The sequence below is a fragment of the Oreochromis niloticus genome, linkage group LG22 (assembly GCF_001858045.2).
Source record: "Oreochromis niloticus isolate F11D_XX linkage group LG22, O_niloticus_UMD_NMBU, whole genome shotgun sequence".
In the NCBI taxonomy this organism is placed as follows: domain Eukaryota; kingdom Metazoa; phylum Chordata; class Actinopteri; order Cichliformes; family Cichlidae; genus Oreochromis; species Oreochromis niloticus.
This window is the reverse complement of record NC_031985.2, coordinates 26,097,269-26,169,357: the sequence shown is the minus strand read 5'-3', so window position 1 is coordinate 26,169,357 and position 72,089 is coordinate 26,097,269.

Below are 72,089 nucleotides of genomic sequence, written 5' to 3'. Positions count from 1 at the left end.
TTAGGGTTTTGTGTTTCACAAGAAACACATGAGCTGTGTCTGCGATAATGATAGAAAAAAAAAATAGAACAGTTATTAGATAAATATTTGAGTCTCAAGACACCAAATGTACCATTATTTTTCTTTCTCCTTTTTGTGTTCAAGCACTGTTGTGCATACACACATATTGGAAACATGAAGGATGTGGATCTGTGAATGTAAGCTTGCATTTCTGAGTTTTTTTCTTATATTTAGATGATATTTCTCAAGCTATTTGAAGATATATTGACAATGCAGGTTTCATCTGATGGAAGGCAAATTCCCACATTTGTATATTATATATTTATAATAACATTACAGTTATTTTGCGGTGTTCACTCAAAAAGAACTCAAAAAACTTTAAATACAATGCAAATGAACTAATGAAATCAAAGGTTTGTCTATTAAAATAATTGGTTTTGATTATATAATGTGTTTGGTGTAAATTAAGTACACTGTAAATTTCATTTGACCAGATTTCACATTGTACTTATGTAATAAGATTACATGGAACATTTATGTATAATCAGTTTACTTAAAGTCGACATAAACATAATTTTGAGGTTTTTTTAATCATTAAGAGTTTTTGTCTCTTCATTTTTCTTGTCCGTTTCTTTTTCCCTGTAGTATCACAAATTGTATTGACAAATTCTAGTGACAAATGTAGTTTAACAGAATATTGGAGAAGTTTCTAAAATAATCAATATTTTTTCTAAAAATGTTGTATTTCATAGACTATTTTATGCCTTTAACACTTTCCCCAGCACAACATCGTTTTGAACTTAACAGTTACTCACGAATCATTCAGCAATTCTTAGAATATTTTTATGCTATTAATACACATAAATTAAAAGAAAAATAAAAGTGATATGTGTGTGTGTGTGTGTGTGTGTGTGCGTGTGTGTGCGCGTGTGTGTGTGTTTACCCGTCCTTTACCTGAGTCCTGGCAGTTTTCTGCATAGTATCTTAGCTGTTCCTAGAACTGCACTCTTCTGGATAGAGACATCGGATGTTATGTCTGAAACATGCCAGAGTCACTCTTGCAGCTTGGGGGTTAGAGCTCCTAATGCTCCTGTTACCACTGGGACCATTTTGGGTTTTGTTTTCCACATTTGCTCCATTTAGTTGCTCCTTCAGCTCCTGGTACTTCTCTTTTTCTCTACTTCAATGTCTTCCTGGTGCATTAACGGATGCTCTGTGTTTCCTCCTGGATTGTGGCTCTGACACTCTTTATTCCCCACTCCTCCTCTTTTGGTTGTTCATTGAGCTTCAGGATGCTGGACAAGAAAGTTCTGGTAATGCACAAGAGTGTCAACAAAGGTTACTGAAACACTAGCAAAACCCTTAATATAATATAGTTCTTTTGACAAATGTTCCTAGCATTCGTTATATTTTCACCAGTTTACTTCATTGTACTATTTAACATAATCAACAATATGACAATTCAGAAATGCCAAAATAATTCTAATTCTGTTCATCTGTTCATCTGTTCATCGTAGCATTTTCAGAGGGTAAAGATGTCACGTCCAGATGAACAGATGAACACAATCAACTTTTTGGGATGTCCGTACCTGGATGATTGAACATGCATCAAGACAATTAGGAAATGTTCACCAGCTGAGATGTTCTCAGACTGTTCTGCAAAACTTTCTGTCTTCAACCTGTGAGCACTGCCACTCACATGTGAATGTCTTTAGGTGAATAATATAATAAAATTAGGATATTTGCAGATTTACTAAATGATACAGTGTCAGCCTCAATGAGCCAGAAGCTCAACAAGATATACATTACTAGGTAATCAACCACCATGCTACTAAAGGTTTACTATGCCAACTACACTGTTTAGTTTCTCATTTGAGGGGAAATTCAATTTTTTCTTGAATTTTAATTCAACTTAAATCACCTAGGTTTATGGGCCCATGTGCATTTACAATAAATGTGTTTATGTGTATGTGTGTGCATGAGTGTGGCTGTACTGGTGTGCTGCTGGAACTCCTGATGGAGTGCCATTACATTCTCGTTAGTTCAGCTTCAGTGCTCAGGGACTGGGACACAGCTGCCCTCACTCCCCAAGCACTGTCAGAGTCGGGCCCAAAAGGCCATTCTTGCTACCCCTATATATTCCTCTCACCCTCTTTTGCCATCCATCCCTTCCCTTTGCTGGACCCCTGCCATCACCCATGTGTCTACTACTTCATATTTCTCTCTCTAAACTTTCTTTTTTTCCATCTATTGTTTTGTTGGGACCCACAGCAGCAGCATTGTCCCAGCATGCATCCAAAGAACTAAAGGCTGAAAAATGTAGTTTTTTAATAAACAGCTACCCCAAACTTTTCCACCACATTCATGGCTATCCTGGTAACCCATCTTTTAAATTCACATCCTTCCATTTGGAGATATCTTACACACTTGATCTACAGGATACAATAAGGGAGCCGTTATGATCTGAACCGATCCAAATTTTTTTGTAGCAATTCTACACTGAGCCTCTCGTTAAAAACAGAACTCCTCACCTTGCCTTTAAGAATGAACCGACCCACATCACCAGACCCCTATGACCACTCCTGAAGCCCACCAGAGTGTGGACCAACATCACTCATTTGATGTGGTTGAATGAGACGCTATCCCCCAGCTTCTTGATTAACCCCTTAAATTGAACTGAAATGGTTTTTAAAAAGGTTTCTGGATAGACTGTAGGCTTAGACGAATGATCAAATATAATGAGAGTATAAACAATCTATCATTAAGCACTTGATATTAAGGTTAATAACATCTAAAAGCATGTCGCTTAGCATAAGTGAGAAACCAGATAAAAAAATATTTGCTGTTGTAAATTGATTTCGTTGAAATTTTGTATGTTTTTTTTGTACTATCCATGTGGCAGGTACAGCAGAAAACATCAAATTGCTGACAGATAACCTAGAATCATATCAACAATAAAATGTCTTATTTATAGGCCCCTGTGGTTTTGCTCTGTCATCTTGCCTGAAAGCGATTCATACTATCTAAGAAGAAGAAAAAACAACTACAAAGGAAGATGACAGGAGAACAGAAAAAAGTTCAAAAAGAAAAGTTGGGAAAAGTTTACTGACTGGGGTTTTGTTAGGGGAGAGTCGGTGTGGGGGCGCTGCATGTTCTGGTGTGTGGAGCGGAAGGGAAAGATGTCTTTCGCACGCTGATTAAGACACGAGTCAGTGAGACAGAAATTGAATAAGAGTATTATTCATCCATGGGCAGCCTTCCATCGAAGTGCTCTTCCCTGAAACGCACACACGCATAAAGAAACACAGAGAGGCAGTGAAAAACAGACACACCCAAGCAGAGTGGTAGGGATAAATACATCCACTTCTCAATGCTCAGGAGTGCACTCTGTTCTCATTCAGATTCTGTGGCAAGCAGAGACTTTGAAAACGAGATTTGCCCCTTTTATCACCTGAAATACATTTACCTCGGCAGCTAGTGGAGAAGCTTTATCTTAATGAAATCTATCCCTGCTACCCATCTCACTGACATTACATTGTGCCACATCCTAAACAAGCAACCTCGTAGCAAACCCAAGAACTGCTGTTGTTTCTGTATGTGTGTTTAAAGAAAACATAAATAAAAAGTGACTGAAAGCAAAAAAAAGGAGACATCTTGTATCCTAATAATGTATGTGTCATCTCAGCTGAAGACTTTGTTATTTTTGTCAGTGAATCACCGACAAGTTAGGTTACTTTTGGCTATTTGTCACCCCGATTTGGCTTGTACATGTTTGCGTACCTCTCCAGAAGTTGTTGATGCACCTATATTTTTCTTTTCCTGTAAAACATCAACACCTTTCAATAAACTGGGGCATTTGTGGGTGAATTACTTTGTGTGTATTTCTATAACTTCAGGGGTTAGTCCAGGACAGGGACGTACTACCTGGCACACCGCATGCCCTCATATCTGTCTAGCATTCTTAATGAACATAATTGGCTCAGACAAAAACATTTAAATGATGATGAGCAGATGGCATCGTTCACTTGGGCTGCATAACAAGAGGCTGGCACCTTGATCTGCTGGAAAAATAACAGGTGAAAACTTCAGAAATCATCCTCTTAACTCAGGACATCACAGCAGTAATCAGATGTAAATTACCCAGGCAAATAAATCTTTGATTAGCTTTCATTGCATGCTGTTTTTGTTTTCTCTGGCCTGCTACCGGTTGCTGCAAACACAGTAGCCTCCTATTGTGCATGAGGAGTGTACTAATTTTGTCTGAGTAGCTTATACATACGTTTGTGCCTCGACACGACTCAACGGCACATCCACAAAGTCTAATTACAATACCTCTACAGCACTGGTACTATATTAAATCCGTGCAAACAGAATAACAGATGTGTACACACTTCTAAGATATGTATTAAAGTCAAGTATTTGGGTTGAGGATAAAAAAGCAAAGCGCCAAACAATAATAATGTTTGCAGAGGGTGGCAGGTAAGTCATGTCTTTCTCCTAGCTGTGCTAATTAAATCCAGCACCAAGGGGACAGAGGGAGAAAACACACTGATATAGCTGTGGGTTTGAACAGATGCTGTGCTTTGATGAGCACCAAGGTTAGCCTATCATACGCTGTCTCAATCATCAAGAGAGTGGGGTGTCTTTAATTACCTGAAGGATATGTAAGGGGCTTTATTTAAAACCACACTGTACGCATTGTTAAAGGAATGAGAAAATACGACCTGAAAAGCATTATTTCCTTATGTAATTTGCCTCATGCCATAAATTATTTAAGTAAAAAGGGCTACTTCTTTCCTATTGGTGACACTTTTACTTTAAGGGTATTTTGTGCTCTGTGTTTGACCTCCAGTTTTATCCAAATGACCTGCCAAGGAACTATTTTACCACATTTCCCATAATGTGTCAGCAGGGCTTTCTTTGTAAAATTAGAAATGCTCTTATTCTGTAAACAGGGCTATTTTATTGTGAGTGTTAAGTCCATTAAAACCATACCAATGCACTCCTCCATCGCGGATCAACAGGCAGATATGGGAAAATAGCAATTATATGGCCAAGAAAGATTCATTTGGGGTAATTATGGAAAACTTTAATTATGTTCAGTTTATGTTTTGTGTATATTTTTTGAATATATTTTTGAAATGACTGCGTGCTAAAGCAGTGTTATTGCACACATTTCAGAGTGCATTTGATGGTAACAGGATATGCAGTGGATAATACACCTACTCATGCTTTTAAAAAAACCCAAAACTTTTTCTCATGGGGATCGTGAGTAAAATACGCATGAAGTATTGAAATCCAAATGAAAAGCTTTCGATAATACCAAATGGCATTGAAAGTTGTCTGTTAACAATCTGAGGAGTGAGTCTTAACAAGCACAAATTGGACCGTCTGATTCATAATATGCACGTCATGTACTAGAGTTTGTGGTACTTTTATGAAGAAACAGTGTTGCTTTACTTTTTATGTTCATAATTAGTTTGACAAGAACTTTTGGCAATGCCACACTGGAGAAGGTATGTGCTAATCAACAGGAATATATATCTTTATATAGCCAGGCCTTTTGAAGGTTTTTCAAAGTTTTTCTTTCGACAGTGGCTGCCTTTTTCACTCATTTTTAATACAGTCCTTGTACCATATTCCAATAAGTTTTTTTTGTTCGATAAGCTGCTTAACACTGACCCATGAATCATTCAGTCAAGAGATTAACCTAAATTGTGTCTTCACATAACAGACAACCTAAATTGTATCTTATGGCACTTTGTTGCCAGCAGCCCATCACAACACACATAATTTCTTTCCCATTCTTCAGATGAATGTATTAAAAATGCCAAAGATAACACAGTTTGACAGGAATAGAAAAATAGTTTTACACTAACAAGGTCATTCCCAAAGAGCTGTTAGCCAAAAACTTGGCATGTCGGCGTGGTGTGCTCTTAAACATTTTAAGGAAACTGAACAAGTTCAGGGGTTAGGGTTATCTGAAAGTCATGTCATTAATAATGAGAAGAAAAATCAGCAAAGACCTGACAAAGAACCAGAGAGCTGCATCTGGCCATTTATTTGTTCCGTTTCCTGTTCTCTGAAGTCTCATAAGAAATAGTCTCAGTGGAAAGGTGGCTGTCGCCACAGGGAAAAGGCTCAGTTATTCTTAATTTCACAAGAAATAGACTCAAAATCAGTGGTCACAGGTCTTATGGTACGGTAAAGCCAAATTTAAATATTTTGTTTCATCATCAATATATACAGAGAAGGCCACTCTGCCACGGTTTGGGGCTGCATTTCATACAGTGGTGTTAGAGATCTTGTCAGAAGAACTCTGACTATTTCTCCAGCCAATACCTCGATAATCTGGAAAACATCTGAGTCACAAGAGCTTCATTTATCAGAATTGCAACAATCCCAAACACACAGCCTATAAATACCTGGATAGAAAAACACACAATTAAGCACAATCAGTCATGGATTGGTCTCCCCAGAGACCTCAGCCTTACCGAAGCAGTGTGGGATGATGTTGACAGAGAATGGAAACAAAGGCAGCTAACATCCAAAGAAGAGAGAATTGTACAAACTCCTTTTACATTTATGTTTGCATGTTTAAATAAATCGTTGCACCTGTTCCCTAATTATCTAGCAAATAATAATGATCTGAAGACTTTAGCACAGCACGCTAAACTCAAAGCAGTATGTTTTTCCACCTTAAGTCCAAGCATTCTAAACAGGATTAATACATAATTAATTCTCAAAGAGACTACTGAAGCAGAGGATGCTCATGCTTGAAATGATTTTTTAATGCTGTCATCTTCTGATAAAATGTTAATCTAACCAATCAACTTTGTACAACAATTCTTGTGATAATGAATTAACTATTAAATCATGAATTTCAATTTATATTTTGATTCTTCCGTATGTAAAAAAGGAAAAAAAAGATGGACTTATTTTCAGTTTTAATTAGTAAAATAGTCTCTCTGTCTTTACCATTGAAATCTGGAGCAATTATAACTGAAATAAATTTCTGCAGAATCTTTCATCTGCTTTTCTCATCATTAATATTTTAGTTAGGATAAATAAGTATACATACAAGCTGTATTAAGTGCCAGATAAATGTAGCTGTCCTTTTCTGACTATGGAAAGTGGGGAAAAAAAGTAAAATCCCCAAAAGCACTGATATAATTTGCACACCGTATGCCTACATGCACAGATGGCGTCTTGTCAACCATGGCAGCTGATTTAAGCTGAAAATGTCAGATCAGGGAGTACCTATTATTGATCAACACATCAAATTGTGTTTTGATCAAGACCTAACACAGACAGAAATTGTGGCATGTCCTCTTATTGGAGAAAACATTCAGATGAGCACAAGGTTAGCCTGGCTGCAACTTTACAGGCAAGAGCACTTCAGAGATTCTGCTGAGATTCCTGAGAGAAATTCCATATGAGGGACTCGTGTCCTAAGAAAACTTTGTTTTTGGAGGATAAATTATTCTGTCATTCTAAAATAAAAATGTGCCCTTTTTTTCTCAACCCTTCCCAAAAAAATATTAACCCACAATCATGAGAAAGCAAGCTTTGTTATCTCAAGATAATGGTATTAAAAAAAGTTTAAAAAGCTGCTTTTCTTCTTAGGCCACAGTCAATCTGCACTTCAACACTTTTTAAAAACAGTCAGCTTTGGCACATTTGAAAGCAACAGCAGTTCATTAGCAATAGCATTTTAACAAGTCTTAATTTAAAAATAAACTTTGTTTATCTACTCATTATAGTTTCCCTTTAATTGTGCTTTATGTGATGATAAACAATTACTTCGGCAGTACACTGGTGCTTCTGCACATGGTTTTCAACCTGTTGATCTATTCATCCTAGGAACTGAGTTTGCACACTTATGCACGCGCGCACACAACCACATACACACACAGAGTTCATGCAAATACATAAACAATAGTTGCATGTTTTTAACTGCTCTGGAAGATTCCAATTACTGAGCTTCAATGATCCACAGCAGCACCGCCTACTGTCAGTGTGCTAATTTAACTTGTGCCTATTAAAAATTCATTTTAACAATCAGCACCACAAGGGGCGGGTTGTTGGCAGGGCCACTGATTGCATTTGAGTGAGCGTACGTACGGTATGTGTGGGTACATGTGCATGCGTGAGAGTTCCCCAGTGTGTCCCGTGTGACCTTTAGAACATGTCCTCCCGTTCCTCTTTGTGTTGTTCTTCCTTATCTCTATATTCACTCTCTCACCCAGCCTCCCCTCTTTCTGTTCACCTGCTTGTCCTGAGGCCTTGCAATTAGAGACTGTGCTCCTTCTCTCCAACACGCTGGTGAAAATGGGGGACCACCCCATGCGGATGAAGCCTGAGTGATCAAGCCACAGGACAATCCCTGAGATTTCATTAAACCTCCATTTAAGGTTTCATCTGCCCCAGGGAGACATGGGAATGGAGGGTGGAATTTGTGCCACTGGCTGAGAGAAAAGCGTGGAGAGGTGGCAGAAGACAGCAGTCATTCGGATCTCTGATTTCCCCTGCTGAACTTGTCGGGGTAAAAGGAGAAGGGGGAGGTTGCTAGATGTTGCCTTGGCGACTACAGGTGTGCAGACAGTATGTGTGTGAGTATTCGCACACACACACAAACACATCAAGTGGCCTCTGCTAGTGTGGAGTTTCCTGTGGCTTTCTCAACACCTTCTCTCTTTCCGTCTCGCTCTCTCTCGCTCAGAAAACAGAGGGAGACGCCGTCTTTAGCAGAAGCAATGCTTAACTGTTAGCCCGGTGACTGCGTGTGTGACTCCAGATGATCAAACAAACTGGGGGAAGGATAGAAATCTGAGTGGAGCAAAAACATCCATTAAATTCGGCGCCATAACTTTGGTGACATGCTGTGCGACAGCAGCGAGGACTTGTTCTCTTCAAAGGAGAGGTTATCATGCTGTTTCATAGCACCCGCTTTCTTTTTTTTTTTAAATTTCTAGGTTAATTTAACTTGCTTTTTTTTCATTTGAGCTGAACATGGATGTTTGAAGTGATAAAGGATCAATGCAATTTTTTGTCCTTTCTCCTGCGCATATCTTATATGGGTCACCGCTTGTTGCACATAGAAACAGACACACATAAACTCGAAAAGTTGTCATGACATGCACAAAGCAATTACGAAGAATCAGTTTACTTCGCTTCTACTTTGACACGCAATTTTAACAACCATATCTTGCTTTCGTCCTCTTGTCACAGCTGGAGTAACAGGACTTGATCTAGATTTTTTTTCCTTTTTAGCAGTTTATTTCCTATGTCTACGCATTTTTGCAGCTGCCCCTACCTTCCTCTGTGCAAATGTAATGAATGCACGGGAAAGGATGCATTAATGAAAATAAAATGCTTCATATCCCATGGATAAGACTTGCCCATGGCAACTTAGCCAGTGGCTAGGCAGCACTCCATCAGCTCATTACCCTGAGGCATAAGAGTGTTTCTGTCAAAAAGCTTGTGTTACATGAACATAAAGCAGTTAACCATGCCTGCACCAGAAGGTAAAGGAAAAACAAGCTCGATCATGGTTCTATTTTAACACATCAACATTACACGAGTATGAAAATATGCAGTCAGTACCAAGCACTGTTCAGCAGCTGTCCATAAAATGACTGCTTTAATCTACAGAGTATTGTCTATCTTTTACTATAAGTTAATGATTTATTTCAGTACAGTGTGCTCTGTTTCCATCACCATCCAGTGCACAGTTGTGAAAGTGGGTTGAATCAATGATAAGGAGATAGGAGATTGTGTAAATAAACATGAATAATGCATAAGCCGGCTTTGGACGGATAACAGCTGCCTTTGAAAAGTCTTTTTTAAAAGCGAGCATCTCAACTTAATGCACGCTCAAACTTTCTCATGCTGCGTTATGTGAGGTACACGGCGACATGTGGCACCGGAGCCCTGTAGAGAGGCATATTCTGTGATGAAAGAGTGGCTCGAAACACAGCAGTGTTACTGTAAATGTGAAGATGAGTAAGTGCTCTTTGAAATCCTTGCATTAATTGCGCTGCACAGTCTGTTCATTTATAAAGCTTTTCCCATTGTGGAAGTTGTTCTAATCTTATGATATCTGCGCAATTACTAAATGTTTGTATAAAATCATGATCTTACCAAGGTAGCTTAAAGATCTTGATGACAGAACTAGAGATGTACATTACATTTACATTCAACCAAGCTGAAGCGGTCATAAAGTATTAAAACATTTTCATTTTTTTCTTTGTTTTTTAATATAAGGAAACAGAAAACAATTTTAACCTTCAGTAAAAGCACCTAGCAACATAAAACAATTTTGTGGAGTATGTCTAAGTTGTGTTTACTTTGCAACTTAAACTAAGTCTACTTATAACCTCATTTCCATCATGAATGAGGCTCCCTTTCATTTTTAATTTCTTTTTCAAGGCTTGCCTGACTTTTTCTCACAAATCTGTCTTAAGATAGTGTCTTAAATTAGTGTTTACAGGTATGTAAACCCACAAATCACTACATGTTGCTCATTTCCATGAGGCATTCAACAAATCTCTTACTAAAGTGGTATTTAATATATACATTTTCTTTTACTTCTTTCTTCTTCTATTTTTTTTTTTTTTTACCAATGTCTTGGTGGGCCTTGTGTCAGGGGGCTGGGCCTGTGGACCAGCATTTTCAGTTATGTTGTATTTTTGATTTCTTAAGTTATATTAAAAAGAATGTAAAGTTCCGGTGTTAATTTTAGTTAGTGTCTAATTGAGTTTTAGTTTAGCCAATATTACCATCCTTGCCCCCTGGTTTATGTGTCATGTTTCCTGTCCAGTCTGTCCTGTGTTTCATGCCTGCGTGTCCATGTTGTCAAGCTTGTGTGTCATGTCTACGGTCCATTATGTTTGCTGGTTTATTTTGAAAGTCTTGTGTTTCCATGTTCACTGTGTTTAGTTTTTCTTCCCCTTCCCCCATGTTCATTTATGTCAGCTGTGTTTCCCCAGGTGTATCCTTCTGTGTATTTTAGTCCTCTGTTATCCTCTGTTCAGTGTTGGTCCATCTGTTTACCTTCTATTAAGTCACGTCACATTTTCATGCAACTGTTCAGGTTCATATTCATGCTCAGGTTTTGATTTCTTCACGTTCATGTCTTGCATGTACCTGTTGAGTTCCATATTCATGTTTCTCATCATAGTTTTCATAGTTAGTTTAGTTATTTCCCAGTTTAGGCCTTAGTTTAGTTTTCGCCTTTGTTTCTTGTTCCTTCTTTTGCAATCAGCCATAGTAAAGGCTGATTGCAAATGGGTCCACACCACAAACACACTGGCTACTCCTTGTTGAAACCCAGCACTACTCTGGTGTGGTTTACCAGTCTTTATTCTGACAATCTTGAGAATGAAATGTTGGATAATGGCCATTTCTTTAAATATGAAGACTATATTCTGAAATTCTATTTTTTTTTTCGTAATTACTCCAAGCAGTTTACATGATAGGGTGGGGCTACGTTTTGATTGGCTGATTGTGACCTACATCCATTTTCACACCTCGACTCATTTGATTAGGTAGAGGATCATTAGGGGGTTCATGACCCTCTTGGGGGACACTCCCCTAAGTCCCCTAAATCTGGGACTCTCCACCATTTGACCTTACAACTGAAGAAGCTTCTCGGATGAGAGGTGGAAATGTCTTCAAGCAACTTAAAGAAGTCCAGACGCTTTTCTTTCCAAGCTCTTTAGACTACGATGACCTGGATGGCTGAGAACCTTTACAGACATACTCCAAGCAGTAAAACAAGAAAAAAAAAAAGAGTTATGCACAACAACAAAAACCAGCAAAAAATAAATAAAATAAAAATGGAAAAGGCATATCCATTAAGATAAAAACTAATCTAAAATGAAATTAAAGACAGTAAATGAAAATATACAAGTATACATTTGAATAAAAATATACAACAGATAAAACATAAATAGAAACAGCCCAGTAAATGTAGAAAAAATTCAAAAAGCTTCAATAGTAGATTCAATGACATTAAGTGGCTCAGCAAAACATTGTGATCAACAAGGAATCAACAAATCAGCGGTGAATTTAATGTACTAGCTCCTCCAAATACAGTAGATACAAATATAAAAAAGCTAGTTCAAGGCCTTTTGGACACCATCAGACTTTTGATGGTTAAAAAATAAATAAACAAATAAATAAATGACATGCTGCCCCAGTGTCACTGGCACAAGCGCTATTATGCGAAAATGCAATCTAGACCTAAAAGGTTTGATTTAGTCAGACTTTGTTCTAGTGCTGTAGAATTTGTCAACCACGATTGTTTTGTATTGTGTTTTTGAATTGTTACCCCTAGGTTCAATAATCCCTTAACTACCTTTAAATACAGATTTTAATGTCCCCCCAAAATAGAAAGAAACTTATGTGAAGGATTCCACTGGGAGACTTTGGGAAATAATTTTTCCCTGCTATTAATAATAAGCATTCATACAGGTAAATGGGGAGGGATTTTGTGGTCCCAGTGATCCTGAATCTAAGCTGAATAAGCGAATATGGCAGGGCAGGTATTCAGTATCACAGTCTCACCTCTGGTTTGACAGAAAATCTGAAAAAATTCAAGTTTAATTCATGAATATAAGCAGAGACTATGACAGCTGGAGAGAAATTTTGAGTTGGAACAGAAAACATCTGCGAGAGGAAATTAAATGCAGACTCAACTCGCATGTTCACCTCTCCGCGGGAGACAGATTCTGGCACTCGGCTTCTCCCTTAGCTGCTGCACTTACTACTGTAGGTTCAGAGCCAAATTATGGCATATGTCAAATAAGGATGCCATATATTTGGAGACTTTTTTAACAGCTCTTCTAGCAACAGCCTGAATCTTAGACATTTCTTACATTCCAATCCTGAGTTGAACAAGAAAATAGGAATAATTAATATGACAGGTAACATCACATACATTCTGTCAGTGTGTATCTGTACTGTGTCTATCCAGCTGTGTTGTGTGTGTGTGTTTGTGTGTGTGTTTTCTCTCAGAATCACTATCGCACACATAGATCAATGGTGCGAGATAGTAAAACTATAACTCAACACCCTGGAGAGATGGTATCGATCTATGACCGCACTGTAAACACATGAGACCTTTTACTGAGAATCCAGAAGCACAAATCATACACTGGTTCTGTGAATGCTTAGTCACCTCAGTGTATCAACTGTTCATTCATGTATTTCATTTTCTGCAGAGGAAAAATAACTTTTAATCGTGATTTTTTTTTTTTAATGAAATAGATTTATTTTGTTTGTTTACTGTGGATATAATGATTAAAAACACCATCACTGGAAAATTAATCAGTGTGTTGTGCATGTATATTGTTAATCATTTATTTCCAGAATGAGAGTGTCACAAATTGCTTGGTAAATGACTTTGAAATAATTGTTTTCTCTTTTGCAGCGACAAAATTAAAATGTAACTTGAATGTTTTATGGTAAATTGAAAGAGTTAATTTTTTTCTTGATGTCTTAGTTTAACAGCAACATATATACATAAAAATTCAATTGAATTTTATTTATTTAGTGCCATATTACAACAGCAGTCACGTCAAGGTACTTCATATTGTAAGGTAAAGATCCTGACATACTACAGAGAAAACCCCAACAGTCAGATTTCCCCCTGTGAGTAAGCTCTTGGCATCAGTGGTGAGGAAAAACTCCCTTTGACAGGAAGAAAGTTCCAGCAGAACCAGACTCAGGGAGGAGCGGCCATCTGCTGTGACTATTTGGGGGATGATGAGAGAAAACAAGACAAAACACTGTTACCTGATCCAGCCCTAAATACAAGCTTTATCAAAAAGGAAAGTTTTAAGTCTAATCTTAAAATTAGAGGAAAAAGAGTCTTATTCTTTCCACAGAGGAAGGGTCTGAAAGCTGAAGACTCTGCCTTCAATACTTCAATAGTCATGATTATTCATAACTTTGTATCTGGGGAGAAGGATTTTAAATTAAATTCTGAGTAACTAATATTATTATATAGTCATGGCAAACATCAACTCTAAGGTTTCATGTGTCAGTATATGCACAATAACAAAAATAACCTGGTCTTTAGCAGACAACCTCAGATGAACAACAAGAGTTAACATCAGTCATAAAGTAATTGTTTTCTGATTTTGTCAGTCTCTCACATCATTGAAAAGCAATTTTGGCCCTTATTTACAACATTGCTTCAGTTCATTGAAGTTTGTGGATATTCATTTATGCATGCATTTATGCTTGAGGTCTCACCACAACATTTCAATCATGAGGTCTGGGCCCATCTGCTGTAGAGTTGTTGGTGTGTTTAGGATCATTGACCATACTGCATGACCCAGCTGGCCCCATGACATGTTGACCTCTAGAGTACTTTTGTATAGAAAAGAGTTCATGGTCAAGTCATTTACTGCAAAATGTCCAACTACTGTAGCTGCAAGACAAAGCCAAATCATCAGTCCTCCACTATTATGTTTGACAGCTGGCATGAGGTTTTTCTACCATATGCAAACTAATATATCAAACATAGTATTGTGCATAATGGTCAAACATCTCCACTTTGTTCTTTTCTGTCCAAAGTATATTGTTTAAGAGTTTTGTGGTTTGTGTCACTACCCGATCCGTACCGGAAACCCGATCAGTACCACGCAAACCTCACATCACATTGCGACATTTAATATATTTGAATGACACGGTTAGTGCCCAGTTATCTCCTAGCATTTCTCGACAGCTCTGCCTCCTTTTCGACTGCCCGGGACATTTAAACAATGGATACCTCCGTATACAAAGAAAGTCATGCTTTTCTCCTCAACGGAGAGCTTCCCCCGACTGAACAACAGCGCTGTAAAATAAGAAGAATGGCGACTAATTACAGACTTAATAATACAGACTTAGTAATGTGTCATGTGAAGATTCATCAGCCAGATTGTTTACTGACAATTGACAGTGATAGTGGACATCGTCATCACTATTCCAACAATTCTCTCCACACAGACAAGCATAAATACTGTCCCGAATTTCGAATATTGAGGATGAGTACAAAACAACGATGGTCCAGAAAGGTTTGGTCAAACAATGATTTTATTGAACACACGCGCGGGGGGATAATTACTGCACACAATCAGCATGGATCTCCACCCAAAAATACACAAGCAGTTGCTTTTATAACATCAGGGTTTGACGCCCCTTCTCGCGTTAAAAGAACATAATTTGCATCTTAAGAACATTATTTGCCTCTTTTACAGACAATGATAGATTTTAAGAGCTAAATGCAGACACAGAAATTCCCCTCTCTAGCATCTTCTTCCAAATATGGCGATGATTTCAGGCCCTGAAGATCCCCATGGACTTGTCCTCTTCTTCTGTCACCTGTTACCAAGCAAACTCAAATGCAGCAGGTTGCTGAATAGATTCAGGCCTTTCCTCAGGCCTGTTTCTAGATTATATGTACTATATGTGTTATGTACAGTGTTGGTCAAGTTACTTGAAAAAAGTAATCAGTTACTAATTACTGATTACTTCCCCCAAAAAGTAATCCCGTTACTTTACTGATTACTTATTTTCGAAAGTAATTAATTACTTAGTTACTTAGTTACTTTTTAAAAACACGATTTACAACCTGAATAGGTGATAAAGCGATAGATCTTTCAGCCCAATTCTACTTTTTCTGCATAATTCATCATACAAAATGTAATCAAATGGAAACGTCTCTTTTTAAAACTTGTTTTATTAGTTTTAATTTTTTAACTTTATGCATCAAGCAAAAACTTAATTATATGCAACATTCTCTGACTGGAAGAAATTTGTTTAACATTTAAACCTATTTTCTTCACATTCCAGTACATAAAATAAAATATTTTTTTGTATTTACACTCACTCTTTTAAATAGATGCAAGTAAAACACAGCAGAAAATAAATAAAATCAAAGACTAGCGGTCCTGTTGCTCTATTTTCACCTGTAAAGCAGGACTGCAGTAGGCGGAGGTTTACCCTGGTGCAGGTGTGCTGCAGCGGTCAGTGGAAGAATCCGCGAGTTTCTCTGTGAATTTCACTCGGTGCTTGCTTGGAAGTTTAGGGGTTTTTTCGCTGTAAAAAGAAGTTTTCTTCCCACGCACAACGGACACTAATGTTTTTGTCACTTTTTATGGAATCAAACTCAAAATAAGGTCAGTACTTCCACGCTTTAAACGCTGCATGCTACACTCTGTCCCGCACTCGATATATTATGATCTGCACACAGCTGTTGTCACGAACGTCGCACTCACTTACGTCACTGTCATGAGATGTTCTCGCAAAAAATCACGGTTTTAGTAACGCAGTAACGCAGCGTTCCTACGTGAAAGTAACGGTAATCTAATTACCGTTTTTGCAATAGTAATCCCTTACATTACTCGTTACTTGAAAAAAGTAATCAGATTACAGTTACTGCCCATCTCTGGTTATGTAAGCGTGTATGCAATCCTTCTATAGCTCCAAGTCACTTACACAATAGATCGTCCGGACATAGCGCCGAACAAGGCTTACGACCTTTAATTAATTGACTGAGCTTCATCTCTTTAATAAGCACAAAATGCAATGTGTGTATACAATGATTATAACCGCACCTGTAATAGAGGTTAATATGGTGCCAGTATGTTTAAACATTTTAACCGTCTTAATGCTGTAAGTTATATTGTTAATGCAATGTTAATGCTGTAGATTATATCGTAGCAGTAAAATAATTTCTTTAATTCCACAATACACTCGACTATCACTAAATCAAATTTAACACGCATACACAAACACGATTTGTAATGACGCAAGTTCGGTTTACAATAGGGCTCATTTGCTCGGTCAGCAAGTGGCGGTATCCTCGTACACTGGGGAGTAAACTGCCATTAAACGAAACAGAAGAAGAAGAGAACATCTGCACATGTGCGGTACAGATCGGGTAGACCCGATTTGTACGGTCCGACTTTGCACATGCGCAGTAAGGATCGGGGAGTCCTGATCCGTAACTATCTTTTTATTTTTCGTTTTTTTTCATTATTTTTGTTTCAAATGTTTCATTATTGCAAACATTTTAAGAGATACTTATTATTGTTAACATCTTAACAGACCTCTGTTACTCTGACCCGTAACTATAGTGAAACGCTTAGAGTGAAAGTAGACACCTTTGGCACATGCGTGGTACGGATCGGGTTTCCGGTACAGATCGGGTAGTGACAGTTTGTTCAAATGCAAGTTGACAAATGAAAGCTGTGCTGCCATGTTCCATTTAGAGTTTTCTCTTGTCAACTATTCTTAACATTCATTCATCAGCATTCATTTTTTTTCTAATTGTAGTGTCATGAACTTTAATGTTTAACATAGGCCCCACCGATTTGATATTGCAAACCATGCCAGCCCTAATAATATAACACTGTACAGACATAACAAGATTGACATTTGACATGACATTTAATGCTTTTAATAATAATGTTTTTTAATTATTATTTATTATTATTTAATTATTTATTAATTATTTATTTATTATTTTTTTTACTGCTTCAGCACATTATTTGGCACATATAAGATAAATATTTCTTTGGATGTAAAATGTCAAACAAAGTATAAACTATATATATATATATATATATATATATATATATATATATATATATATATATATATATATCTTCTTTAAATCAAAATACATCCAACTAACTCGTCACGTAACTGTTGCATCCACTTCACAAGAAATACGATATTCATATTTGTTACATATATTTGGTAATATTAACTGAATACAAAATATGACTTATGCTTTAGTCAGTGAGTTAATAATCAAGGCAACAGGATGACCTGAAGGCTTTTCCATATTTTATTCAATTTCAACTTTAGAAACTGTAGATATTATGGTTTGTTTATAGATAGCATTCCTTCGGTTTCCCCAGAGTTCAGGTTACTTCTAAAACAATTTAGTGTAAATAATTTATTCCTCGTATTACAGTGGAGCTGCATGAAAATGTTTTTATGTCTAGAAGGATAAAAGTTTTTAATACACTCAACAACACGTCATTTCAACAAGAATAAATTTAAATACTTTTAAGTTGTTCAATTTCATGCAGATTGTTCATGATTTTATTACATTCACCATAGACTATAAAAATATTTTGTTCAAATTACATGTTAGACTCTTGTAAAAGTAACAACCACCCAATTTCACTTTTTTGAGTGTAACATTATTATCAAATGGTAAATAGTTGTTTGCACTGACTAATATTTTTTTTAGCTAAATAATGAAATTATTACTTTTCTCTAACTGGTAATTAATTAGTTTGTGAAAAAATTATCTACATGTTAAATGTAAAGTTGAAACTCATGTTTGGAAAGTTTAAAAATCCTGCTTATATTCTGGTTTCCAAACCAAACTGTTGTTATGGGACACAATGGAAGAAAGGTTATGGAGGAACCCTCTGTAATAGCCAACTAGGCCTAGAAAACAACATAGGTCATGGTACAGTAGTTAGTAGGAACAAGAAAACTTTGCACTATGTGCAAATTCTCAAAATAAGATTTCCAACTGTACTGGAAGAAAGTGTCTGGTGTAATAGAAACACAAGCTGTCAAGGGTACTTACCAGCAGCCCAAGGGCACTTACCAGTAGCCCTTGAGCAAGTCTAACTTTGTCACATAGCAAGCAGCACCAAAAGTGTCTATGCAATCATCCACACGAGTAAGAGGGAATTAGTCTGGTTTGGTGACTCTGTTTATGTTCCTGAAATCTGTACAATAGTGTGGGGTGCCATCACACTTTCACACTAGCAGACACAGAGAGCTCTAGGGGCTGGGACTAGGAGCAGGGAACAATAAAGACACTCTCTACTAAACACTCCACCATTCTCCATCGGAGTTCTTTTTGTGGGGTTCACTCAGTAAACATGTTGCTTGATGTAAGGACTATGGCCAATATCAATATCATGTTACACAACATTAGTCTAGATCAGGCTTGGCTGACTCCAGGCCTCGAGGGCCGGTGTCCTGCAGGTTTTAGATCTCATCCTGGGTTAACACACCTGAATCACATGATTAGTTCATTACCAGGCCTCTGGAGAACTGCAAGACATGTTGAGGAGGTAATTTAGCCATTTAATGCATCATTCCACTTCCGGTTCATGGAATGGCGGAGGCCGGTTGTGGAAAAGACACTGGATTGAACTGCTAGCTTTCTACAGCTTTCTACAGTCGCTGCTTATCAACGGGCAATGACTTTTGTAACTTTTGTAACTTCTAAAACGGCAAACAGGACTTTGGTTAAGAAGAGGACAACCAACATCCTACTAGTTCTATCGATCGAAGTGTTTCGGGCTGCGCTCCCTAACCGGGAGATAGCTAGCAAGTTGTACGAATTAACTACCAGCAACTGCTAGCTCGCCAGTTAAATAAAAAAGGACCCCTGGACTGGAAAGGCTGGTTACCCAGTATGCCACCCAAGAAAGGCCCAACACCAGAGGAGGTCGAGGACATAAAAACCTCCCTCGGAGCGCTGTGTGGAGACGTGGCCGCAGTCAGGGCACAGCAGGAGCTGCTTCTGGGGCTTCTGGAGGAGGTAAAACAGCTACGCCTCCAAAATGCCCAGAAGGACAGACGAATCATGGATCTCGAGCGGCGGGTGGATGAGCTGGAGCAGTACACCCGTACGAACGACGTGGTCATCAGCGGTATTAAAATCAAGCCGCGCTCGTATGCGCGCGCGGTGGCCGGGAACGTCGGGGAGCCAAGCGATGAGGAGAACCGCTCGGTGGAGCAACAGGTGGCGTCCTTCCTCCAAAGCAAAGGGATAGAGATGGACTTGGAGCATGTAGAAGCATGTCACCCACTGCCCAGGAGGAGCGACAGACCGCCGGCCGTCATTATGAGATTCGTCAATCGGAAAAACAAGGTCGCACTGCTGAAACAAGGACGCAAACTGAAAGGCACGGACGTTTTCATTAATGAGCATCTGACACGAAAAAACGCAGACATCGCGAGGAAGGCAAGGCAACTGAAGAAGAACGGTAAAATACAACATACATGGGTAACAAACTGCAAGATTTTCATCAAGCTAAACGGGACACCAGAAGAGGCAAAAGTACTGATAGTGAGGAACATGGAGGACCTGGACAAGTACAACTGACACTAATGTATCGAGGTAATATACAACTCTAATGACAATCAAAAATGATAAATACACCAACATCTCTAATTACACCAGGAAATGACATGGACACGTTGAAATCAATTCTCCAACAGAAAGTAATTGATCTAGATTGTGAATATAAGGAGCATAATATAATAGACCCAGAAATAGATTCTGAAAGTAATTTTCTCTCTTCTTTTGTTAAAAATTGTAATTATTTCACACAGGAACAATATGAAAAAAAAATCAACCTAGACGGGAAGCTCTCATTAATTCACTTTAACAGCAGAAGTATGTACTCTAATTTTGATTTCATTAAGGATTACTTGCAACAATTTTCTCGCCCCTTTAGCGTTATAGCCATCACTGAAACTTGGTTTAATGTCGATAAAGGAATAGATTTCTGTTTGAATGGATATGATTTAAAATACATGAATAGATTAAATAAGGTGGGTGGCGGGGTTGCTATATATGTTCATAACTCTATAAAATATAATGTTGTCACAACTATGTCTATGGCTATTGATGGAATTTTGGAATGTTTGACTATTGAGATCATGAATGAAAAAAAGAGAAATGTTATAATAAGTTGTATATATCGGACACCCAGTTCAAGTATTGACATTTTTAATGAATGGATAGAAAAAGTGTTTTCTTCGGTGAACCAAAAATTACTATTCATCTGTGGGGATTTCAATATTGATTTGCTAAACCCAACAAGGATAAAAGCCATTGATGACTTTTCTGACACGATGTATAGCTTATCACTATATCCAACAATAACAAAGCCAAGCAGAATAACATCACATAGCGCCACTATTATTGACAACATTTTTACTAATGTCATGGATTTCCAAATTAATAGTGGCCTGTTTGTCTGTGACATAACTGACCACTTACCAGTTTTTACTTTGTATGACTGTGATTTAAAAAAAATAATAGATACCAAGATTACGATAGCAAAGCGAACAATAAATGAAGAAGCAATTCATGCCTTCAATTTCGATTTAGCGCAACAAGATTGGAGTTCGGTGTATGAAGAGTCAGAGGTGGACAAGGCTTATGAAAATTTCCTAGATATTTACACTATGTTGTACAATAAACATTGTCCTGTAAACGAATACAGGACAAAGAAAAAAAAGATAAAAAGTCCTTGGCTTACAAAAGGAATTATCAATGCTTGCAAAAAGAAAAACAATCTGTATAAACAGTTCATCAAAGTAAAAACAAAAGAAGTGGAACAAAGATATAAAGCATATAGAAATAAATTGACTGATATTATAAGAACGAGTAAACAACTTTATTATAGAAGAAGATTATATGATAATAAAAACAATATAAAAGGAACTTGGGATGTGTTAAATAACTTAATTAAACAAGGATCTTCTGGAACATCATATCCTGAATATTTCATTGATGCAAATGGTGTAAATTACAACATGAGTAACATTGTTGATGGGTTCAATAAATTTTTTATAAATGTTGGCCCTGAACTAGCAGCGGACATCCCGTGTCAAAAAAATGAAAATATCAGTAATATAAAACCAAATCCCTTTTCACTGTTCCTTTCAGCTACAAATGAGCAAGAAGTAATAAATATCACATTAAAATGTAAAAGTAAGTCTTCAATGGATTATCATGACATAAATATGTCTGTAGTTAAACAGGTTATTCTGAACATTGCTAGTCCCTTAACATATATCTGTAATTTATCATTTCAGTCTGGTTGTTTTCCGAAAAAAATGAAAATTGCAAAAGTAATACCACTATACAAAAGTAATGACAAACACAGTTTTACCAATTATAGGCCTATTTCACTACTGCCTCAGTTCTCAAAAATTTTAGAAAAACTTTTTAATTCAAGATTAGAAAAATTCCTTGAAAAACATAAAATAATAAATGTTGGTCAGTATGGTTTCAGAACGCAAAGAACCACTTCTATGGCGATAATTGAGGCAGTAGAAGAAATTACCAATGCACTGGATAAAAATAAATATGCAGTCGGTATTTTTGTTGATCTCAAGAAGGCCTTCGACACAATCAATCACTCAATTTTATTGGATAAATTGGAAAGATATGGTGTTCGAGGGAAAGCTGGAAACTGGTTAAAAAGTTACCTAACGGGTCGGGAACAATATGTTAGTATAGGGCATTACCATTCAGAGAAACTTGGTATTACATGTGGTGTTCCCCAAGGGTCAGTGTTGGGACCAAAACTTTTCAATGTTTACATAAATGATATTTTTGATGTTTCTCAAGTACTTAAACTCATACTGTTTGCAGATGATACTAACATATTTTTCAGTAGCGATGATTATACCGATCTTGTAATGACCGTAAACAGGGAGCTAAAATTAATTAAAAAATGGATGGATATAAATAAATTATCATTAAATATAAATAAAACTAAGGCAATGTTTTTTGGTAATTTAAAATATAATATAGAATTACCAATTACTATAGAAGGTGTACCCATTGATAATGTGAGTGAAAACAAATTTTTGGGAGTCATAATTGATAACAAAATTTCATGGAAACCCCACGTCAGACACATAAAAACCAAAATTTCCAGAAGCCTCGCAGTTTTGAATAAAGTGAAACCATACCTTGATAAAGATGCACTTCGTACTCTGTACTGTACTCTGGTTCTTCCATATTTTACATATTGTGTGGAAGTGTGGGGAAACACATATAAAAACACAACTAATCCATTAGTCACAGTACAGAAACGAGCACTGCGTATTATTCACAAGGCTGGTTATCTAGATCATACTCACAAACTCTTTCTTCAGGCAAAGTTACTTAAATTCCAGGATCTGGTTAATTACAATACATCCATAATTTTATACAAAGCCTTTAATAAACTTCTACCTGCAAATTTACAATCTATATTTGAAATTCGAGAAAGGGCTTATAATGTGAGAGGCTTTGGACAATTCAAATTACCCAGAACTCGAACAACCCGTAAAGGTTTTTGTGTGTCTGTATGTGGTGTGCAAATCTGGAACAGTCTGAGTTTACAACTGAAACAATGCAAAAATATTCATAGATTTAAATTTCTCTACAAACAGTTGGTCTGGTCACAGTATAATCAATGATGGTGTTAGTGTGCTCTGAAATGTCTGTTCTCTTACCATTGCTGGTATGGATTCAAAAAAAAAAAAAAAAAAAAAAAAGTTTGTGTGTATGTATGTATATATATGTACATGTGTGTGTAGATATATATGTATGTATGTATATGTATGTGTGTTTGTTACTTGTAATTATTATTGCCTGTTACCTGTGGTAACGCAATTTATAATTAATATATTCTGTATTCAGTTATGAAGGTTCTATTTGTTTTGCTTGGGCGTAGCTGCGGGAAGTTTATTGTTTCTGTTGATAAGTGAATATAGGGGTGGGATTTAATAAGTTTTCTTCATCCCACTCCTTTTCAGGTACATTTTGTTGTTTGTTTTTGTTTTTTGTGCACTTTATGTTCAACTTTATTGTTGTGCCTGAAATGAACAAATTAAAAAAAAAAAAAAAAAAAAAAAAAAAAAAAAATAAAATAAAAAAAAAATAAAAAAAAATCAGCTGTGTTGGATCAAGGACACATCTAAAACCTGCAGGACACCGGCCCTTGAGGCCTGGGTTTGGACACCACTGGTCTAGATAGATACGTCTTTTCCAAGATCATGAACTAAGACAGTTGTAGGTAAGTACAAATTATTTGAATGTGTCAACACTCTGCCAATGACTGGAAGAAGACCCAAACTGTCACCCTCAGATGAGATGAATTTGATTAACTAGTTCGGAACCACTAAGGCCCAAGCATGCATGAACAATTTCCATTTTTTTAGTTACATTTTTGGTTAACTATTTCATGTTCAGACAACATATGATTGAAATATGTCAAACAATTATAAACCGCATTACTGGATGAGTAAAGTAAACCTGAACCATCTAGGGAACACCCAATACTGGGAGTGAAGCTCACACACAACATTTCTTCTAAAGTCTGTGGTAGCTTCACTAAACCTTGCAAACACAGTGTGACATTTCCTATCTGGGGTGCAAATAACATAATCAGTTTCATTCTGATTTTTTTCTCTAACAGATAAGGTATAGAAAACGTTTTCCTGCTTTATGAGACATGGGGCGGAAGGCCATGACAGACTCTCCAGGCTGAAAAATGTTGTCATTGTTACATTTTCATCTGCAGGTATTTTTTTTAGAATGACTGAATAAAGAAATATTAACATGAAATTTAAATGAAAGAACATTATGCTTGTTTGAAAGTGTATGAAAATGCACAAGCTATTAAACTGAATTAAAATGCATCAAATAAAATTAATACTACACACAAAACTGCAAAGCACTGTATCACTCAATAACATGCTGATTCCAGAAGAAGGTAAATCAGTGCTCCAAATGTTTTTCAACCTGTTTTCATCTTCCTCTGTCCTCATTCTTCATGTCAACCCTGCAGGCTGTTTCCCATTAAAATGTCCCCCTGCATTGGGGCAGTTGCACTATGATTCAATTATGAGTTACCCTCTGTAACTTAAACTTTTCCAAAGAGGTGCTGAGAGTGCTGGACAGAAAACTAAGCGGTCGTCCATAAATATTACAGGGTCACGTTGCATTGTTAATGAAATATACATGGAACCATTTCATAGAGCATTTACATGTTATCTAACAGAAAGATGACATATTCTTCCCAACTTCTCCATTCACACAGACGTGTTAACGCTTGTCAGAACACACATCAGCAATTTCAAATTTAGTGTTAACCACTGGCTTGAAATGCCATCCAGAGAGCCATGCCAGTATTATTTAAAGTAGAATAAAAAGGTGGCATTGATAAAGAGTTTGACAAATGAGCGTTGCTTTTTCTTTTGATTTTAGTCAGCCGGAAAGGGTGTTGTGACAAGTCTCACCAAACTTGCTAGGAAATGATTAAACTGGAAACTTGTTTTTCCCCTTTTCCCGTTGAGAACTAATGGCACATGACAGGATGTGTTAGCAGTGCTGTCTGCCCTTCCACATCTCCTTCAGTTAATTTTTCTCTGCCCGACTACTACTTAAGATCCCATTACAACTCGAAAACACCACTTTATGCTTGTTTCTGGCACTTTAGTTTATTCTCATTTCAGACTTTTTTGTCCAGGCACACAGACACACAGGCACTTGTGCACACAACACCACTGGTCCTGTCCGCCTAATGATGGTCCATTTCTAGTGGAGGGGTGAGCCCTCTCCTTCACTTCCTGTTTTGATCTGGCCTCTGATAGGTTGAAGGTCATGCCAGATATGATGCGTGATTGTTTGTTTACTCCTAGCAGGGGAGATGGATCTGGTCCTCTGAGAGCAGGACCTCATTATGGGAACATATGAGAGAGCCACGGAGGAGCAGGAGATGAAGGGGAACAGAAACAGGTAGGGAGGAAAACACTAAAGTGCCAGCTGAGTACAGGAAAAATGGATGAAAACAGACAGCTGAGGAAAAGGGAAGACATGCATGATGAAAGGATGAAAAAGGTGGATGAAAAGGGAATAATGACGTGAGAGAAGAAGTGGCAGACTTGACACAGCCAGCTTTTAGGGGAGAAAGTCAAGAAAGTGGTTGAGGTTGAAAACTATGACTTTGTTGCTCTGATCTGAGATGAAAGTAAAGTCAGAAAAAGAGGGAGGAAAACACAAGAGAAACAAAGACTGATGAAAAGAAACAAAGGGAATGAGGAGTGGCTAACGGGAGACGGCACTAATGATACCACATTCAGTGTCACAGCCCGAAATATAAACAACAAGCACACATAATAAAGCAGAAGCCTTGAACTTCACAACAATTTAATTGGAATAGCTGGATACTACAAGCGTGTGGGTGGCTGTTTTTTTCTGTGATCTATCCTTTTCTCAATCATGCTTCCAGTAGTGTTTCACTGTGCATTTATTAACATATCTGTTAATAACAGACTTTTTGATTCTGATCAGAAACCTTTTAAAGCACCAGTTAACAAAAATGACTCTTTACATGAATCACATATATTTATGTGGATTTCAGTTTCCTCTCTGATTAAGGAAAGCACGAGAGATGAGAAGAAGTAATGAAGAGAAGATGAGGCAGAGACTTGGGAGCTGGGAATCTATCAGAGGCCAGTGGGGCACAGAGCCTCCAAGTTGCTGGGGTCTCCAAGGAGATTCTGCAGTCTGTATACAGCAAGCAGTAAAGTGAACATAACAGTATTTATTTCAGGGAATCTTCACTGCAGTAATGGTGGATACACATTGCAAGACTTGAACATTTCTGTTACTAATTAATTCCCAAGATAGCACAACAGGAAAGAAGTTTTCTGTATCATACTTCTGAAAAGAAACCTTTTCATAAAACTATAAAGATGTCTTTTTTCAACCTCCATCTCTAAATGTGTCAGCTAACGGTCATGTAGCTTAGATCTATATTAAGAATACATGCTTGGTGCTAATGGATACTTTTTCTGAGATAAATAAGTAGAAGGTGTGTTAACATGCGTGTCCAGACATGCAGACGTGTTTTGATCTTCCACTGGCTTGTGTTGAAGTGGGATGATTTGAACCTTTGATATGTCATCTCTGTGAATGAGACGAGGACTTGCACACCTTCAAATATCACATCATAAGTACAGACACAAGAAGTGTATGTATTTCTTTACCATTGCGTGTGTACATTTTCTTTGTTTTTTTGAGTTTAGATCACATCAGATGTAGTCCTTTCATCTCTTTTGAAGGTTTGAGAATGTGAACAATCCTATGCATAATTATTTGTTCTCGGAACGATTTACTTTTAATGATCAGTGTGGATTGCCCATCACTTGTTGTTGTTCAAAGAGACATTGTGTGGCAAGCAAGGCATGCACTGATTGTCCAGTGAAATCTAAATCTAAAGATCAATGCAAACATACCAAAGTGAAAGCAACCTATCTCCTCGTGTCTCAATTTTTGTTTCCATTGTTTAAATTGTTCCTTCCTAATGCTGCAGATGGTCACTGTCTCTGGAAACAGGCTTAACTCTGCTTGATTTTGATTCCAGTTAAATCTATAGTCAATCATTCTCATGAGCATTACTTCTTGTTGGCATCTGTCAATAGGAATCGCTACGTGAGTTCAGAGCCAGATCAATCAAACAACAACAGGGGCTATTAATGTCTCTTTCTTTTTTCTTTTCACAGCAAAGCACAAGGAAAGGGCACTAGTTGATTATTTTTCTTTTTTTGTTCTATTGTCTTCTTTTATGTTATTATTTTTCATTATTTATTTTTAATTTTTGAGGAATGAACAGCAGTCCTCAACAAAAAGGAGTTATAAACACACTTCATCGACATATATATACACATATATATATATATATATATGTATATATATATATATATATATACACACACACACACACACACACACACACACAGAGAGAGAGAGAGAGAAAGAGAGAGAGCAGTTGTGAAGCTTGGTAACTAAACCATCTTGCAGCCACACAACACAAAGGCCAATAAAGTCTTTCTAGGCTCAGATTATGAACCATAATTGGATTGTATAATAATCCGCTCAAGAGATTTTCTGGATTATAGTATGCCAGAAGGGTGAGGGGAGGAATGTAAATCTTTGGTGCTGTCGTACCTGATAAATATGTTTTGTGCGATAGTTTGTGATTATTACATGATAACAACTGCAACAATTCTTCACCTAAATTGATTTGATATGTCAGTGCTTCATTACTCAGACCGAAGATTGTTTTCTTCAGGGCTGCAGTAAAATGTTACTTTATCGACTCTGCAGGTGCTTCTATCATTCTTCATTCTTTGACAGCACAGAAAAAAAAAATTGACAACCTCGAGTTCTTCACCTGGCATAATGAACATCATAATAAATTCTTCTTTGAGATTATTTTCATCAAAAGCTGGTGTGTAATAAACAGATTTCCTGCTCATACTTCACTGAATCAATCAGCTAGCCACATCGGCAAACTGTTGCTGAAATTAAATTACATTAAATATGGTTTACCTTGAGCTGAGAATGTATTAACTTATTTTAGATGTGTTTGGAATCTTATTAACAAGCAGATGGGCAAAGGTATCTGCTGTGCATCATAATGTAGGATGAGAACAGCCCTTGGCTGATTATCCTATGGCCTAGAACCATTTGTAAGGATATATATTTTCTTCATTTTCATGGCCTTGGTTTATAAATTAAATACCTTATACTGCCTATCACATAAAATACACAACTGTTTTTTTCCGCATCAACAATAAAACCATGAAAACAAAGTTGAATAGAGACATTGTGGCATTTGGCTGACATTGATTGAACTGACAATTAGCTCTCAGTCACTCTATAAAGCAAGAGCTACTGTTGCAAGAGTATCAGTTTTCTGTATTTAATATCAGCACTAGTTACTTTTGCTTCATTCAGTCATCTACTTTTTCTTTCAGCTGCTCCTTTTAGGAATCGCCACAGCAGATCATCTGCCTCTATCTCACCCTATCCCTTGCATCCTCCTCTGACACACCAACCCTCTGCGTGTCCTCCTCTGCTTCATCCACAAGCGTCGTCTGAGGTCTTTTCCTCCTGCCGGTGGCTCCATGTTCAACACTGCTGTGCTTCATTCTTTACGAAATGAAAATGTGTTGATGTTTTCACACAACACATTGGGCAAAGGAATTTAGTATCTTGTTTTATTTATTTATTTAACAACAAAGAAACAAAGAAGCTACCATACGAGTATGTTATGTGGTTGGTCACCTTTGTTTTTTATCAAAAAACAAAATATGGTATTTGAAAAGGTATGAGGAATTATTGCAGCCTTTTGAAATACATGAAAATATTGCACTACATTGTGTTGGCAAAATCAGATCTCTCCTCAATATGATGCATGAACACTTATCGGCTACTTTTTTGGATACACTTTGCTGGTACCCTTTTGGCTGTAGACCTGCCGTAATGCCTTAATACTTTGTGGTGCTGGAAACATTCCATGGCATTCCAAACACTGACATGATAGCATCGCAGTTGCTGCAGATTTTTTGACTGCACATCAATGATGCAATCTCCTATTATACCACATCCCAAAAGTACTCTATGGGATTGGGACCTGGTGACTGTGGAGGCCATTTGAGTGCAGTGTACTCATTGTCATGTTCAAGAAAGCAGTTTGAGATGATATGAGCTTTGTGACGTGGCATGTTATCCTGCTGGAAGCAGCCATTAGAAGATTGGTACACTGTAGTCATGTACATTGGATCTATGCTTTCATGACATTTACAATTTGGCCCTACCATCCAAACGTTGCAGAAGAAGTCACATCTCATCAAACAAGTCCTCTGCATTCCACTTTGGTGAGCCTGTGTGAATTGTATAGTCAGTTTCATGTTCTTAGCTGACAGGAGTGACACCCTGTGTAGTCATCATCTGCTACTTATAGGTTTGACACGCTGTGTATTCATAGATGCTTTTCCGCATACCTTGCTTGTAATATAGTAAGTGGTTATTTCTTGGCTTCTTATCAGCTCAAAGCAGTTGGCCATTTTCTTCTGAGCTTTGGCATCATCAGCCCTCAGAAAAGTGCTGCTCACTAGATATTTTCTCTCTTTCCACCCGTTTCCTATCAATACTAGAGATGAAGAAGATAAGATAAACCCTTCTTTGCTTTTTTGATGCTTGGTTTGATTTCCAGCGGGTCCTCTTGGCCATCTCTACATGCATAAATGCACTGAATGGCATCCATGCGACTGGCTGATTAGATATTTGTGTTTACAAGCAGGTTAACAGGTGTTACTAACAAAGTGACCAATGAGCATAAGAGCATAATTTGCTATTCAAGATTTTGATTTAGTTAATCTAAAAGGATGACATGTACATTAAGAGATAATTACAACCTTCCACATCTCATAGCAAGTTTTACCCAATCACCAAAACTATTAGAAAGAAACATGCAATAACTATTAATTATTATATGACTTATTAGCATATAATTACTATTTTTTTCAGGACTAGATGTTGTGATTACACAAAGGGCTTTGTGTTGGGTTTTGTTTAAAAGAAAAAAAAATGTAATCTACAACTAACAATTTGCACATTCCACCAAAGCAATGCTACTGTCTATAAAACCAACCCTTTTAAAATGACAGACTATAGAGTCACCATTGTGACTTGGGCACCATGATCTTATTATCAGCCTCCATAAAGAGCTTGTTCCCTGCTTGTTAGAAAGACATTATTACATCTAAATGATCATTGCCCATACAGGCTACTCAGGCCCTTCCTGGAGACAGTTAGCGACCAAGATGAATAAGAGGGCACATGACAAAACAGATAAGAGTGCATGTAATGGAGACAAAACCACACAGGATAATGGATGAATTATCCACACGCAGTCCTAAAAATATGTGTCGCAGGGGTGAGACGGGCCAAGGGCAGAAAATGAGTTGGCATAAGAAAAAGGAGGAGTGGTTAAAATATGCAAAAAATACCATAAAATTCAGAGACTAAAGCTAAAAAACAGAGCAAGTCAAAAATAAAACCACCAATCGCTTGGTGACAAAGGACAAACATTATATATATATATATATATTTTTAAAAAGGCCAATAAGGAAACACGCACAAGAGCAAAGTAAAAAAAATGTACATGAAGAAGCTAGATTAAAAGAATGGGAGGCAGAAGGAGAGGCTCGCAACCACTAATCCCGACAGAAAAACATTCTGATTAGACTTATCCTTTTCTCTGAGGATTTGAAGCTTTGATAAAATCTTCACCCCAAACCAAAATCAATTTAGTCAGGGTGTAGCGTTCACAAGCAATATCCTCCTTTTCTCCACTATAGACAAAGCTCTGAGTGAAACCCGGTGAAATGAGCAAATATTTTTGTCGACTCATTTTAGTAACTTTTCCTTTCTACTCCTAAAAAAGACTTAATTCTCTGAGCCTGATTAGAGTGTGTCCAAACATTGGAACCTAAAGCGAGCCAGTGGATTTACAAATATTCACTCAGCTTCATACAGACAGAAAATTTTTAATTCCAGTCAGATAGCAGTGTGCTGCACTTTGTTTTTCTTTCTTTCTTTTTTCTTTTTTTTAATTCCTTGGGTAACAAAGGAGATCCGCTTGAAAAATCTGGAGGGCCCTTAAGTGCTGCGAGAGGAAGGAGACTGTAATCAAAACAAGCGGACCACCTCGGTGACACCCTATCAGTGGTTTACGCAGAAATGTCAGATGTCAGTCATTTAATCAGAAAAAAGGTCTTGTTTATAATTGAGTTCTTGCTGAGACAGAGTTTGGATCATGAAGCCTTGTTTTTGTTATTAGATGTGGCTCTTTTGTTAATTTTCTAATACCATTTAATTTACAACTATCACAACGGTTTTTCGGGAGACGTCAATTGGTAATTTCTCAAACCAATGCCTTTAAAGTACCATAAAGCGCATCATACATATGAGCTATGTGTATTTATTTCTTTTAGATTTCACCTCACCTAGTGTCTGTAAATGACCCAAAGCTGACCATGAGCGATTGCTGCCGGTGTATACTTAGTGTGGACTGCCTTAAGAGTTTTTTTTCTTAAGCCAGTGTGGCTGTCTGTGTGTGTGTATGTGTGTTTTCTCCCCTTTCACAACAAATCAACAGAGAAAAACTCATTTTTTTCCCACCATGGCACAGTGCTGGGAGTTTGAGTGTAGTCTTAACTGTGCTTGGCAAGCAGAACACACAGCGTAGCACAAGTCCTGAGAGACCCAGCAGCCTAAGCTAATCACTGCAAAGACATGACACACACCCACACAACTCACCATGCCCACACAAATTTGCACATGTGAAATGCTGTCCTCTGTGCACAGCCATGCACGCAGGCTATTACACACGCTATTAATGGAAGGGGGCGGGGTGGGGGGTGGGGGGCAGATGCAGAAAAAGGAAAAGGAACGCGCTTTCAACCAAATTGGATTAAGAGTGTCATCTAATATGGAACAAGCGTAAGAGGGTTCCCTTGAAACTTTGCTGTAAAGGGATATCGGCGTTGAAAAATGAGCTGCACGCTTTTTGGTTAGGAGACAATTCAGATTCCTCACGGATGGGAGAGCAAGGGGGGACGGCGGAGGGTTGGGGAAGGGAGAGAGGCCTTAAATCCTGGGAAACGATGATCCATCTGAGCGGCCATCCAATCATGATCAGTAGCTATCCCTTGATACATACAGTCTACTTAAAAGTATATGAATAGATAATGCATGGGGCCACTCTGTCTCTATTCTTTTGACTCTCACACTTTTTCCTCTCTTTCCTTTGTTCCTGTTTCTTTTTTTCTCTCCTTTGTCATTTCTTCTCTTAGAATATGCAGTGCAAGCATTCTCTGCTCCCCCTTTGCCTTCTCGTATATTCTCCATCTGCTCATATGGACACACAGACAACCCAGTAACTCCCTGGAGTGGGCAGGACCTCAGGGGCAACTGGGGGCAATGATGGCCACTGGCATATCCATTTTACTGCCCAGGGCATGCCCATGGTAGAGAATGGCCATGTGCCCTTCACTGTGGAAATCAGCTTTCAGCAAATAAGAGGAAACAATACCGAGATTATCTGGAGATCACAGACAACTAAAAAATACCAAAAACCAAAACAAAATAAAGATGAAATACAAAATCGTTTTCTGTGATCATTTAAAATAAAATAAAAAAATAAATCAGTCTTTCTTTGTTAATATGCTATTTGTGTTATGGATATGAGATATAGTGCTTAATATTTGTATGTTCACAGTAAGTATCATTCAGTGGCACTATACTTAAAAGCAGATCAAACAGATAATGATGACACAGTCATTCCTGCATTCTGTATGCGGCACTCATGTTTCAGAATATCTGAGGTTAACTGCGCTACATAGGATTGAACCTGTGGGGTTACGGGTACTGTGGGTGGTGAAGTGCAGAGTGAAAGCCTGTAAGTGTGTGAGCACAGCGCTGTCAACCTGTTAAAAGGTAGTATTGTATGTGTGTAGGTACGTACATGTTGTAAAGAGATGTTAAGGAGCTTGTTCCATCATGCTGATGAGCTCCTTAATGCAATGTAGTCGCGCTTTCCCGACAGACACAGGGATGCTTTCCAGAACATCTTCTCCATTATCTCTGTATACATTAACCTTGAGCACAGTGGCAGGTAAGTTAAATGTTGCACACACATACACACAGTACACACAGCATACATCCAGATGCAGATATTTGCATTATGTAAATTCTATGAAATCTGCTTTTAACCATAGAAAGTGTTTACATTAAGTACAGGACACAAATGTATTTTGCAGTAAATGCAGACATGCATATGTTTAGACAACTATAGAGCAAAATATTGTTTTGTTTTGTCTTGTAATATGTTAGAAAAATATCGGTGCCAAAACAACTCACCAGACATTTTATTAGGTACACCTTGCTAGTAGCAAGTTGGACCCCATTCTGCCTTTTAGAAATGCCTTAATTATTCATGGCATAAGGTGTTGGAAACATGTCTCAGAGAGTTTTACTCAAAAAAGCAATGCATTTCACAGTACATTTAAAGTGTATTACTGTCATAACAGGCCAAGAATTGACCCAAAAGAGCAGACCCAAACAACTGAAAGACATTTTCATTTACAGTGAAAATGGTGAAAGCGACAAAGGATGATCTGCTGAAGAAGGGAGAGCAAATGTCAGAGCAGGCTGGTCTGGAGAACTAATACTGAATGAGGCAAGTGTTGGGAGTAGAGCTTACTTGTTACACTGTTGGAATGAGCATGGGGAAGGGTTTCTAGGGGCAGGCATGCAGAGGCTGTGCAACAGCGGAGCCCAAGTAAATGAGGTCCGAAGCAGTTGAGTAGCTGGAATGAAAACCCAGGAGCAAGTGTTTGCCGGTGGCTCACTTCTTCTGGAGGGCATGATGTAACGCACAGAGATTTGGCTGGATGCAAAGGAAAGTAGGATTACTGAAAGCTATGAAATGCCTAAACAGAAGTCACTTGGATAAGACCAAAGTTTTGTTAGCAGTATTTCACTGTTGCATTTTTTCTCTCTTTCTCTCCACAGTGTGCAGATTACTGCAGAGACTTTGCAATGTAAGTCACAACATAAATGTAATTATTGCATTTAGTACAGTAATGCATGACATTACTGCAATACTGATAATGTCATGCGATTACAGGAATGAGAACACTGAATGACATGATAGCATCACATAGTTGCTGCACATTTTGACTGCTCATCCATGATGTAACTCTCCCATTGCACCCAATCCCAAAGATGGTCTATTGGATGGAGATCTGGTGACTGCATAAGTCATTTGAGTAAAATGAACTCACTATCATGTTCAAGAAAATAGTTTTAGATGATTTGAGTTTTGTAACGCGGCATGTTAGCCTGTGGGAAGCAACCATCAGAAGATGGGTACTCTGTGGTCACAAAGGGATGGATATAGTGAAATGCTCATTTAGTACTAAGTGGTTCAAAGTGTGCCAAGAAAATATCCTCAGATGATTAAACCACCACCACCATTCTGAACCAGTCATACAAAATTATATGGATCCATGTCTCATGTTGATTATCCTCAGTTCTGAAATGTTGCAAGAAAAATCAAGACATGTCAGACCAGGCAATGTCCAATTTTGTTGAGCATGAGCAAATTTAAGCTTCAGTTTCTTGTTCTTGACTGACAGAGGTAGCAAAAATATAATGATAAATGAATAAAAAAAGTAAATCAATAATTATTTATAAATAATAAACGAGTAAATATTGAAACACATGCACAAAGATCCCACATTGCAGTAAACACCTAAATATTTCCTTAAACAGATGTGCTGAAAATTGCACATCATTTAGTGATTTAAGCTTCGATTGACACCACTGTCAGTAACAAATGAACAAATATCAGAAACAAGAGCATAGCTGAAAACACAAACTATCTGAATCTGTAATTTAGTGCACTTTCTGTCAATAGATGGAATTTTCTAATGCACCACTTTAAAGTGAATTCTGGATCTGTTTGCTGTTTGCTGTGTAAAAGCACTCAAACACTCAAGGTAACAGGTAAACCAGTAGTTTGGATTCAGTGCTAGGGGGCTTTGGGAATGTGGAGATCAGCTTTCTGTATTATATTTATACCTTTAGTTGCTTGTTTGCTGATGTCCAAGGCAAAAAAAGTATCACATTTCTTTACTTTCCATAGCATATCCCTTTTTCAAATCCTTAACACTGCTGACTGCTGATTGCCAGATTTGCTTTTAAAGAACTGATGAGGTTTTGACCAGCACTGCATATACAGGGAGTGCATAATTATTAGGCAACTTCCTTTCCTTTGGCAAAATGGGTCAAAAGAAGGACTTGACAGGCTTAGAAAAGTCAAAAATAGTGAGATATCTTGCAGAGGGATGCAGCAGTCTTAAAATTGCAAAGCTTCTGAAGCGTGATCATCGAACAATCAAGCGTTTCATTCAAAATAGTCAACAGGGTCGCAAGAAGCGTGTGGAAAAACCAAGGCGCAAAATAACGTGCAGTCAAGCGTGCAGCTGCCAAGATGCCATTTGCCACCAGTTTGGCCATATTTCAGAGCTGCAACATTACTGGAGTGCCCAAAAGCACAAGGTGTGCAATACTCAGAGACATGGCCAAGGTAAGAAAGGCTGAAAGACGACCACCACTGAACAAGACACACAAGCTGAAACGTCAAGACTGGGCCAAGAAATATCTCAAGACTGATTTTTCTAAGGTTTTATGGACTGATGAAATGAGAGTGAGTCTTGATGGGCCAGATGGATGGGCCCGTGGCTGGATTGGTAAAGGGCAGAGAGCTCCAGTCCGACTCAGACGCCAGCAAGGTGGAGGTGGAGTACTGGTTTGGGCTGGTATCATCAAAGATGAGCTTGTGGGGCCTTTTCGGGTTGAGGATGGAGTCAAGCTCAACTCCCAGTCCTACTGCCAGTTTCTGGAAGACACCTTCTTCAAGCAGTGGTACAGGAAGAAGTCTGCATCCTTCAAGAAAAACATGATTTTCATGCAGGACAATGCTCAATCACACGCGTCCAAGTACTCCACAGTGTGGCTGGCAAGAAAGGGTATAAAAGAAGAAAAACTAATGACATGGCCTCCTTGTTCACCTGATCTGAACCCCATTGAGAACCTGTGGTGCATCATCAAATGTGAGATTTACAAGGAGGGAAAACAGTACACCTCTCTGAACAGTGTCTGGGAGGCTGTGGTTGCTGCTGCACGCAATGTTGATGGTGAACAGATCAAAACACTGACAGAATCCATGGATGGCAGGCTTTTGAGTGTCCTTGCAAAGAAAGGTGGCTATATTGGTCGCTGATTTGTTTTTGTTTTGTTTTTGAATGTCAGAAATGTATATTTGTGAATGTGGAGATGTTATATTGGTTTCACTGGTAAAAATAAATAATTGAAATGGGTATATATTTGTTTTTTGTTAAGTTGCCTAATAATTATGCACAGTAATAGTCACCTGCACACACAGATATCCCCCTAAAATAGCTAAAACTAAAAACAAACTAAAAACTACTTCCAAAAACATTCAGCTTTGATATTAATGTGTTTTTTGGGTTCATTGAGAACATGGTTGTTGTTCAATAATAAAATTATTCCTCAAAAATACAACTTGCCTAATAATTCTGCACTCCCTGTAGAGCAGTGTTTTTACAAGTAGGTCCCATGCTTTGTTCGTATTGTGCAAGAGGAGGCCAAAACACACACTCAAATACACAACTGCAATTCACTTTCCTGCCCTCAGTTTCATGCTATCTCATTGATTGGCAGTTGCCGAGTATAATGTGCCGAGAAACAAAGCAGAGCCTCCAGACTCCAAAACAGATGTAAAAACTGTGTGATGTGAAATTTTCAAGGCTAATTTTGTGAGTCTGATGACATACTACTGTTAAATGTCAATACTGATAAATACCAATAATGTTCACAGTGTTAGATTAGTAATCAGATTTGTAATAAAAGGAAACTCTTCTTGAAAAACATATTATGAATGCTGGTGTGAAACTCTGATTTTAAATGTTACACTTTAAGAAACCTTTTTCAAGACTGTCATTTAGAGTAAAGAGAGTAAAAATTTGCTAAAAACATGTTGATTCTGTGGTTCAGTAACGTATGAATGTACTCAAGTTGTTTTCACTACACTAGTATTTGGTATTGTGGAAGATAGCCAGCCAGCAAAGGACAAACAACATTCTCAGTTTGGTGTTAAGTTCCTTTTTAATGCATCTGTTAGCAATGAGTGGGTAGCTCTGGAAAGATTTGTAAAGCCATTCTCATCTTTGATCATTCAGGGCAGAAGGTAGGGTGGCAGACCACAATGCTGCTGTTTGAGCTAAGGAAGAGGAACCAGAATATTTCATAAAAATGTTACATAATGAACTGATCCCTCAGTCAAGATTCTCTACTTTCAAGGACAAACACTGCGAGCCTGTTAATGCTTCTGTTTCAGCAGAGTGAGTGTGTGTGCCACTAAGTCCAAGGTTCACTATAGTTATAATGTCATATTGATCAAGATGCAGTCTCTGCAGGATGAGGCATTGTGAAGGTCTCCACATACAGGTAAGCATCGCTTTTTCAAAAACAGACCAAACTGAACAAAGACGCTGTAGTGTCAGGTCTTTAGTGAGTGTGTCTAAGCAGTTAGGAATTACTGTTGAATCTGATAAAATGCACTTATGCCTGCCACATGGAGATGCAAACCAATGAAAATGAGGGTTCTGACAGATTGTAACCGAAGCGAGTTGCAAGCCACTGCAATTAGGGCCTGTGGAGGTCCCCTGGGAGACACACACACTGTGTCTTCACACATTTTTTTTTCATGCCTGCAAACGCACATACAAAAACAAATATCCAATACCATAAAATCAGCCACTTCCTTGCTGGGAGACGATTGCAGTTTTATCTGTGTTTAGGGAAAAACTGTCATACGTAATACGCAGTGCCAGACACACAAACGCGCACACGCCTGCAATAAAGAATTGTTTCCATTATGAGGTGTTGCTAAAGCTGCATTAGGTGCAATTGGTTTGCTGTGATGGAGAGTTGAAGGAGGGGTAAAGAAGGGTTTAAATCTGAACTGAAAACAACCTTTTATTCCTTCTGTGAATGCAGGAAACTGCATGTCTGCTTATCTGCACCATTAAAAATACAAAAGAGATCAATTTTATGTGGGTTTTGGCCATTAAACAAACTTCTATATGTAGTAAATAAGCGCAAGGTGGCTTTCCCACGGTGAAAGTTGCTCTTTCAAGAGTCTTTTGAACCAAAGATCAGGTAAATGTTAAATGAATTAAAAAATAAAAGGTTTGTAATGCTGCAGATCACACTGATCAGACAAACTAAACCAGAAGGAGCAAACCAAAGCAACAACCAGCACAACTGACAAGGTCAATCACAGAAAATGAAGATAAATTTGATGGGGCAAAGGGACAAGGGGATACTGCTTACATACACACAGAGAGAACACAATTAGATACAGATGCACAATACTACGTAGGAGCAGTCAAACCCAAAGTACTAGATAAAACAGAAAATAGCTTAAACAATATGAAAAGAAAAAAATATACAAAATATAACTTAGGAACAAGGGCAGGTCCTCGTGGTCTTTCAACTTTAAAGAGACTTTTGAAAACAACCGAACAATAAGTATTCTGCAGTCATTAGTTTCCAAGTTCCTTGGCCACGAGGCGATGTGTTTGGCATTTTGATAAATACCACAGAGATTATTACAGCAAATGAATTGCATATGTGATTCTGAAGATGCTTTTATCCAAAGTGTTTTACATTTCAGTGAATTCAGAGATTTTCAGGGTAATGGAGTGAGAACGAACTTCATAAAATGAATGATATTCAAAGGTGTTCTCCAGGCATTCATGTAACTAAGATTCTTTTTTTCGTTTCTTGTGGATGGAGGTGGATGTGATCTTTTGTATAAGCAACTCAGCATCATGACCGATCACATAACTAACTGAGCAACTGTTGCTATGCCTGTTTCTGTTCAAATTCTCTCAATAAAATTGTGACTGTAGATTTGTTACGCTAAAAAAAACATTCTAAGATAACTTAGAAAAAATGGTTCTAAATATGATCATGATGCATGTAAGGTATACACATATGCATGTATAACAACACACAATACTTGTGCGTCTGTGTGTGTAGCAGCACAGTTTTCTAACCACAACTTCGAGAGAAGAAAAGCAGCTACTCTTTGTTTACATGCAGCCATTACCAATCCACGCTCCAGTGCCAACGTAAAAGAGAAGGCAATGATACGGAATTTATCCAAAGCAGGAGAGGATGGGGTTTCAATCTCCATGCATAATGTGATGCGGCATGGCCAGATTTTAGAGCCAGAGCGCTTGCAGGAAATGCTTAATTGTAAGCTCAATATATGAGAGAGACGAGAAAGCCGTTTACATGTTACTTTAGAGGTGGCGGTTCCCTGAGGAGTTCTTGGAGGTAGCAGGACCCTACAGCACAGAATGAATCACTGGCTCTGTTTTCTTTAGTTAATTAGAGATGATGGACAGATGGCCTGCATATATGTGGCAGGGACAGGTGTTAGTAGCACACCACTGCCAAATGCATGATTGTTACAATAAGAGCATGACACGCATTAGGGGGAAAAAGAAGGAGCTGAAATTTGATTATATGTATATGTGTGTTATATATTTGTATTGCATTGTGTTTCTTTATTGTGTGTATGACAATAAGCTGAAACTTAAAGTACAGGTCTATCTTTGCGAGGGTAGACACAGGGCCAGTGCATGCTTTGCTGCTTTGATTAGATCCTCTATTAAAATTTTTAGATGTCAGAGTTGTCAATCAGCATAAGACTTGTGTTAAAAATACACATAAATGTGGATGTGATCGCCGTCTCTCATGTATGAATAAACATACAGGGTACAGAAGTGTGTTTGTGAATATATTATATTCCTTCCCAAAACCCCTCAGGCACAAATGCCAACTCATGCATGTTTTTTTTTCTCTTTCTCTCTTCCACAAACACATAAAAAAATCCGATCTTAATTATTTTATGCTGTCATTTCAAATTGATACATTACATTGTCTGTGATGCCTAATTTTAGACTGCTCAGTTCTACAGTGGTGGTAAATAATAAAAAAGTGTTGTCGGCTAGGAAGCCCAGAGCTCATTGTGTAACAGCTGACAGTCTGGGCTGACTAACCAAATCAGACACTAGTGAGATAGATCTGTTGACTAAATCTTTTGACAAGGGAAATGTTATGTAACTGCTTTTGACTTGTCTTTGTGTGTCTATCTTCACGTATGAACCTCCATGAATAAAAGTGTTATAAATATAAATATATAAATAGACACTGCATAGGTGTAGATACCTAAAGATCTCTTTAGGTAAATACAGCAAAGGCAAATTGTTGGCTGATTAGCTGTCACAAGCTACATCATACAAATGTGCCATACACATTACTATTTAACCTGTAAAATGTTTTTTTTTTCAACATGATGCAACCGAGATTTTCTTTTTTGTATTTCAAAATGAAACTGCACAAGTCTTTTCATGATTAATAATATAAATTTTGCAAAGCATTAATATAAAAAATACAACAGCACAACAATACAACAGCAATATGCAATTTAATCAACTTTTAATTTCTTTCGAGGTGTATAATTAGTAAGTCTGGCACAACATTAGTTCAGGGAGACCACTGAGTCAAGTCCAATCCCAGCATCTCTGCCAGTCCATATCAGCCAGTGGTTCAGCTGATGGTCCTCCACACATCAAATAGGTAATTCCCGCTGGGGGGACAATACTCAACCCACCTCCATTTTAGATAAACTACTCATATATCATATCACTTACACATCTGATGTCACGTATGCTGTTCTCTCTATGCTTTTCTGGGTGGTAGGGTCCTGACTGAAGTTCTCATCTGTTCTGCATTATAGGAAAGAACTAGGCTCTTATTTACCGAGGACTGCAGAGTGTATAACTCTGTACTTCTGAGCTAGTGTATCATAATCAAACACAAATGAATGTTTTCTAAAAAAAAAACTGTGAACATGTATTTAACAGTTTTGTATTGTTTTACTTACTTTAATAAAGCTGAGTAGAAGAAAGTAGAAGAGTAGAAGAAAGTGTTAATAACACAAACAAAGCTTTCTGAAAAGTTTAAGTTGCCTTTGCACAGCTCTGTGCTTGTTTGCATTTCCACTGCTCTGATGTTCTGCAATCCTTGTCAAGCTAATGGGCCACATAGGTAATAATGCAAACAGTATAGAAAAGCTATTATGAAGTACATTGAATTATAGATGTGTGCTATAATGAGTACAACAAACTGTTTAAAAAGTCTCATTGTCTGGCTGTAAAAACTCATTCATTAAGTGTTCAGTGCCTGTAAGGGATTTATATCCTTCATCAAAAGCCTTTCAGAAAGAAAAAACAAACAACACAACTTGATTGCTTCTCCAAAGCGAAGGGTATTTTTAAGACTCACTGTTTTTTGCTGTGTCACAGGAGAGGCTTGTTTCAGGTGGTTGTTCTCAAGCTTACACAGCCGTCCCCTTAACTCTACATCCAAAGCCAAATTTGTTTGTACTTATTAAACGTATCCTCAAAAGTCACATCTCTCTTGTGAATCTATGCATCCACGCATTAGAAAAAAGAACATGCAAACTTCTCACAAAAAGCAACCAACCACCCAGTGAATTCTAAACCAGGACTTTCTTGCTGTGAGGGATGTGACAGAGGCAATACTTAGAATACCTCTTGATAGCAAAAATGTGAAAATGTAGTTTTCAGATTTTTTTAGTTCCTGCTGTACCTACTAGTACTAAGTACAGCAGACAGTATTTGTAGTTTTGAGTAGATTAACCAAATAAATTGATCCTGAGATACTATCTGATAAAACTGATACAGTCTATACAAATATAGACTGATACACTTATTTGATAAAGTACTGATAACAACAGTGCCCCCTCCCCCCTCCCACTGGCAGCTGAACACATCAACAGCAGCAACAATCTTCTCAAAGCATCTTTAGGAACTACACCCTTGTCTTAAGGACAAATTTTGTGAGGTCAGTAAAACTAAAGAGTTACCGTGAATGGTAACCTGACTGGTGGTTACTATTATTAGCAGTTAGCAATTACCCAACTATTAACAGCTACCTACATGAGCCATCTGTTATCAATAAGATAGCAGATAGCAGGTATGGGTAATAATAATATGATAACATCAATATGGGAATGAGGCAGCAAATGGCTCATAGTATTAAATTTTGGCTTTTGTCTACGCGTCACCTTTTCTCTATAGTAAATGTGTACACATGGTTGCAAGTATGTGTGAGGTCTGTATATAATTTATACATCTAGCCCCAGGAGACCTTGAGAGGTGCAAGCTTCTGATTCACTCACATTAAATGGAGGGCTCAATATGTGGTGATCACACTGAAGAAGAGAATGTTCTCCTGCTGGAGGCGCATTATGCTGTGTAGCTGTAAGCTGTGTATTTATGAGTTGGCATCCTGCAAAGTTCACAAAGAGGTCAGCTTTGTGAGTAGCCAGTTTCCTTGAGACTTATTTTAACTGGTCATCTAAAAAAATGATAGTATATAAATAAAATAAAACAGATTTGCCTTGTTGTACTATAATGGACATAAAGCATTTGAAGGGTAACAAATAAAGAGAAAAGAAAGAGCAATGATAAACAAACACAATGTTCTCACTTCAAGCAATCTGTTTACCTTTTTCCTTTATTTTAATGGAACCAAATCTATATATCAATGGGTAGAGGAGGCTATCCAAAAATACAAGAAACCAATTGATGGGGCAAGTTGTAAAAAGTAAATATAATAAAATTATAACATCAAAATGAGAAAAAAAATTAATAAATTTGATAAGTATAGTTTACTTTAGTTGTATTTAGTGGATGATGATGCTGTAACTTTTGGAACTATGGTTCCACAGATTAAGTATAATTTTACCACCACTAACTTTAACTTTAAATACAAAACAAACAAACAAACAAACAAAAAAAATGTATCCATAGTTACATAAATATAGCTTTGTTAAACTGATCCATTCTTGATTTCAGAAAAGTTACAGTCTGCCTACTTTACATCATGTTTTCACTTCTACGGTGGAGTTTTAATGTTTCTACACTAAATTCATTATGATTAATTTAATTTTAATACTTACGTAAAACCATAAGTCTTTCTTTTCACACCCCTACTTAATCTTATTTATATCAGTTGTTGAGCTTTCATATAATATTTGGATCAAAAGATGAAACCAGAACCTTTAATCGCTCAGTAATTAATGCTGAAATTCTAAATGAATAATCATGTGTGATGCCTACAAGCCTAAAGCGCCGCAGACCAACAACAAACCAATGCGTAAATAATTGAATATATAATTTATAATTTAATCTATTTCACTTTTAGTTTTAGAATACTCATCTGTGCCCACATTCATTTTAGCCTTAATTAAGCACATTCTTAAAGCTTTATTTTACTAATGAATTACGGTTCACTTTTTCATATTGCTACTGGAGTTGGACGAGCCAAAATCTGCCCAGTTTTCTGTCTCTACCCATAATGGAATGCAAGCCATTAGCACCTTTCTCCAATGTCAGGAGGACAATTGTTCTTCAGTGATAATGCCATTAGAGAAAGTGTTTTAGGTAAGAGCTGTCCTCTGAACTGTCATATCTGGGACCTCGTTCAATGAAATTTATTGGGGTTTTTTTCTCTTTTCTTTTTTAGATATGCAAGCCTCATTTGTCTTCTGGCATAGACTGCAACCCCTTATTAATTGACTCTTTTGTCCTGTCTACAAGTTTGAGCCTCTCTGATGACCTGCTCTTCTGTTTTGTGCTGCCATCTGTACACATTGAAAATCAAAGCCTCTCCCTGGACGTCATTTCCTGTCTTCTTTTCTTTGTTGTGTTCCTGCAGTTGTTAGAAAATAGGAATTCAGTGTTTCAAAAATAAAATTATGGCAGGTGAGGGAAGACCTACTTTGTCTTCTATTATGGATAATTTCACATAATGCATTTGAAAAAAACTACTGCATGCACTGAATGATTCAGAACTGACTCATCATTTACTGAAGCCTTTGAAATTAAAAGGTTATATGTTATCAATTAATTATCTGACAAAATTTTAGTTTACTTTTATTTTTGCTTAAAATGTTACAAATAAAAGACACAAATAATAAAAAACAAAAACAAAAAAATATATATAACATTTTTTTTTTAAATCCAGCATTTTTTAAAACTTTTTTAACTGTGTTGTCATCTCACGAAATCTTTCTTGTTGCTGCTTGAGGTTACTGGCAGTGTTTAGGTGTAATCACAGAGAACAAGCTGCAACCCAAACAAACACATATATGTTTTTTTATTTATCTGTTTTTGTCTCTTTGCGACCAATTTTACTTAACAACTGCCAGCAACTTCCAACAACTGCTCGCCAGCTGGTAAGGGGATGCACGTTTCCCTGGAGAATGCTTGTTTCCAGAAGATTGCCAACCGGACTTCAGGTGACTGTGGGCAACATAACACCACCTTCATAACTCCATCTATTTTTATTTAAAGGTCAGTGGAGCCCTTGTGGAATAGTTTAATGGGTAAACCAAATGTTTGTGCTCTCGTATTTATTCAAAGGTGGCTGAATGGACCTTTACCTTTCTCTTAAGTTTGTATCAAACTAGTTATGCAATTTCTGTTGCTGCTGGTTGTTAATTCTCTTCAGTCACATAACAGCATTGATCCAAGGTTTAAGCCGTTTTCTGATTCCAAGTCCCTTTGGCTTTACCCACGGCATGTTAATGGGTGTTTTAGTCCAGTGACAACCATTGCAAACACACTTAGCGCTTGGTGTGAGCATGAGTAAAGGGTTAGGCTTGACAGAGCACTAATGGAATTTTCCCATGAGTCTTTAGAAGCCTTTCATATGTCTTAATGAGAAAACACAGAGTGACTGCATAATGTGTGTGTGTGCGTGTGTGTGTCGGGTGGAGTGGGGTGGGGTTGGGGGGCATGTGCTAAAAAAAGGGCTTAGGTCTGCTCATTTGTATTTGTGTGTACATGCAATGTCACAGATACTGGTTTCGTGTGCAGGTAAGCCTCTTAGCACTTCCAAGCTAGGCCCATACTCTGTGAGGTTAACACTGTTGCTGAGAACAGTCACCATAATTATCCCAAATCATTTCATTCCTGCCCGCCCACTGCTCCCTTAGCCACCTCTTCTGACTAAAATGCTTACATTAAATTACCTAACATGTGCCTTCAAGGTACATATATTGCCTTTATTTATCATTCAGGGACCAGGGCTTACTGTTATTGATTTTACCCATGTTAATTGAGGTAAGGGGTCTTTTCTACCAATTCAGCTATTGATCTGAAATGCAATCCATCAGAAGCTTAATTAAGCAGCTAATAGAGGGAAATGCTATTGATTTCATGGTGTCAAGGCATTTTTGTGTATGTGGGAGCCAAAATACATGTATCTAGAATTAGTTATATATTGGTTCATGATATAAATACATTATTTCATTTATTAAGTTCATGGATGGTAACTTGTTGAAGGGTCATGACATTTTAAAAGTCATGTTTATGTTTTATATTATGAAAGGTTAATTCTGTGCAGGTTTGTTTGAACAGATACTGACACTTAAGAGACAGGCCTCTTTTTGTTGAACCATGAGCTTCATGAAGGATCCCCACCAACTGCTAATAGCTGAAGAAATAAACAAAAATATAACACTTTACACTTGTGAGTTCCGCCTAGTGGGTGTATATTAAGCTGAGTTATAGCACATTAGAGAAATATATATATAAAATATAAGTACTATGGATAATACCTACTGCGAGCATCACTGAGACTGACCAGCTGATCTGCACTACAGCAGCCGTGATCAGTGAGATGCTTGGCTACAAGTTGAACAGCCACAAGGAGGAGTACCCTCCATGGAGAAGGAGACTAGAGGGCAAGATCAAGGTAACATGGAGGGAGGTTAACCAACTATCAGAACTGCAGAAAGGTGCAATGAAGAAGGTGCCCAGGAAGTACAGCAAGCTGTCCATACTCCATACCACATGCACAAGTCACCAACCAAGGAGATGTGCTGTCCCCACTGCTGTTCTGCATAGGCCTGTACCCACTCAGTGAGATCATTAAAAAAACTGGCTACGGATACTAACTACGGAATGGACCAATTGTCCATCCTCTCTATGGATGACATCAAGCTGTGAACAAGAGTGAACAGGACATCAATTCACTGATCCACATCACCAGGATATACAGCAACAACATCAGAATGGAGAAGTGTAGCTGGACGATAACAAAGAGAGGGAAAGTAGTCAGAACTGAGGGCATCAACCTACCAGAAGGCAACATTCCAGACATCGAGGACAGCTACAAGTACCTGGGGATCCCACAGGCAAATGGGAACCTGACGAGCTCAGTCCTAGGAACAGCACAGACACTGTGCAGGACCCTTGAAGTCCCAGGCCTCTGGTAGAGGACTTTTTAAAGAGGGGAATGTTTAAAAATCATTTTAATTTTTGTTTTTATGATAGTAAAAACAAATACTGTTAGCTTAAGTCAAAGCAGTCCTTGATTGTCACATATGCTGTGAAAGTCTCTGTGGGGAAAAGTTCTGACATTGTCACACTTGTCACATATATATTTATATTAAAGATGATTAACACAGGACATCTTAGACTATTCTCTACTGCTTTGTTACTAAAAGGTTTGGTCCCTTCAAGTTGCTCTTCTTAAGAGTCAGCTTTTTGGATTTTGTAATAACATTAATTATTAAATCTCAAATATAAAAAGGCTGTGTTATGTCACTGACAGCTTGAACAGTACACCAACTAAGCTCTCAAATAAAACTCTTGGTGACATTTTAATTTTCGTAGGATTATACATAAAGCACAGCGCGTGAGTACACACACACACACACACACACACACACACACACACACAGGACTGAATCTGAAGTAGATTATATTTTCTAACCTCTCTTTCTCTGTTCAACTCTGTTGCCCACTGACATTTATGCTATATGTGTATGGTGTGTATGTTTGCAAAGAGAGTCTCTGATAAAAGCTATTGTTGTTAAGAGATAGTCATTTTTGTGATTCTGTCATCTGTCCACTTTCTTTCCAACTTCAGAGCGAGCAATGAAAGAGGAAAAAATAAACCTCTTCTTTTGCAAATTTTAGCCATCATGTCTACAAGGTCAGTGCTCTGCTCTCAGAGTGCGTTGTGTTCTCGTTCTTATTCTCTTCCCCCTGCTGAGCATTCATCCTTAATCTCTACCCGTTTAAACAAAGCATAGAAGAGACTTTTAACAATCTCGCTGAAAACTACATGAGCTCCGCGAGCCTTACTAGACCCTGTTACATATGTTATTCTAGCACATTCCCTTTCCATGTCCACTCTCTACCTACAATCTTTCCTTTAACATTAAAGATTCATTTCAAGCTGAACAGCATCACATTGTGGTTGAAGCCAGCTTCCACTCTACCATACTATGCTTTTACAGTTTATTGTGAAAAATGAACTGAATTTAACCTCAAAGTTTACTAAACTGGTCACTGTCAGTAATCTACACATTTGGAAAGTCAAGTACTAAATATGGTTATTTTTGTAGAAAGAAATGGCCGGATGTGAATGGCATTGGCAACAATTCTGTCTAAAACTACAACATCGGGCATGTTTTTTCACACTGTTGGCTTTGTGAACCATCAGTTTGTTCAGCTAATTGAACTGGTCCAACTCTACAATTAGTAATGAGTCCTGACAGGAAAGAAGACTGGGAGTTGGCTTGTCTTACTTCCATCCTATTATTTTTTGAAATTCTAGGAACTACAAACAAGTCTATGAACTCTTTAAGATATGATGGAGCTTGGCCATTAAGGGCTTTGTATGTAAGGAGAAGCACTTTAAATCCAATGGATTTCAAAGGGAACCATTGAAGATAAAGTAAATGGAAATACTATGATCTTTCTCTTACTGCAGCATTTTGGATCAGCTGGAGGCTTTCACTGAGCAATTAGAACATCCTGATAGTATGTAATGACTCTAGTCCATCCTAGAAGTAACAAATACATGGATCAGCTTTTCAGTATCACTCTGTGATGGGGATTTTCTAATTTTGACAATACTGCAAAAGTGAAAGAAGGTAGTCCCACAGACCTTTGTTGTTTTACGTAAGGGAAAGAATATATTCTGATTAATAATGATTTAATCTTCTGCAGTAACTAGCATTAGAAATTGTGCGTCTGAGATTTTTAGCACCAAATAACAAACTGGAATCTGAAAAATGACTGAAACTAGACTAGTGCCTAGTTTCTTTGATCCCAGAACATACGTTCCAGTTTTCGAGCACAGAGTTTGGCAAAGTTAATTGGCATTAGTTTCAGTGACCTCAGGGTGCCATAATTGGGTGTTACCAACATGAATAATCATCTTAATGTCTATTCTTTTAACCTTAGCCAGGAAATTCAACAGGACTTAGTGTTGGCCACCCGGGCCCCAAGCATGCATACAGCTATGATTTCTGGAACATACCTTTTGGAGTCACTGCTGGTTGAGTAGATGGTGGCAATGAGAGTTTAGGGCTTTGCTTTTTTTCAAACTGTCACAAAGCTGGTGTGGCTCCAGAGCCACTTCGATCTGCCATGGCATAGCTACCCAGGGATACGCTAGGTCACTATAAACTGTACTGAGGTGAAATTGGTCACTATTAATAAGAAGAAGAGAGAATTATTTGCTTTGTGTAGCATAGTATGGTAGGACTAACGCAGAGCATTGCAGATATATTCTAGTTGCCACTTGGTGGATGTTTCAAGAATAAAGTTGGAATTGCATAATCTTGTTCATGTTTGTGCTGTTTTTAGTTATTTTTCTTTTGATCTGTGGCAAGGAAAAAAGACATAATACACAATGAACTTCTTTGTAGATTTAGATGGTGAGCAGAAAAAAAATTCTTAGAAGTCATTGTTTGAGTTTTTCTTCATAGTGGATTCTGCTGCACTTGTTACTTTATGATTCATCAACAGCATTAGGGTGTTATAGACAGAACAACCATTGGCTGTGTCCATGAGCTACAGATATCCAAGAAAAACAGGCTAAACAACAAAAAACACCACCACACGGGATCTAGAGAACCCACTGCATGCTATTGCTTAAGAATAGCATACTCCTTTAGAGTAAATACTCGGTACTGTGCACAGAATTATGCTCTCTGTTGTTGGTGATTACTTTTAAGATGCAGGTGCTCAGTCATAGTATTTTTTTGTCACTTTTCATGTGCACATTCACATGCACGTGCACTGAAAGCTCACTAATGTATCCATCCATTAAAGAGACAAAAACAACTGAGATAGCAAGTCTGCTGCATACAAAACAAAAATCATAGTTATCAAGAGAAAGAATGTTTTTTTGATGTGCCCCTTGGTTTGCATGGTATCATATCATGGTACCTTTATGAAGCATTTATTAACTACTCTCCAACTATAAATATTCTAATCCGAGAGTTAAATTGAAGGAATTTGGCCTTTATCACTTCATTACCATGTTTTTCCTTTTCCTTTCAGTATCATCTGTGTTTTCTTAACCAAATGAAAAACTCTCAAAATTGCAAACTGTCTTTTTTCTGTGCACTTCTGATTCTGAATGATCAGTCCACATCAGGATATCTCCCTAGTTTTAACAGTCGCTCAGGGCTATACAATAAAAATGATCGAAATATACAGTGGCAATGTGCCGCATCCTATATTCACAACTAATTTCTCATTCGGAGTTTCCTCTCCTCATTCGGCTCCTTTGCTACTCCTCTTTCTACCCGTCGCCTCTATCGTCCATCTAGCCCTTCAAACACACTGTGAACATATGGATGAGCTCGTTTGATTGCTGTGACAAACAAGCCCTTTCAGCTCTCAAGCTGGATATCGTTTCACAGCACGAAGCCCCAAATGCGATTGCTATGCGAACAAAATTACCATCGATTTGATTTGCAGAGATTAATTAAGTAGCATTACAGAAACCCTCACTTGCCTGACAGCATTACCACTACCAGCTCAACCACTTAATTGTTGTTTCTGGAGGGTGGTGGAGGTTGGAGCGGGGAGCTTGAGTGACGCTGTTTCTCTCCTCTGCTTCTGTACGTTTTTGACAAGCTGACAAGCTCTTCTATCTGCCTGCCCCAGTGATTTAAATCCATCTTTTGAATACACTCATTAATATCACTGACGCACGCTTGTGTACACTTACAGATAAATATATATACACACACACACACTCACGCGCATGCACAGACACACTTTAAAAACTCTTTCCACTTCCTTACAATTCATGTCGATCATTGCCAAGCACTTGTCAACATAATCTTTGAATTTATTCAGCAATATGTATGAGCTCAACACGCATCACTGTACTCTTCCATGTAAACAGCTTCTGGAATTGCTAATGCTTGACTGTTTACCTCAATAGTTTATGGACTCAATCTGCAAACTAGCATAACTCACATGAATAATCACTGTCAACTGTGGCTATCATATGACAGATGAAGAGCAAGCTTAAAAACTAAGTTGATGTTTGACATTGTTTAATGACAGAACTAAAGAGTGAGATCCATGGTAGGCATTTACAGCAGAAACGGCCAGCTACGTGATGTTTCTATAGTGTCATAACATTTTCTCATACTATCAAGGTGCCGATAGATAAAATGAGTCTATTTTTGTTTGCTTTTTTCTCGTTTGATCCTTCTCCCATTATATTCTCAACCTCTATCTTCAGCCTGATCCAGGTAATATCGCTCTTAGCCAGCCCCTTTTTTTTCTCAGATAATGTCAAGGCCTTTCCTTCTGCCCATCTGATAAGCAATGGGGAGGTGGGTAAAGGAAAGCTTTCTCTCTGTACCTCCACCTGCACCCGCAGATCTAATCTCATCTTCTTATTGACCACTGAGATAGTCCAACCAGGGTGTAAACAAATATCAGGTGGTAACGTTTTATGCTACAAGTGTATCAGTCATCTAAATGCATTTGCTGCTTATTCCTCAGAACTATAAAGACTGTATGTTTACTAATTATGTGACATGCATTTAATTACACAGGTGTTTGATGATGTGATGCCAAAGTAAGTAATGGTCATTTTTATTACTAAATATTGAATAGTTTGCTGAGAAATCATGTAAATGACATTTTAGTCCCATTACTGTAAAATAAAACTAAAATAAAAGAGTGAGAAAAACTAAAAATATAACCTCTGTAGTTTTTTACCAACTTTGAAAAACTGCAACGTAATCATAAATAACCAAAAAAATCTAAATTGTTCATTTATCATTTTCCAGCCAATCACGTAAATTCATGAGAGGCAGGTGAGATTCAGATACAAATAAAAGCAGTAAATTCATATATGCATATACACCTATACAGACACGCACACACACAGACATACACACTCACATTTCCATTCTTTTCCCTTCCCTCCCCTCTGCTTTATAGCATAATCTAATGAGGCGTTGTGAATATGCGACCTGCATATATACAGGCATATTTGTACTTGCAGAGGAGGAATTTGGATAGATGGCAGATATAATTTCACATGAAAGTAATTTTAACCAGGTCCAAACCTCTGAGCGAGAGAATATCTACTTTCCTATCAGCTATTTGTCATGCTATTGTTGGAGGACTCTGGCAAAACACAAAAGGTCACAATGCGAGCAGACATAACTCAGCAAGACAAGAAAAATACATCATGAAAAAGGCATGGAATAGGAAAGGGATGAAAGCAGCAGCAGGAGGAGGAGGGGATAACACACCGGCCAAGTAAGTGTAAGATTTGTTGGATTTTCCTAAAAATCAGTAATTGCAGACAAATGAAGACACAAAGGGAAAAAAGAGAGGGGGTAAGGTGAACTTGGGGATTGCTCAGAGGTAGCAACACACCACTTCTTCTGGTGAATCTTTGATATTGTTAGAAGTCATAGCTTTTCGGTGGTTATCTGCTGCATCTCCACTCTCTCTGGCTTGGTTTCATTCAATTTGAGCCTTTTGGCTTAACTAAATTCAGCCATGCTCCGGACTGTGGATGATGTGGAGTGATTAATCTAAATCATTATGGGCCCAAACTTCCAATTACATAGTTCTGGATTTGTTAGATAGTTTGCTCGATGGTTAGTTAAACCGTTCCTCAAACCGTGTTCCTATTATGGACTCTGAAAATAAATTAAACAAATACATTTAAATATTAAAGATTATGAAACCTGTATTTTTTTAAAGAATTGTGTAAAAAACATCTAAAATTACATTCTCCTTATTATACTGGATTATAAAACAACAGCCTAAGGATTATAAAAGCCATTGTGTATTAAAAAAGAATGATACTTCTTTAATTTCCATGTCCTCTACTGATTATCAAAAACAGAGTTTGCTTGCAGAGAGAAATATTCTCATATGTTTTCTAAAACAACTATGCATACATTACAGTGCAACCTAACTTCACCGCACCATTTTCACAAATTTGTGCAAGAGACAAATCAATTTAGGGACCAAACTTAAACATAACAAAAAAGAAACAACAAAGAAATGAAAGCAAATTAAAGGAAAGATTTTAGCTATGGTTTTCTGAAAATTAAACAGGACAGCAATCCCCTGAAATGAATTACATTTTGCTAGGAAAGTTGTACCACTTTGTTAGTGCAACAGAACCACGGCAGACCCGTTCACATTTGCACGCTTTGCAGCGTCTTTCTTTATTCACTGAGTCTAAGGCGTGGTTGCCGCTCAGGTGCGTCCGCTTCCCCTGCAGGGGAAGCAGACCACGCCCCGCCACAGTTTATGGATGCTTACGTGTACAATACAGCATTACAGGATGGAAGGATGTAGACATGAACCTCATATGGGATGGGTTCATTGGCGAAAGTTCAACCTACCTCAGCTGGTAAGAATAGTTTTATGGACAGAACAGGGACTTGTACTCAGTGTTTCAGTGATGGTATTTGAATGTCATCAGGGTCACTGTTTAGTCCCACAGAGCAAGCTGCAGTCACATGCCCGTTAAACCAACACATTTACTTCTTAACCATTTGCTGTTATTACAATATTACAATGTATCGCACACTCTATGAATATATGAGACGGAAACCTCGTATATGCAAAAAAATGGAGAAAATGCTCAGAAATGATTGTTTTCGTATTCGTATAAGTACTCCTCTTTTAAAACTCACACTGTGAAACTAAACCTGATCCCACTGTTAACCATGAATGAATCTATATAGGTCCTAATTTCACATATAGTCACACACCTAAATGCTATTAAAACCAACAAGAATAACTGTGGATATCAGCACTTTAACTTATCTAAGGTTAGTCCTCGCTTTTCTCTGATCATTAAATTACATTTGCTGCTTCATTCATTCACTGCCTGTTATTTAATGAGTGCTAACATGCCAAAGAAAAATAGCTTCCAGTCTTTGTCATTTGTTCCTGTTGGCCAATGGGACTCCAGAATCAAATCCATACCACAGTGCATGCTATTAGCTTAGTGCCCATCCCTGGCTATGCAGGTAGTGCTCGGCATAGCCAACATTGGGGAGTTTCAGGCCTCAAGTCACTGTTGATCGCTAGCAAACACCAGGAGCAGTATCTAAACCTTTTCCTTTAGACTTTTCTCAGTCAACTGCCAGTGCTGGAGGTAACTTCCACAGTGTTTCAGTAAAAATACTGCATGCTTGGGATTAAGATTTACTCTTTTGGAGAACATTCTGGCTAAATTGTGAGACAGATACCCCACAGATCCTGTTTGTTTTATTTTGTTTTGGGAAGAGGATTCTTTCTTGGGGATTTCTTGTTTTGCTTTAATTAAAGGAAGATTGCTTACTCGGTGCTATTAGGACACAAAAATCAATCAGTGTTTTTGTGGGGTTTTCTTTCTTTGTTTTTTTTTATTTAAATTCCTGAAATTATTTTTTAAACTTCAAATTTCCTTCAAATTTAATCAAAATTATATTTCTAATGCTAATGCAGTATATAGACTGAGTGAAATAAGGATGTGGAAGATGGGCAACTTGAAGAATATATGGTAATTGATCAAAAGACTTTGAAAAAGAGGAGGTTATTTTATAACTTGAAAGAACTAAACCTTTATGTGAATCACCAAAAGAGAGAGGTGGCACCGTGTATTTCAGGGAAGAAAAATATCCCTTATGAAAAGCCTGAGTTCCAACAACACAATAATAGCCCAAATATTTCATGAATAACTATCAGCACAAATCTGCCATTTATTTATGATTCCTCAATTTCCAAAACTTGTTTGCTGTGAAAAAAATAGCCTAACTACAGCAGCTCATGACACTATAAAATGTGTTTCATTGTTACTGAGCTGCCTGTTCGTATATCTTACTTTAACGAGGTCACGGTAGCTGTGGTAAACATTCATGCACACAGTAATGATATGATATAAATTATAGCACTGCTGCAAATACAGTCTTTAAATTTAATCAGAAAAAACTGTACAGATTGTATTTTGCTAGTCACACTGTCTCTAAGTTGTGATTTATGAAATTATTGCTTTTGGACACACAACGCTCTCTCTTTGGTGACACAGGGATCCTGTTCCTGAATATGTGAAGCTGCTGCCATTTAATAAACTTAACAAACAAAAGCACCAAAAGAGCTAAACTTTACGTTTAGGAGGTTATGGAGGTTGATGAACTTCTTTAAGTTTAATGAAGACATTTGTGAAGTTTCGTTTCCTGAAGATGCTCACCAGTACCCCCACTAGGGTTTAAATAACTGGGACTTTCCACCTTTTGATTTTAGAACTGAAGACGCCTCTTGGATGGTAGGTGAAACATCTTCAAAAAAAACTTAGAGAAGTCCAGCCGCCTACTTTTAGCTGGATGACTGACAACCTACACAAACATCAGCTTCACCTCGTGTTAATGACAAGTCAGTCCTCCATTAAAAATCCAGTCTTCTTATGAGCCTCCTACATGTCTCTGTGTGCGAGTACAACAGCTTAAGTTTGCCAACTGACTTTTTGCACTTTCTGTGACTCTTATGTATCAGTATTAGTGCTACATTGTGAACGCTCCTGCATAAAGAGTCTTAAAGATTTCTCTTATTTTGGATGAGGGTTGTTTTTATTTTGGAAGCCACAGTTAACGTTAACTAGATATTTAGCTAATCCTTGGTAAAACAGTACCAAAGCTTACACTGTAAACACAGAAACATTATATCAAGTGCAGGAATGACAAGGCTGACAGGCATAAGAGGGATGAGATGTTTTATGTTCAGGTTGTGTGCTATATGACAACATAACCGGTTTTGTTATGGCTCTGTAATTTGGTTCCATCCAGATGGATCATTCAGTGTCATTCACGTGGGATAAACATGGCTGCCATTTGTCTTTCATTTGTCTTCATAAACTCGCTCATCATTCATCTTTCCAGATATACCTGTGGCAGTAACAGTGAACCAAATGGACCCACTTTTATTACAGGTGCCTCTGATAGGGTCACCTAGTCTTACTTCTATATGCTTTCATTCATTTATTCATTTACCAGTAAATTGTGGGTACAGCTGATTATAACTTGAGTGGTCAATAAACTTGAAAAAAGTGTTGTCAGCGCCATAAAACACACAATTTATCACAATATAAAAGATGCTGCTGCAAATATTTGAGACTCTATGTAAAGGTGTCATTTTTATAACAATCTGCTTTTTGAATCAAGATGAGAAAGGGTTGGACAGATTTGATAACATCACTCTTCTCAATTCCACGATAAGCTGTCTGCTGGATTTCCATCCACACCAGGGTCCAGGCTAGACTGTGAGAGGATTAATGTGGAGTTCAGTAGGGCGGGGAAACAAGAAATGAGGGAGATGAAGAGCTGCTTCATCTCCACATCTATATTGTATCCCTCAGGGTTGTAGAAAAAAAAAAGGTATTTGCTGTCAGAGCTGTGTATAGGTGGGCTGTTCAGTGGGAGATAACTTATAGCCTGCGCACAGGTTCAGAAAAATATAATATGAGCCTCAGGAGTATGGAATCTGTGCTACGACTGTATGACTGTTCTCTATATATTAATGTACCCAGCTTTCCCTAGGATAGAGAGCCCCGTTGTATCTCATTCCTCTTCGCCGTAAACAACGTGACATCAGATATGGATCACTTCACCCATCCTCACACTGTTGCATGCATCCCAGTCGAACATGCTCTGGCCCACACATGTGCTCTGGCTGCCACATGACCCTCTCTTCACCTCCATCTAACCCTGTCACTGTGTTTTCCATGCTTCTCAGAAACCTAGTCACCCCTCAGAGAGGCCACACTAACACTCGGCTACAGCCTAATGCATGGGCAATCTGACACGACCCCACATGTTTAAAAGTGACCCCTCTCCAAAGCTCACAAGCTGCTAATAACACACACCACCACCCACAGTGATACAGATGCTTTTCCCTGGGATGCTGTGGTGCAGAATAGCACTGAGAGGAGAAAAAACAAAACACAAAACAGGCAGGGGTCATGTGACTCCCAGAGGCAATCACAGGCGTTAAAAGACTACTCTTTTGATTTGTTTTTTTTTAGCTAGTTTTGCTAGCTTGGCCGATTGCATTATGTTATACAAAAGCAATTTAGTCATTTGTGTTTTATTTATTATTTTCTTTTGTGTCTACTTGCAATGATATTATACCTGAATATAAAGAAGGAGTGATTGCAGAGAGAAAAATATTTTTTTTAAAAAGGATGTAGAAGTGAAGATTTTCATTTGGTATGCACTCATATATTATTCAAATTAAATTGAACTCATAAAGTGCTTTTCTAGTGTTAATGACCACTAATCCAGTCAAAAAATCAATCAAAAACCAAGCAGTCTTTTAGAGGCCACCACACCATCTCAACCTTTCCCGGCCACCGTCATCTGTCATGTCAGACCTCTGGTCCAGTCACATATTCTCTCCTTGGTCTACTGGCATTCATTGTTCTTTTCTCCAAAGCATACCTCCACCTCTCCAGGCTCTCCTGCACCCTATTGCTAATCTGAAAGAACTCCATTTCTGTGCTAAAGTCTTGAGCCACCCCTAATTTCTATTTTGTGTCCAAGGAGCCAGACCTTTATTATATTCTTTGGACATTAGCTGCTTTTTTGCTCAGTTTCAGTCCAATACTTGCACCTGACCATGTTCAATTAAATTTTTTTCTGTTTTTTAAGCCACTTAACAGTGACCTATGAATTATACAAGGCACAGAACTCAATTGAAACTTGGATGAAAAATCATCAGAAAAATACCAAAGATAACACAGTTTGACAGGCATAAAATAGCACCAATAAGGTGCTAACAACAACGTGATTCCAAAAGAGCTATAATCTAAAATAATGGCATCCCCTAGGATGTTGTGCAGAAAAATTAAGACACTGGACAGATGGAGGACAAAAAAAGAAGCGGTAGGCCTAAAACAAGATGTAGAGCAGATAAACATTATTTGAAAGTCATGCCCTTAAGAAACAAAGACCCAAACCAAAGACCTGAGCAAGCATTTGTCCCTTTAGTAGATCTGTCTACTGTTTGCTGAAGTCCATAAGAAATAGTCTCAGTGGGTGGCTCTCAAGAAACCATTCATACTGAAGGGAAATAGTGAGAAAGGGTCGAGGTATGCCAAATTACACAAGAATGGGATTGAGAAAGTAGCAACAGGTCTTACAAATGTCTCATGGGGATCTTGTCAAAATTGATGGAATTATGAATGCAGAAAAGTATTGTCAAATTTTTATGTTGACAATGGGTTGATTTCCAGTGCAACAATGATCCCAAACAGACTGCCATTACAGTAAAAGCATACCAGGATAGAAAAACAGACAAAGGAACATTATCAGTCATGGACTGGCCTCCCCAGAGCCCAGACCTCAGCATTATTGAAGCAGTACGGGATCATCTTGACAGAATGGAACAAAAGACATCTAACATCCAAAGAAGAGCTGTGCATGTCTTCCAACAAGACAGGAGAACTATTCCTGAAGACTACTTAAAGAAATTAAAAGAAAGCTTGCCTTAGGCAGTTTGGGCTGTGTTAAAAAGTAATGGTGGTCATAGAAAATATTGACTTTCAAGTTAGAATTGTAAACTCTTTGCACACGTTTAAATAAACCAGTGCACCAATTTTCATTAATTTGCCACTTATTAAACTTAGACATGGACAGCATGGTGCTTTGGGATGCATTGGGATGCTTGTCTGTGCCACACAGTTTTACAGATTGTCAAGGTCACTGCCATTTTTTTCTTTTTCTGTTTCCAGCTCTGCAGTCGGAGTAAAACTTTCAAATGGAAGTCAGGGAAATAACAGCCTAAACCACATCATTTTTATTCTTGTGTATCGCTGTAAAAGGCCTGCTGCAATCTAGTCCGTCTGCTCCCCCTAACTCCCTTCCCTTGATTACACGAAGGTGATGCATGGCATTAGCGACAGGAAACTCTGATTAATACTGAGCCAGAATATCCTGAGATTCATGTGTCGCACAGCTGCAGACATGCATAGCTTTTAAACATTATATATCTATTTTAGTGTCTTATCTTTTCCCCACATCTCTTCTTTGGTGTTCTACTCATTAACACAAGTGGAAGACAAAAGAGAAAGTTCATGCTCATGTTGCATACATCTTCTTGAAATCCTCATCCCTGCCTCTGCATTGTGCGACTGCAGAGGGGGGCTTTTTACTATTTACTTGCACACACACACACACACAAACAGACACACACAACACTTACTCTTTAATCTTCTCTGTCCTGAACTCCTCCTCACACACCTTTTGCTGAAATCTTTCTATCACCTCTTCTTTCTTTCCTTTCTGAACTATCACTCTCCACGATGCTCTGCTGCTCAGTGTCAGATGTAGTTCACGGGTGCATTTCTGGTAAACACCCACCCATCCACCTACACACACACACACACACACACACACACAGAGATAGAGTTTATCACTATTTAGAGGTTGCATCTACCTGTGTTTTCTAAAAACAGTCAATTTGTATTATACTACTTACTTGTTATGGATCGTGATGATTAAGGGGTTGTTGATTAAGTGCTGCAACTGAATTGCATTAACTAATAACTGATGCATGGGACAAGTGGTCTTTTTCTGCTACCCTGCATATGTGCTAAATAGCAAGCCACTGTATCATAGCATGGGCTAGCAACTGTTTTGACATGCCAGTGACTGGCACTTTTAAAGTTTGACTCTTTAACAATAGCCACACTTTAAAACTTGATGTGCAAGTTTCATGCATTTTCTTAACTGCTAATCCAATGAAGGGTCAGATGGGCGCAGAACCTGTTCCAACTGACATAGGGTGAGATGCAGGGTATACCCTGGACTGCTCACCAGTCTATCACAGGGCTAAAACAAGGAGACAAGCAGCCAATCTGTCATCTGACATTCACACCTACAGCCAATTTAGAATCACCAATGAACCTGTCATGCATGTTAATGGGCTGTGAAAGGAAGCCAGAGAGAATCCACTCAACCACACGCAGAACATGCAAAGCCCACACAGAAAGATCCCAGATTTTACACCCTGTAGGCTAACCAGCGGAAATCTTGGACATGCTAACATGCCTATCAGCCTTTAGGTGGAGACTAGTCATTGTATTCTTTAACCTGAGGAACAACTTTGACTGACATTAGCATACAAGTTTCTTTTAACTCTACATAATACCATGCTAAACATAAAGGTGATGCCAGTGAGAAAGTTGCCTCTTATGCAGGTATAAATTGAAATCTTGAAAAGAGAATGAACAATGATAAGAAACATCAAGGGATCATTGACTATAATTCATTCCAGTGGGGATTTCACCGCAATCCAGCTAGTAATTGTTGAAATATTTCACTCAAAATCACACAAGTGAACCTGATGGAAGGCTGGAAAATGAACAGTCAGGGGATCACCAAACACATTTAAATGCATTGAATGGAGATTAGAAATGCAAAAAATTGTAGCGCGCGGCTCAAGTTGCATTTAGACAAGGAATTTGAGCTGCACTATTCTTATGTTATATACCAAGCACACCCTCCCAAAGGACAGTTTATTTATGCTACAGAATTTCATATGCCTCACTCTGACAAGCTGACATGTCTAATTCAGATGGTTTAAACCTGGTTTTAAAGTCTGTATCTGCATGTTTAGTATAACTTGTGTTATTCAGTGCAACCTGGAAAATTTGTATTGTTTTTAATGCTATTGTAGTTTGAATTTCACTGGCCATCACATCAACTGTATACAGGAAATTAATTTAACTGGTATTTAAACTGGTAGTTATTTATTCTTGTGTTCTGCACTCATTGATTCTTGGTAAGCCTTACCTAAGTCACGCTAACATCCAATACTCTAACAAATTGTTACAAGGCTTGCAGTGTATAAAGCTCCAAAGCAGAGTCTGATCTAAGTGGTGATCCCTGAGGACCTTTTGCTATTGATACCCGGAGACAAGTGGATTGAAAAGAGATCTCGCAGTGTATCTGCGTCTCTTCCCCGACACGTTGTCAATATCCCCTTCTGTGCATGCATCTTTGTTTTCTTCACATTCAGTTCCATTGAGGTAAATGCAATCAGGCTACGATGCCTTAAACTAAATTAAAATATATAAATCCTCTTATTCATCAGCTCCTTTAGCACCTCACCAACAAAAAAAATCCATATTTTTTTGATTAAAAGAAAAAAACTGTAAAGAGCAGAATACATTTGTTTGATATACCATGAAGCAAGTTCTATCATCTCTTTGAATCATTCAAACATTTCTACTGGTGTCTCTTTCACAGTATATCTAAGTGGGAAAGTAAGTGTCAAGAAAATCACTAGCGCCTGCAGGATACAGTTCAACTAATGAGCAGCTCAATATATTCCTGACTGGCAGTGTTGGGCCTTTTTTTTTTTTATCAATATATGCAGTTGCATTTCATTTTTACAATCCCCATTTCCCCTATGGTTATTAGGCAACCTTCTGTTTACAATCGACTCTTGCTCTGTCTCCTACAGAAATAAATATGAGATGTTGCCTATTCATTTTGCATTTGCTCTCATCTTTCTGTCACTCCCTGACTCTGACTATGCAAGAGATTGGGAAGATGAAGCAGCCAAGTCAAAAATGAAAACAAAAAATATTTAAGTGATATGTTTTCATACACTTTCATTTGCTTAGTCCTTAATATGTGCTGTCTATCTATTCCTAATCACATTTGTCTATAAATATAGCTTTCTTCTAAGCTGATGGCAAGCAAGATGATATTCTCATAAATATTTAAAAGCTGATCTTTCACTATAAACCCTGACCTATATGCCTTCTATCATCTTATATTCTTATATCATCTCCATAGCTTTTCCCAGATTCCAAATGGCAGTTTACTTTCTCTATACAATGCCAAAAGAAAGGGCATCCTAATAAAGCTTGGAATATCAAAGTGTCCTTTTACGAAGGCAATTTATAGCAGAGGGGCCAAGGCTTCTCTTTACCACGGGCATGTCCTGTTTATTTCACGAAGGACTTGTTTTATGCATCTAAATCATGAATTACAATGCTGCTGATGGAGCCTTCATCTTGGCACTCCATCACAGTTTGAACCCCTGCCATAGGCTACATAAAACCAACTGCAGACGGATAAAGAAACGGACAGATTTATTTACTAATAGGGTTAGTTTCATCTCTCTTCTTGGAAAATATATTGTTTTCGCACGTATTTCAGATGCTTCAGAGAGGTTTTGGCATTTTGGCAAATAATTAGGAAAGATTTCTATGACATTCAAGTCATTTAGGTTTGCCGAAGTGATGCTGAGCTCTGAAGGGAAAGAACAGATGAAGGGAACACAGATGTGGGACAAGGGGAAAAAAAAGGGCGGTGAAAAGGAAAGAGGAGGAGCTGACCAGAAGGGAAACAGAGAGAGGAAGAAGAAGTAGCAGGGGGGCTGCTTGTGTGGAGGAAAAGATGATGGTGAAGGGGAGGTACTGGTGAAAGAAGGCGAATGATGGGGAATGATACATGAGGAGATATAAACAGGCACAGAGAAGGCTGCAATGTAGAAGGCAGATATCATTCTTTGTAGGGGACTGATTGAGGTCTGATTCTGGTGTGAAAATTTATAGCTGACAGCTTAGAATCTTCCCAGAAAGAGAGAGAAAGAAAGAGAAGATAAAAAAATGGGAGCAGTGGATCTCCAGCTAACAATTTCTCTCCTGTTCTTGTGATCTTTAAAAATGGACAGCGGGGTTTCTAGCTGCATCCTTCTCTTCGCTTCCATTCTTTTAAAGAAAAGAAAGTTGCAAATCTGTCAGCAGCAATTTACTTAGAATGAGTGGGTACAATCGTCACCCTCTGAGGATCCCAAATAAAACTGCATGCGAAATAATTATATCAGAATCCCCCACTAAGATTAATGGTCCCACTGTTTGTTAATGCACTCATCTGTGCTTTTGAAAGCCTCTCCATGCTAACCATCTTATCATTAAAGCTATCCTACCGTTAAAAACAAAGCAGAACAAAAAGCAAATTTACAGAGAAATGTACCATAATTTGTTGATTTTTGTGCAGTGAAATTACAAAAAATCTTGCAAATCATATTTACAGTCCTGCATTGAAAAAACAAAATAAAACATGGTACATAGTTTGAGAGTGACTTTGATTTAGCTTTACACATTACTTGAATTATTTTAAAGCCAATGCAATGGCTGAATTTCATATTGTGGGGTCTTAGAAACAATGCATCAGTGTGATCACTGGAATTGATTTTTCAGCCCCTGTGATTGACTGATTTATTTATTCATTTATTTATTTGCTGTTTACCTTCATCTCTATGTTAATGCAACAAATCTGCATGGTTAGGTTGATAAAGGTTGATAAAAAGATCATGATTTGGATTGAATTTATAATTAAACACTTATGTAAAGGCGTCTTTATGTAAGAGGTAAATTGTAAGTGATAAATTTAGTTAGAAAACCCTTTAAAAAATATTATGTGTGTGAGAGAAAAAAAAACATATTTCCAAATGAAATGCATTAGTCTTACAATCATATTGGCTGCCATGATGTAAAATCTTACTGACCCCAAGTTTCCTTTGGACCGCTCAGGCTATTTCTCATTCTATTCACCAAATGGACAAGTTGTCAAAACAAACAAAAAAAACCCTGATTTTGAGATATTTCCTTTTTCAGTTTCACAGCTTTTGCCAAGCTTCTGGTTGCTTAGCTGGGACACACCGCAGCACAGGCAAAGTCTCTTGGTACTGAATTATCATAGCTGGCTGGTCTGAAACGCCTCAGAGAGGGGGCATTGTGGAAGAGAGCAGAGGTGATGTGCTTGTTTCATTCTTTGTGCATGATCCAGGTGACAGGTGCTGGTGCAGTAAATGGCAGCCCCCATAGGGTTCCACCTTAGGGGGCTCTCACCGGTGTGCAGGTGTATGCGGAGGTGTGTGCTGGCGTGCACAAGAGCTGCCACATGACATCATACATCAGCATTTCAAATTTGCTGTGTTTGTAAACAGTCACTGTCACGTGCACTGTACGCGTGCGCGCGTGTGTGTGGAATACGACAGTAATGCTCTATGACAGAATGATCACACCCTTCTCCCAACAGCTCCAAGGAGTCTCTCTGCTCCACTCTTCTGTGCCCCTACCCCCCACCCTCAAAGGAACTATGTGCTTTCACATATGTCAAAGCCTGTTTCCCTGTGGGCAGCAACACTCTGCATCTCATTTTCCCTCCTCTCTTCCTGCCCCCAAAATCTCAGGAGTCCTTAAAACACTAAATAGCTGAACCCACTGAAGTTACGCGCAGAAAAACATACAGACTCCATGATATGACAGCATAATGCTACCCTGTCCGTCTTTTGTGGTTATAGATTGTGGCCATCTTTTGTGCTGCTATGGTTCCGCTGTAACATATAATGAGGATGTGGGTTTTATTACTAATTATATCTTTATTGGTTAGTGTTTAATGAGCAGAGAGAAATTTTCAACACAGATGTGAAAGCAAAAAGAAAAGAAAGGTTGATGCGGTTGGCATCTGGCTGACAGTCTAATAATGGTGCAAAAAAGACTGTTTTGTGATCTGTTTGCTTCTGTAATGAAACAGTATTTGTTGTGATTACCTCACTTTTAAAATTGAAGTACTTAGACCAAATGAATTACAAACATTCAGGATATAATAGAGGATTTGCAGGGGTAGCAGTCACAGGTTAATCCCGATGCAAAATGCAGCGGGGGAAAAAAAAAAGTCACATCACGTCAAAGACGCTCTTGCTGGGGAGGATTATATTCATGGGAGATTATATTACATATCTCAGTTTTAACAAGTAATTAGATGTGATATTCAGAGTTGAAATCTATTTTTCTCTCTCTTTCTATTTCTGCTAAAAAATAAATAAATAGATAAATAAAATAAAATGATGAAAAGTGGCAGCGGGTTGAAATAATTTCATTTGTGTTTTTGCAGTTCATCTTGTTTGCAGTAAAAACAAAAAGAGATTGTGAGGCTCAACATGCCACTTAATTGGTTGTTAAGACTTTCCTGTGCTGCATCACTTTTTAAACACTCTCTTCCCTTTAGTCTTCCTCTCCTCCATCAAGTAAGAATCCTCTGCAGTTAGACGACTCTTGGGCCATAAAGCATCTCACCTGCGCGAGTCCATTTCCAGTCAATTACTCCTCTTAAATCACGGCCTCCGTTAAAGAGTGAAGAGCTACTCTCAACAGTGGGATGTTACGTGCAGGTGCTGAAGCTGACTGGTGCCACATCATAAATCTTCCTCACTCTTTTGGTGAACCATGAAAGGAATGAAAGAAAAGTAGAACGCACAAAAGTTCATGTCCCTGACTGCAGGTCCGATAACGTTTGAAGGGTGTCTCGTTGCATTTTGCCAGGAATTATGCATGAAGCATTTTTGTGAACAGGCTGAGAAAGGAACAGAGTGAGGGGAAAAGCAAGAAAGTAACACGGGGGCTCTCGTTGTGCCTCTAATGTAATTGTCTAGACCACTTCATCATAAATGAAGCACTCGTGTGCAACGTCGGCTTATCTCCCCCGAACCACCACTCCACCTTAAACCCTTCCATCCTAGTGGACACAATCTCAGACAGAGTCTTAGTGATGGGCTTCAGGACACATCAATAAATGCCATAACACATCAAAATGTCACCAGGAGCAAAGACTTCATATACAGAGAGAGTTAAAGTACATATATAGTAACAACACAAGGAAAGGAATGATTACCATAACTTAAAATACTTGCGGTAATACTTTTTGTAATAATTTTGGTACATGTTTAATAAAGTATGTTATACTGTAGTATAATCTAAAAGCCTTCAGCTTATTGTTTTGCTTTTACATTGTGCAGTTGTGCTATTTTGATTCCACTCCGGCGCTCCCATTATCCACAAAAAGCAGCTGTTATTGAAAAAGCTTCGGTAAACTCACTGTTCACTAACTGGCCCACGACAAAAAGCAGGCAGGCATTATATTCATCAGCTAGCTGATTCATCTGCTAGCGGCTGATGAATATAATGGAGCATTTATCAGTTGAAAACCTTGATATCTCCCTCACCATCTGTTGCAGACTAAAACAGAGAAAAGTGAAAATGTAAAGCACTGAGTGGACAAAAGCACTTGTATTAGTGACTACGATGGTAGCTGCAGTTACTATGAGTCCTATTTCGTTTCGACTAAGACCTACTTGGAAGTTTGAAAGACTTCAGGGTAATCTGAATGCTGGGTTCATGTCTTGGACTCTTTTTGTGTTTCGTAAACCATTCCTGAGGAGACTGGTGGAGTATCCTATCCTTCTTGGGGAGGCTGCAGCCACCGGGGAGTTTTGTTGATATAGGGCACTTCATTTATCTGCCACAGTCATGTCAATTAGGAAATCCAATAGGTATTTTGCTATTGTTTATTTTTTGGGGGGGAAAAAGAAGATTTCAAGAAATAGGGAATTTTATGCAGTAAAATTTAATGCATTTGCATTGAATCACTGATTAAAACAAGAAAAAGTTATAAACACTATGTAATCCTGTCGGCATGATTTAACCTGAGGTTATGATACAAAATACTAAACAGGTTCATTTAAATTGTGGTTGATTACAGTCATTTTACAGCATATTTAGTGACTGCCTACTGAAAATTTGATATGAGTAAGAAATAAGAAGACATGTGCTTAACACATATACAGCAACTCCACGGTTACGTCATTCAGACATTTTTTTCATCTGATGTGTTTTAATGTGAATGGACATCAAATTCCTACCTTTTATGTCTTTGTTGACAAAGAGGTTGGATGGGCAGCCTGGGGAAAACTGTGATGTGCGTGTACTATTGTGTAACATGATAAGCAGGCTGTGGTTGACTGGCTCAGTAGCCTTGCATTAGAGACAGCCTCAGAATAAGCCTCCTATCTCTAATGGCATTCTCCTCCTTTACTATCTGGAGTCATGTTGACTGTGCACTACATAACACCATCCAATCTAGACTCCTGCTGACTTCGTATCACATGTAGACACACACACACACACACACACACTCGAACACTGGCAAGGCAAAAACACAGTCTGCCCATGGTTTGACACATCTCTAGCTACCTGCTGTTCTTTCTGTTAGAACATGTAAGTGCCAGTTCATTCATGTCAGTGTGTAACAAGTGAGATAAAAAAAAAAAGTTTAAAAAAACCCTCTTTCCTTTGAGATCATCCAAGCTGATTGATTTGTCTTTCACCACCTTGTCCCCTCACCCTTTCCTGATTGCAGTATGCATGCCGAGCTAAAATTGATTTATTGCAAGGCTTCTCCATCCCAATACCCCCTCTGGGATTCATTTGCTGGATGCCAAGTTAAATTTGATCCATATCTGAGCCAACCAACACCTCCAACCCCTCTGCTCTTGTGATCGTGCTGTCCTCATTGATCCGTCTCTCAGGTTGCAAAGAGGAAAGATGTGACGACTACATAATTGTTCACATCCCTATTTCTGGGTGGCAACCTGGGGAGGAGTGGAGGTCAGAGAAAGATGAGGAAAAGTCTGTTTCCCTCTGAAATGATAAAGCAGCCTATATGACCCAGAGCTGCGATACGGACCTGAATCTGAGAACAACGGACAAACAGGAACATTTGTCTTCGCAAGCACTTTCCTCCCTCCTACCCCAAATCCTTTCAAACACTATCTCTACTGCTGATATCTCTGCACACATCTTAATCTTTTTTTTCTTTTTCCAGAGATCATATGGGATTTATGGCTACAAAGAAACTCAGCACATCTCACACAAAGTGGTAGATCATGTGAGATGAGGAAAACAAAGTTTAAAGGTAAAGCTAATTGATATTCAGTAAAAAAGAGTTGTGGCAGACAGAGATAAATGCCAAATACTTTTTGTGCTGCAGGGAGGTTAGCAAGGAGTTCTTCATGTAACTGGCATGAAGTCGATACAGGACTTAATGCCTTCATGCACTGGATATTCTGCCACTGGTACAGTTAAAAGCAAAGGGACATATAAATGACTGGACATCAGCCTACTACACAATAGCCTCGTATGCTCTTAACATCTGAAACTTTTACCCTCAACTACTCACATCATGTCAGCTGAAAGACCATGATGTACAGTGTTGTGCTAAAATCTTGAATCACCCCTCATTTCTTTAAAGTTTACTTCCAAAGAGCCATGTTTTTGTGTATTTTGCAAAATTTATTTAAAAAACGCCATTGATAACACGGTTTAATAAGCATAGCAAATAGTATTTTTGTACCAACAAGGAATTTCCCAGAGAGCTTTTAGCCATAACAGGCATATGTGAAGTTAAGTATATTATAAACTGGAAAGCTGGAGGACAAAAGAAGAAGTGTCAGTCCTAAAAATAAAAATAAAAAACTGCATATTTAAAGTGTCTCATTAGCAATAGCTTATTGTTTTAAGCATGCAAGTGATATCCAGCACACTGCAAACACTCTGTAGTAAAACCATATGTGGACTAAAAAAACACACCATCAAACATTATCAGTTTGGCCTCTCCAGAGATATCCCAGGTATTCTACTTAATTTAAGCATCTTTGTCTCACAGCAGTGAAAACATTGTTATAGGTTGCCTTTAATGTTTTGCAAAAGATTTGGGTTAAATAAAATACATGTTGTTTTATATGCATCTTGTTTTATATGCCTACAGTTGTAGGCTTGAGCTAGGTTAGTTGAAGAACAAAAGTGATGCTTAAAATACAAAACCAAAGCAGTAGCCAGCAAAAGTCATGGAATTAAAAATAAATAAATAAATACACCAAAGGAAGAATATGATCGTTTGCACAAACAAGCTCACTCAGATCAGTTCAGTATATATTATAATGAATATATGAAAAATCGATTCCATAAAAAATGATTTCCTGTTACTCACATGGAAGTTTCAACTTACGCTTATTTTCATCTCCATATTTCTTTTTCTTGGAGTTGTTTTGCATGATTCACAATCCTTATTTAACAGGCCGGTAATGGTGCCTCTGTGCTCACAGCCACACACATATGCCTCAGGTGACAATGTTAAATAAATAAATATAAGACTTTAATTTACCAGTGGCTTTAATGCTCGCAGGCTTTGACGAATAACAAAATATATTTCACTCAGCTTAACTTAAACATGCATCATTTTCAGTGGATTGGTTTGCTGCATTTCAGAAAACGTATGGGCATGCTCGCAGAAGCTGTTTTCATTCCGTATTTTTCCTTTTTTTCCCCATTTTGCAATTAGATCCTACTATTTTGTACACTAAACTATAAATACTCACTATGCACTTAAATGTGGAAACAAGCGCAGCATTAAAAGATTCCCTTTATAGGCAGCCAGTGTTGGTTATGAATCCCATGGGATGTAACAGATAAAACATAAACGTAGGTACATGTAAAAATAAAGGATAGGAGAAAGTGGGGCACCTGTATTTTTCAAGAATTGATCAGGAAGAGATTGATTATTCTATTTTCAGTTCAGTTTCACTCTTGCTCTGATTGACACTGTAAAGCGGGAGACCTAAAACAGTGCTACAGCTGCTGGGATCTAATGTACAGCTGAATTCAAATATTATACTGTAAAACTTTATCATTGGAATAAAAAAGAAAAGGTGGCCAAATCAGTGTGGGTGCACTAGGAAATTAAATTAATCTTAATCATTTCACATGAACAAATACTTAAAAATGATTATGCAAACACCAAAAAAAGATGAAAATAACCGTATTACTCATTGTGAACTTTCTAGGAATTCTTGGGTGATGCATTAATTCACTCTTGTTATATGTTCTTTGCTACCTTTCTGATTTGATAATTTGGGATATACACAGTGAATAAGACCTGCTTAAGAGCATTCGGCATCTCTCAGCCCATTAAATCCTCCTTTGAACACGAGAGATACAAAAAAAGCATCAATTCCTTCTTTGAGCATCAATAGATTTTTAAAAAGTCCTGAAATAAACAGCACTGCTCAAGCAGCACTGATGGATTACAGCCTTAGACTGAGTAATATTTTTGAGAATTGGATGTTTAAGCTTCAAACTAAAGCAAAGGATTCACTGTGAATTTCAAGAGCATCCAAGAACAAAGAAAAACAAAAGCACCAAAAGTATTATGGCTCTAAAACGTTACTACTGCCTCAATACCCCTTAGAGTAGTCTGATTAGCTGATAGAGAAGCCAAGCTTACTCAGAGCTAAAGAAGTACTGATAATCCTTTCCCCGGGATCACAATTTTTTAGGTGCTGAAATGAGGAAATTGAGTTCATTATCAATTCAAAACAGGCAACTTATTCCCACTGCACCAATCAGTGAAATGATTTGCATATCAACGATGTGATTAAAATTGTTAAGCTACTCTGGGTATATGCTTCACAAACTGAAAACTTTTCAATAATTATTCAGAAAAATGTTTGCAAAAAGAAGAAAAAATGGCCACACGTAACCAAAAGTAACAAGAAGACCTCCTTACATGCAAAAATAGAACTGTAAGGCTATTCAGTTAATTCTCTGGGGTCTAACATTATCCAGCATTTTCTATGTAAGCCACTTCATGTTCCAAAGAGTGCACTCGTGTTCATTGGGCTTTATTGTTGGTTCAAAAAAAAGACGCAATTAGATGGCAGATGCCTGACTGACAGCGGGGCCGATAACGCATTTTGTCTGTGACAAAAATAGATCTTCCAGTCGCTCATTACAAGCTGACCTCAGTTAAAATAACTTTGAGTTCGCCTCTTTTTTTGGTCATTCATCAGGATGAAAATAAAGCGCTCTAGAAAAAGAAGGAGAAGGAAAAAAAGCATGATTAGTAATGCCCCCCTCCACCCTCCACCCCCTTGTCTCCTTGCCTCTCTCTCCTCCTGCCTCTCAGTCCATTATTCCTGCAGGCTAATTGTGATTGGCTGATTAAAACAATTACAGAGATAACGGAATCCAATCAACTATGGACGTAAGCATCATGTAGATATGTGGACCACCTGGAATACGTGCTGGATAATTTAGGCATTTGCCCAAATGCTGCACAGTAGATAAGACCAAAACACAGCAAAAAAATAAATAAAAAGCCTGATCGATACACGTCTGTGAGTTGCATATGGACATCCAAATGAAGAGATTATGGTTGAGGGGGAAAAAAAGAAAGACAAAACCCCCCAGAAAACTTACATAATTGAGATGCTTGACCAAAGAATCTTCTGGGAAGTCAGCATGTAGTGGTGTTTATTTCCCTTTTTAAAAACATTTTACATATTCAAATTCTACTGTTGATGATATTGCAATAAACTGTACTACAGCACTGCAGCGGCTCCTTTTCCCTCTATTTTCACTCTCCTCTCTACCACATTTTTATCATTCACCTTTAGACCAGTGTTATTATGCAGCTTGTTCCTTTCTGCTTCTGTCTTTTTGCACACATTTAGCAGGCAAAGTAGATCTGAGACACCCAGATGTTTGTTGAACTGGAAGCCTGCGTTGGCAGCAGCTGCCAGCCCATCACAGAAGAAAAAAGACGGGAGGCAAAAATATCAGCCTGCAGTTTAACTTTAAAATCCTCTTCCTTTTTCCTTTTTTCCAGCTTGCTTCCTCCAACATCAACTACTTTGTTTTCACTCCAGAAAAAAAAGTTGAGTTGATTCCAGCTCTTGTACACATCCAAAGATGTGCTATGACCACGCAGAAGTCTTGAATTTGAAATGTTTGTGGAGTATAAATTAATTATGGTTTGCAGCTTGTCACTTTGGCTAATAATCACAAGTTTATATTTATATATCGACCTGGTAGATAATGAAAAGCCTATCTCTGGGTCGTGGTTCTAAGTTCTTTGGTGGCCATTCGCTCCAGTGCATGCGCTTCACTCCGCACTCATCTTCCAACATCTATTGTCTACTGGCCCAATTTTATTTCTTAACATGTAAAATGGTATGAGAGCGAGCAGTGGCTGAAGGGTGGGAGTGAGCCACAAAGAGACAGGGAGAGATAGAAGAAGAAAGAGGGAGCCTGGCAGGAGGCGGAATCCATTTGGAGCACTTAGTCAGCCAAGAGACCCCAACAACAAAATTGAGAAAGGGAAAATGACCAGCAGGCAGCAGCCACTATGCCAACCCAAGCTTCCAGTGGAATGAGAATAAATTGAAGTAAAATGTAACCTAGAAATAACTAACTGGTGCATGCAGGCGTGTCTGTTTGGCTTTCTGTCAACAAGCTGCTTCCAGTGCCATTTTGTTTCTGCCACAGCTGCGACACAAATTTCAGAATTTTGTAAAGAAAAAAAAAGCTTCACAGTACTGTGTCCTACTTTTACAATGTTTTGGAAAATAATACAAGCTGAGTCAGCTCTACATGTGGCCATCACGGTGCTGATCAGCGCTACCGCTAAACATGAATTTTGTGAATTTCTATTTGTTTTTTCCTTTTTTTA